Below are 72089 nucleotides of genomic sequence, written 5' to 3'. Positions count from 1 at the left end.
CACCCCTAATCCTGCTATGTGGGGTCTCCGCATCACTATGATCAATAGCAAATACAAGGGTGCTCCTTGAGCTGTTCAGGCTAGAGGAGGAAGAAGGTTGCTCGCACTACTCTCTGGCTACGGGTGTGTGTGTGTGATCTAAAGGGTTGAACCCTTTGCATGGGTGACCCTAGGGGGTTTATATAGGCCTACCCCCAGGGGTACAATGGTAATCCGACTAGTCCTGGGACCCAGCCATCAGTATCTCTGGGCTCTGGCTTCTCCGTCGGCTGCTGGGGACAGCCGCCTGGTGGGTCCTGCCGGTTGTTGTGAACTCGGCCGACATGTAGGGCCAGCCACCTGTGGGCCAGGGGGGCCAAGCTTCACTGTAGCCTTGCCCTTGATGACGATGGCTTGGTCAGGGGCGCATGGCTACAGTGCCGCCGCCTGGCGGGCAATCACTGTAGCCACACCCCATCACCTCTGGTTAATTGCACACAGACTCCAAGGGGAGGGGTGGCCGCCTGCTAGGAGCCGGCCTCCCCTTGAGGCCGCCTGCTCAGGCCTTGCCGTCTTTTGGTGCGCGCGGGCAGGTGGGGCCCGCCGCTTGCGGGCCGTATCGACTGCCCGTCGTCGGGGCATGGCCCTGCCTGATGTAGGCATCGTCATGGGCCGCATGGCTACAGTGTCGTGTCAGGCGGAGGGTGTCCGCCTGGTAAGTCCGCACTATAGCCACGTTCCTTCCGAGATTCAGGGGTGGCAGGTGGCACTTTTGTCATGCCATGTCTTGTCGTAGCAGGTGGGTGCAGACTTTGAGGTGGCGATGGGCCGCCTGCCAGGAGTCGGCCCATGTCCTGGCCGCCTTCTAGGAGGCGGCCGGTTGGCTCCAGCCGGCCACGGAAGCCGGCCTTGCGGCCAGTCGAACTAAGGGGCTAGGCTAGCCCCGATGTCTTGAAATCTGCTAAGGTGTGGATGAGGCTACCCGGGGTCTATCCCCCCGTCATGAGTCTTCCCTTCTTTTGTAGGGAGTCGTGCACTCACTAGAGTGATGTCCAGGTCTTCCACAATTGTAGCAATTTCGATCACGACTAGAAGATCTTTTGTCATTGTAGGACCTTGACTTGGAACTTCTCTCTTTGCTTCTACTCTTGTAGAACTTGTTGAAGTTCTTCACCATTAAGCGCAATTCATCATTGAAGACTTGTTTCTCACTTGATGTTGTAGGGGCATCACATGAAGCTTTGTAAGCACCACTAGACTTGTTGTGAAGCTCTTCCTTATCCTTAAGTGACATCTCATGAGCAACAATTCTACCAATGACTTCCGTTGGCTTGAGATCTTTGTAATTGGGCATCATTAGGATCAAGGTGCACACGGTATCATATTTTCCATCCAAGGCTCTTAGGATCTTCTTGATGATGAATCTGTCGATCATCTCTTCACTTCCTAAGCCGGCAATCTTATTTGTGATGAGAGCAAGCCTAGAATACATTTCAGCGACTCCTTCACCATCCTTCATTTTGAACTTGTCAAGTTGACTTTGAAGCACATCCAATTTGGATTCCCTGACGGACTTGGTACCTTCATGCATATCAACCAAAGTATCCGAAATTTCCTTTGCATTCTCAAGGCGGCGGATTTTGTTGAATTCTTCGGGGCACAATCCGTTGAAGACGATATCACAAGCTTGAGCATTGTACTACAACATCTTCAATTCTTCCGCGGTCGCTTCATGATTGTGTTCTCTTCCATCTTCAAAGAATTCACCTTGCAAACCAATACACACAATAGCCCAAACGGCGGGGTTATGTCCAAGAATATGCATTTTCATCTTATGCTTCCAACTAGCAAAATTAGTACCATCGAATTAAGGACCTCTATGGTGATAATTTTCCTCGCTAGACGCCATACTCTCCTAGGTTGTGAAACCAAGGCTATGATCACCAAAGCTATGGAAATCAAGGAAAATGGAGACCAAAGCTCTAATACCACTTGTAGGATCGAAAGTAGGTCTAGAGGAGGGGGTGATTAGACTACTTAACCAAATAAAAATCGAGCCTTTTCCCAATTTTAAGTCTTGGTAGATTTTAGCAACTAGCACAAGTCAAGCAATCAACCTACACATGCAATTCTAAGAGTGCAGTAGCGGAAAGTAAAACATTGCATATGAAGGTAAAGGGAAGGGTTTGGAGAAGGCAAACACAATGTAGACACAGAGATTTTTGGCGTGGTTCTGATAGGTGGTGCTATCGTACATCCACGTTGATGGAGACTTCAACCCACGAAGGATAATGGTTGCACGAGTCCACGGAGGGCTCCATCCATGAAGGGTCCACGAAGAAGCAACCTTGTCTATCCCAACATGGCCATCGCCCACAAAGGACTTGCCTCACTTGGGTAGTTCTTTACGAAGTAGGCGATCTCCGTGACCTTACAAACTCCTTGGTTCAACTCCACAGTCTTGACGGAGGCTCCCAAGTGACACCTAACCAATTTAGGAGACATCACTCTCCAAAAGGTAATAGATGGTGTGATGATGATGAACTCCTTGCTCTTGTGCTTCAAATGATAGTCTTCCCAACACTCAACTCTCTCTCACAAATTTGGCTATGATGGAAAGATGATTTGAGTGGAAAGCAACTTGGGGAAGGCTAGAGATCAAGATTCTTGTGGTTGGATTGGAATGTCTTGGTCTCAACACATGAGTAGGTGGCTCTCTCTCAGAAAATGAGTAGTGGAAGTGTAGGCATGTTATGATGGCTCTCTCTTGAATAGAGAAGGGGGTAGAGGGGTATATATAGCTTCCACACAAAATCTAACCGTTACACACATTTGACCCAACTCGGTCAGACCGAATAGGAGAATTCGGCGAGACCGATTTATTCAAAATGTGAATGTTAGGATTCTCGGTGGGACCGATATCATCAACTCGGTGGGACCGATGTGCTAGGGTTAGGGCAAAACCTCGTCTCGGTGGGACCGATTGCATGAACTCGGTGAGACCAATTTCAGCAATGAGCAAACAGGAGAGTTGGTCGGGCAAACTCGGTGGGATCGATCGCTCATTTCGGTAAGACCGAAACGTTACGAAAGGGAAACAAAGAGTTTGCATTGCGAACTCGGTGGGACCGATCGCTCATTTCGGCGAGACCGAAACATTACGAAGGGGAACAGAGAGTTTGCAATCATCTCGGTGAGACAGAACTGATTAGGGTTTCTGGCAATGGCTATGTCAAAGGAACTCGGTGGCGCCGGATATATCAAATTGGTGGGGCCGAGTTTGACTTTAGGTTTTGGACATATTTGTAATTGAGAAAGTGGTTGAGGGTTTTGGAGCATATCACGAAGCATTTTGAGCAAGTAGACCCTTAAGCAACACCTCATCCCCTTTTAATAGTATTGGCTTTTCCTATGGACTCAATGTGATCTTGGATCACTGACGGTGTCCTGGACTAGGGGGTATTCAACGCGTCGTCTCCTGATCAGTTGGATTGGGCCGAGGACCCCCATGGCCGTATACTCATGGGCCAGTCCGGACAGCTGCCGCATACAAGGAAGAATCAACAAGACTTGGCGATCAAGACAAGGACTCCTCCCCCACTGGCGTATTCGGCTAGGACTCTTGTTATCCTAGGCCTCTGGTGCATTATATAAACCGGGGCCAGGCTAGTCGACAGACATATACAACAACAATCATACCATAGGCTAGCTTCTAGGGTTTAGCCTCCTTGATCTCGTGGTAGATCTACTCTTGTAATACCCACATCATCAATATCAATCAAGCAGGACGTAGGGTTTTACCTCCATCGAGAGGGCCCGAACCTGGGTAAAAACATCGTGTCCCTTGTCTCCTGTTACCATTGATCCTAAGACGCACTGCTTGGAACCCCCTACCCAAGATCCGCCGGTTTTGACACCGACATTGGTGCTTTCATTGAGAGTTCCGCTGTGTGATCGGCGAAAGGATCAATGGCTCGACTGCAGGTCAACTGCGACGTCGGCTTCTTCGTCACCAGCTCGACTGGTCACCTTGGCTTAACCGAGGACTGTGCCCTACCTCCGATCGTCATGTTCGGATGAGGGCCTTCATCAACATCAACTCCGATCTCTATCAAGATTATGGAGGAGTCATCCATGGAGCTCGGAGGCTCAACGGCAACATTGCCCTCAGGCGACCGTGCTGTTTTTCTGGACAACAAACTTGTATCCGCCGCCACCGCCTCCTCGAGTGTCGCCTAAACGATTACTTCGGTGGAATTATGCGGAATTAAGTCTACAACAACCCTGCAAAAAATTCGTCGAGTTCCGATGGAGGAATCTCCGGCAATCTCCGATATACCGGAGCCCTGTTGAATATGGACGAGAATCCGGACGAGTTTAGGGTGTGGTATCCAGCATCTAGCTCGGATGTCCTCTGTAAGATCCAACCGTTGATTTGCTGCGGAATTACCATATCTACCACTTGCCAAAAATTCAGCTCGATCCGACCGTCCAAACTCCGGGAAACTTCTGATTAGTGTGTCACTTTTTGGATCTACTTTCTGCGCGAGAACGAATCCGACCCGAATTCATCTTCTTTATGTACGGTATCTCGGACATCCTTTTTGAAGGAAGTTTTCGTATGGGGTGTTGTGTTTTATTCTCAAACACATCCTAGTAGTATTAAAAGTATTCTTGCAATACGAACTTCACCGTCGCGCCGGTGTCAAACCAGCCCGACAACATCACTCCACGGCAGCCGACCTGCGTTAGACACGTCGTCGCTTTGTTGAGTCGAGCTCAATTTCTTCGGACCATCATCTTGGCCAGTCGAACAATAGTTCGGCATCGCGAAGGATAAATCGTCACCAACATCGCCGCCCCACGGATTACACGGAGCGGGCACACCTGCATCGCCACACGGTCACTTCATCAAGCCGGCATCGACCACGTCATGACCTGCATCGCTGGATCGGGGGCTTCATCATCTCTTCATCAACCTACTCCGGAGACTTCGGCGTTGCTGGCCGACCAGCTCCGTCACGTTAGCTGGACCGAGGGCTTTGCCTTGGCGAGCCAACCTTTGCCAGCATCGCCATGCCGTTGCTTTATCGCCCATCAGGCGATAGGTGTGCGGATCAAGTCCTAATTTTGGGAATCACCTTTCTTCGGATTGCTACAACAAATAAGCCAGGTGCTATTAATCCTAATATGTTTTTCTTGTTAGGGTTCATTTTTCCCAATGAATTATTACTCTGGTTTATCCGTCATATGTACGCAGGTCTATCAAATGGTGGCCGCATTAACGACGGTCGCATGGTGGTTCGGTCAGTTTCCGTACATAGTCCGGCGAACGCCACATCCGGAATTCGGACCGACCTGTGAATTCAGGCCTTGCCATGCCTTTACCGCATCACACTGCCACCCTGCATCGACATTGACTTCGGCTCCAGAAAATGATCCAGCCGGACTATATCCTTTGGCGTCACCTCGGCTGGACGGGGGACTTCGTCAACACTTCATTACCCCATGCCGGGGACTTCCGTATCACCCTGCCGTCTTGCATTGACCGTGCTATGTCACCACTTCGGAGTGCCGAGCTCTTTGCTCCGCCACCTCGGGACCGGCTCTAGGATGGAACCTTGTCCCGCATCAAGCTCGGACCGCGTCATCAATACCGAACACATTAACCAGCTAAGTTGTCTTCATGCTCAAAGTTTTAAATTTTTAACTTGTGTTCGGCTCGGCCAAGCATTATACTTTTTTGGAAAAAAGTTGCTTGTAAAAATTTCCTTGTCCAAACTTTGTTTGTGACGCTCAAATTCAAATACCCCGTTTACCTGGGGGCTTCCTTCATGAAGCTTTTTCCTCTTGCATATGGTTATACTTGTACGGCTTCGTTCCTTGTTCATGTATTACGCCACAACATGCACCATATTGACTTAAGCGATTTGCAAGCTGGGTTGCCTGGCTCCTGTGCTTACCCCTACGTTCCTGATTGTTTGGCTAGGGAGTAAAGGGAGCACCTCTGTGATTGTCACGATCGGGTCAACCGAGCCGGACCTCAGACTGGGTGAAGCCGAAAGCTAGCGCTCTTATTGTTTTCAATCATGGTCGGCACACAACGGAACTCATGAGTACAAAAAATCTATTGCACAAGTCTCATAATAACAATGAGCACCGAAGAAAGGTATCGGTGGGTGTACTATTTTCTTCGAAGATGCTTCTTACTCTTCGCAGTAATATAGCATAAGTTCCCTGAGCGCGCTTTGTCTATTACAGCCTTATGGCCTGATTGCCTGGTTATTGGAAACACCATCGATATTCTCGACAGATGGAGTACATAACACTTTTCGGTCCTTGACCGAAGAGGGAGAAGCCGACGGTCGGTTAAGACGCGTTTAAAGTTCGGTTGAACATAGATATGATATAAGTACTCCGGTACATGCAATCATTCTTTTACCCAAGTCACTTGGGGGCTCTTAAATTTATACGAGCCATTTTATGATAAGTGTTTTTCTTCTTAGTCGTTGCAAAGTTTTTATTATTATTTATCACTCCTTTTCTCGACACGAGTGTGCCGTCACTAGTCGGGGAGCCTAATTTCTCTCTCAAAACCGCTAGAGTTTAGTTTTCTAAACTGGCCTCATGAGAAGTACTCCGCCTTCGGGATGGGGGACTGAAGCCGTAGGCTGACCCGCTTGAAGTCTTGAATAGGATGTGTCATGTTAAAGCACGGCAGAAGCACCTTTTTTCTAAAGTCCAATTTTTGGATTGGCACCGAACACTTGATCTAGTTCGGACATTAACCTTTTGAATAAGTCTTTTGGCTTTTCGAGCCCATGGCACTTTTAAACTATTTATGTGTTTTCAGCACAAGTCTCGCAGTGCAACGCCGGACACCTTTAGAGATTCGGCAAAAACATTCTCGGATATTGCTATATATGCATCGGTTTCCAATTGTGTCTTCGGTCAATAGTTGGGTTACCCGGCTCCTGCGCTTGCCTCCTATGTTCCGCTTTGTTCGGCTAGGTGTGCAAAGGGAGAACCACTGCGATTGTGCTTCCAACTCACATGGTTAAGCACCTCAGTGGAGAAAGCCGAAAGCTGGCTGTCACAATAAGCGTAAACTGGTCGGTGATCCGATGACGGCGTTAAACGACGGGCCATTCATAACAATGGCCGAAGTGTTTACGGCTTGACCTCGACTGTCGCCGAACACTACCGGGGGCTATTAACTGGCCTCCCAAACTAAATCCTCGATATTTTGCTCTTACATTGGAGCTGAGGTTTCATGATCATGCTTACCATGACAACCCAAAGAAAGGAACCGATAGCGGGACTATTTTCTTTGGAAGACATTTCTTCTATTAAACAGTAATATAACATATCTCTCCGCGTACCTTTGTTTATAAAACCGTATGGCCAGATTGCCTTGTTTGTTGTAAATCTTTGCCCTCATAAAGGCTTTATAAAGTAGGACAAACACTCCTCGGCTATTGGCCGAGGAGGTGGAAGCTGATGGTCGGTCAACAAAGTTTTGTACAATACGGATCCGAGCATTAATGACGTAAAGTACTTGGATACATAGAGTCATTACACATAATTTGTGATTTTACTATGGATATCGATCCTTAATTCGGCCTCCCGTGCCCGCATTAAGGCTCGGGGGCTACTGGGCTTCGGGCTTATTATTTATAAATATTAAAGGGACACATCAATCCCCTGATCTGGTGTTGCCACCCGACCAGTGTCTCGGGGGCTACTGCATTGCCTGTTCTATGCAGAAAATTTTAAGTGCAATACAGTTTCCAAGGAGATTTTGATCCTCAGGTTGGTCGGCCGCACCCAACTTGAGTCTCGAGGACTAAGCACGCCGCTTTTTGTGTCCCGAAGTATTCTGCCGATCTAGGACTTGATCCTCAGACCGATTTTGCAAATCAACCTGAGTCTCAGCGGCTACGGGGATCAGCGGTATTATGTCATCCTTCATGTGCATCTCGGGTTTTAGACTGATACCCACCTTGAGGGCTACTGGCACCAATCAAAAATATTGACAAAAATCGGCCCACATTCGGGGTGGTGCACCACCTCGGAAGCAGTCCGGCATAAAGCTCGGGCGCTAGTGGCTGGCTCCATAGAGGGCATTTCCGGCATTAAGCTCGGCTAAACTCCTTCAAACTTCTTTGAACCAAGGTGATTTATGACACCTCGGATACAGTCCGGCGTTGGAGCTCGGATACATAGTCCGGCGTTGGAGCTCGGATACCGTCCGGCGTTGGAGCTCGGATACATAGTTCGGCGTTAGAGCTGGGAAGCAGTCCCGCATTGGTGCTCGGCTGCAAAAGATACCTCGAATGCAGTCCGGCGTTGGAGCTCGGACGCAAGAGGACGTTGCCACCCGGGAACAACTTCAAACCCGAGGCATGGCATAAAAATAACAAGGCATTGATAAAGGTTGTAAACTTAAAGGGGCTCCTCGGATACCCAACGCGTAAACTCGTCGAATGCATTTCGGCGATCCTCAAGATAGAAGATGAGAAGATTTGTTGAACCAGTTTTCAAGACCGGCAACCGAAGATGAAGAACAATTCGGAAGAATTGAGGAGCGTCCCTAACTTGAAGACCGGTTCAGGGGGCTACTGACGGTGTCCTGGACTAGGGGGTACTCAACGCGTCGTCTCCCATCAGTTGGATTGGGCCGAGGACCCCCATGGCCGTATACTCATGGGCCAGTCCGGACAGCTGCCGCATACAAGGAAGAATCAACAAGACTTGGCGATCAAGACAAGGACTCCTCCCCCACCGGCGTATTCGGCTAGGACTCTTGTTATCCTAGGCCTCTGGTGCATTATATAAACCGGGGCCAGGCTAGTCGATAGACATATACAACAACAATCATACCATAGGCTAGCTTCTAGGGTTTAGCCTCCTTGATCTCGTGGTAGATCTACTCTTGTAATACCCACATCATCAATACCAATCAAGCAGGACGTAGGGTTTTACCTCCATTGAGAGGGCCCGAAACTGGGTAAAAACATCGTGTCCCTTGTCTCCTGTTACCATTGATCCTAAGACGCACTGCTTGGGACCCCCTACCCGAGATCCGCCGATTTTGACTAAAATAGAAATGAAGAGTCTTGAGCTTTTGCCAATCTTTGTCCTTAGCATTTTGAGGAGTCCACATCTCTAGTCCATGCCATGCCAATCATTGAACTTTCTAAATTATTTAACTTGAATGGATATTAGTTCAATGAGCTATATGTTGTTATGAATTACCAAAACCACCCGGGGATTAGTTGCACTTCCAAGAAGGCCGTGAACCCGGTGAACAACGACGAGAGAAAACTAGCAGTTGGCGTAGCAGCCGGAGGACAGTCGATCCTTGCAGATTCAGTGCTGACTGACAGAAAGACTCACGGACAGCGGAGCCGCCGGAGGACATCAAACCCTATCTTCTGCTAGGGGACGGAAAGCTGAAGAGGGAGCTCCTCGTTAGAACATCAGCATCCTCATAGGAAGGACACAGGGCCAGCGGCCGCCGGCGGCGGCGATGACGCACCAACCCTAGATGGCCAGGAAAATCGCATCCAAAAAAATGGCCTAACTCTACGGGGGTTTGCGTATCATCAAGGAGGGGAACTACGTGTGGTGATCTATTGTTTCCTAGACATATAACATCACACATATTCATTCTAGCCCTCCAAATTTAAAAGTAAGCAAGTATTGACCACATTGTATGCATAGGAACACCATAATGTGTATATTTTTCATTGGCAAAAGATAAACTATTTATTATTATGATATTTAAAAGTTATTAATAATTCTTTTTCCATTGAAGAAGTAATTCTAGTATTATTTCACACGGTTATCACATAGCATGAATCATTCTTTTAACAATAGTAGATCCATACAATAAAGTCTATAAAAAGTTCAAGAAAAGTATATGCACAAGTAAATTATTACTGCGAACCATCCTGTGGTTGGATGGTTAGAGGGACAATGGTACCCCAACCCACCAGGGTTCAAGTCCTGGTGCTCGCATTATTTCTGGATTTATTTCAGGATTTCCGACGATGCGCTTACAGTGGAAGGAGTCATTCCCATCGACGATGAGACGCCTACGCTTCATAAATCTCAAGATAATATGCCGGCTCAGTCTTTTGAAGGTGCTCATAGGGGTAGTGTATGCGTTCATAGGGGGTGAGTGTATACACGTATATATGAGCGCTTGCATCTGTACTATGTTAAAAAGGTAAATTATTACTGAATCAACCTAGCATTGGAGTATTTTGTACCACATCATGAGATTATTTAAAATTTAAATATGTTGGACTGTTATTTAAGTTATTTATAGTCTAGTCAAATACCCATGAATTCTTTTTTTCTTGTGGATATAAATCTCCATGAATTCATTAGCGAAGTACTTTACCATTTCACCATTGTAGATAGGGATGTAACTATCCATTCTTAAGCAATTGTCATCCAATATTGTTGCCATTCTTTCAACTCCACATGTACAATGAATGAAGGGAATAAAGCAACAACTTGTTATGAAAGCTATAACAAAGAAAACTGATTTTTTTTAGAAAACTTCCAATCTATTCATCATCAATCATGATAGTACAACGAATACCAGGAATAATAAAAATTACATCCAGATCCATAGACCACCTAGCGACGACTACAAGCACTGAAGTGAGCAGAAGACACACCACCGTCATCGCCCTCCCGAGCCGAACAAAACTTGTTGTAGTAGACAGTCGGGGAAGTCGTCGTGCTATGTCTCTATAGGACCAGTGCACCAGAACAACAACCGCTGATGTTGAAGGGAAGCTTAGATCGGAAGGATCCAACCTTTAGACACACGAACACACACACAAACAAAGAACGGATCCATGTGGATCCACCGAAGACAAACGCCGACCGAATCCCATGAGAACTGTCAGAGACAAATCTCCACACGCCCTCCGATGATGCTAGAAGCACCATCGGAATGGGGGCTAGGCGGGGAGAACCTTATTTCATCTTCAGAGAGCCGTCGTCGCCCCATCTCTCTCAGCATGACACAAACTCTAAGAAAACTCAAAAAAGCGTCTACAAACGAAGCCCTCCCACCAGCAAGGGTCGAGATCCACCACGCCTCCATGGCCCTAAGGCCACAGGAGACGAGGCAGACTAGCGCTAGCGCCGACGGGAGGCTTGGAACTCTAGTGGTGGCTGGGTACTAGCGCCTCCTAAGAACGGAGGGGGGAGGGGGTCAATCAGAGAAGACCATGGTGTTGAGTTTGGTAGACCACCATATTTTTACCTAATAATAAACCACCGAGTGCTTCTCCCGGTTCACTGTCATCCAAATTACCCTCGAAGTTGGCGAGAATGACCCACCAATGCGACCCATAAGTTAAAACACGATTCGGTTTTTTCCTTCAGAAATCCCGTCTGCTTTGCTTCATTTATAGAAAACCTCCATGTATCGCAAGAAGATAGGTAGTCTAGTGGTTAGAGCGTCAATATGGCACACGGGAGACTTGGGTTCGATCCTGTTTTCTCCCTATTTTTTCTCTCTAGAGATGCTGGTGGGCGTAGGATATAACTGCTCGCCTAAGCATCGCTTAGCAGATGGGCTACACGAAATTCGGCCCAGCTACTCTATGTTCAGCCTTTCTTTTTTCGGGCAGATTCAAATATTTTTTAAATATCATAACTTTTAACCCCTATCTCCAAATCTAACATGTTATATATGAAAATCCCTCAAAAAATGTGTAGATTTCAAATATGCTATTATATTGCATGTTAATCATTTCTAAATTGCTTTAGGATGCAAACTAATTAATATCTTCTCTATATGGGGTATTTTGAAAATGCCTATTATATATGTTTCCTACCCTATTCAAATTTAGTAGATATGTCAGTTTGCTGTTCTTACAAAGTCTATTATTGACACCATAGAGGATGTTGATTTATATCAATGACCATATCCTAAAGGTTAAAACAGGTACATAATCATCTTCTCTATTTCGCACAGTGCACTACCAGCCCCTATACGATGATGCACATAAAACTGCTGATACGAGCTTTATGTAAACCAATCTTTTAACGTTGATTTTCATATTGTTTGAAATTATGCTCATAAAGATTTTCTTAAGAATATTGTTTGTTGATGTTGTCGGATGTGTGTATGAGGGATTGCTTTTTTCCTCCCGTTACAACGCGCGGGCATACTTTGCTAGTAGTACTAATGTAAAGAAAACTGATTTATAAATGGAAAAATGCCAACCGATTTTTAGAAAGCAATTTAAAGTATTTTCTACACGAACGAACTATCCAATCTTATACTTTATCAGAAAATCTCGTCACACTTTTCAGCTTTGAAAAGTAAATTAGAAGGCATGATTTGACAAGCTACAACAAATTCCATGCATGTCTTTTGGTCTCTCACCAAAAAGACATTCCCAGAAAGATTGATTGAATAAGAACTAAAAACAAATAAAGCATCTATTGAATGGACAAATATACAACTTTGACACAAACTTTTCTCTCTTATAGCATCAACAGCCGGACTTGACAAATTTGACCCCTCAAACGCCCGCGGACGTGCCCGGACACGTCCGCGGGCAGTGACCGATCAAGCCTCAGATTACCTTCTCATAACCAGACATCTCAATTAGCATACCTCAAATCCATATAAACTCATGTAACTACGTAAATGGTGCATTTCATACATCATCCAGCTACTCCATCACTAACATGCCATCGGGCTACCAAAATTTGGCTGCCCTTGCCCTTCCTGGCGCCCTTGCCGTCCTCACGGAAGTACCTGTCGAAGACGCGGTAGGGATCGAGCCGGATCTGCTCGTCGCCGAAGTTGTCCGATCCGCACTTACATCCTTCTCCTCCTTGGGTGGCAGTCCGGCCATGGCATGGACCGCACGATTCTGCTCTCGGACGAGGGTGCGGATGTTCCTCCACTGCCGCTTCTTTACAATGCGGGCGCAGATGGCTTCCTCCTCTTTGGTCGCCCGCGCCGCCACATCAGCTGCCTCTGTCGCCTCCATGTCGGCAACGAGTCGGGCCTCCACCGTCCTTATCCTCTCCTTCTCACGGCGAGCACACCGGTCCCGGTGGGACTCATACTCTGTCGGAGCAGTGATAGGGAAGGGGAGATTTGAAGGCTCCCAATGTGTCGACGCTATGAAGTCGTGCCGGAAAGATCCTGTCATCGGTCGGGCGCCGTCCTCTCGAGAGTGGCGTAGTGCAATGCGGACGGCCATCGCCTCCTCCAACCCGCACGAGGTGACACCCTAGTCGACGATTCTGGACTAGTCGGAGTCAGATCTGTTGTCCACCATACCGGAGATCGCCGGGCGGGAGCTTGGGTGTGGGGAGGGGGGAGAGTGGAGTAAAGTGGTTAAGGTTTGGTCCAGCGTTCAAATGGAGAGGAATATATGTGAAGTCAAGTGAGCCAGTGTGGGCCGGGTCCGACGTGGCGGACGCGCCTGGGCGCCCCCATATCTGCACCATATTTGGGTTGGATGTGAAGGGTGCCTATCAGCCCAGGCGTTTGAGACCCGTTTGAAACGCCCGTCTAGGTCAAACTTTTGTGATTGGTCAGTTGTTGGGCCGTCCGCCAGAACGTTTGAGGCGGGTTTGGGGTGGCCGGCTTAGATGCTCTAACGATCTTAAGCATGAGGCATGCTATCTGTTCAACACAAAATTTTCTCGGTTGTGTTATGCAACAATATTTCATTCACCAGCTGAGGCGGGTCTGCAGAAAGACAGCCTAACAGGCGCATGCTGTGCTCCCCCAAACCAAGAGTAGAACTACCGAAATTTAAAGTGTAAAAATAAGAAGTGCTTACATCAGCAAAGAATCTTTTTTTTTGCGGGGAAATCAGTAACTAGAACTTATCCCCGCCATTGAACTCGCTGAAAAACGTATCATTAGCATACCTTATCCTCAAGTTGGGAATGTCAGCGCTTGAAAATGATTAGAACCTTGAGTCCTTGTAAACCACACTTTCATAAACTTGAATGTAAAGACCTTGTTCCACATGAATAAAGGAAGAAAACAAGAAAATAAGATACCAACAATGTAAATCAAGAACATAATATAAAAGAAGATAAGGTCAGCCATACTTTTATATTTGTCTGGTTGGGAACAGCTAGGTAGACAACGTCAAATTTTTCAAAATCGATTCGTACAAGAGACAATCATACACGAGACGATCCACATGTCACAAGTCACTCAATTCCAACTCCTTTTCTCATGCCTAGTGATTTTTTCTGAGATCTAAGAACCTGTAATACCAGAAGACCGAAAAGCAGAGATCACAAATTCTTTCTATCCACGGAGTGTATTGCACAGAGCACTCTAGTTAAAATAAAAAAAAAAACTGGTCAGTTTGGTTTGAAAAGCACTAGGGCAAAAGAAAATAAAATTTACAGTAGCAGAAATACTGAAATTACTACTATCAAGCTGTTGAAATTAGTAGACAAGCAGAAATTCTTGTGCACGGCAAAGTTTCTGAAACAAACGTTGATTCAGTATATTACACATTGATTTCCCCTGGAAATTACATTGCAGCGACACTGTAAATTAAGTGAATTTGCACTGTAATTACATCAAAATAGCACTGTGATTTGCAATGTAATTACCCTAAAAATCATACTGTGATTACTCTGAAATTACATTGTAACAACACTATAATTGCACAGTGATTAAACTGCAATTTCAGAGGAGATTACACTGTAATTGAAATGGAACTAGTCATGAAGCTGCTGTGAACTTAGATGCAATACCACCCAAAACATAGAAAAATAAAAGAAATGGTTCTAAAATGGATGCAAATACTCAAGAAAGACAAACCACAAATATTACACAACTCCAAAATTTACTGCATCCTAGCTTGTTAATTACATGTTAGATTACAATGTAATTCAGAAACATACGCACTGTAAAAATGACCAAAATAAACAGCACAAAACTGATTGTAAGACTAGACTGGGAAAGACACCAAGAACTATGGTTGAAAAAATAATGTAGTTGTGTAAGACAATTACTAAAAGAATCCTTGTAAAAAATCCAGACATGCATAGTCCACGCTTTACTGCATTCTGGCTTTTATTACATTTTACAATGAAATTACTATCGTGGGTAGTTCCTATTGTTCTAGAAACAATTTGCATTTTAGAAGACAAAAAGAACACATTAAAGTGCTTACAGTACTATCACTGGATATAAAACAGTAAGAGAAAATATACACTCACAAGCAACATATATTATGGAGGCGATCAACTAATTACAAAGGCAAGCCTACAGTAAATGGCAATGGAATACACTGCCAAGCAAGATAAATTACAATGGCAGGCAACTTAAAAAACAAAAAGGAAACCCAACTAACCTGAAATAGCCAGCTAGAAACTTGCTTTTTTCCTTGCTGCCAATGCACACTGGAGGAGCAGGGCTATATACAGACATTGCATTTACAAAAAAACACCACGATCGAACAGGCGAAGTACATGGATTACACAGCACCACGAAGTTACACTTACACAGACTACCACCCTCACCTACATGGATTACAAGCACTAGAGAACAAAGACAAATCCAACTGCCCCTACAATGGATACAAAAAACAGATTCCCTCTCATCTGCTATTTCATAATCAATAGCATTTACAAACAGCACCTCGATCCAGCAGGTGAAGTAGTATGATGAACTAATTTTCTCCCAGCTCAACTCACAGCAAAAGGATACCAGATCTAAAAATCAATAGCTACTGGGTAGATAACTAACATAAATCTCCATAAATCAGGTTACAAACTAACCACTAGCAGATAAAATTTCAGATCGAAACGGTCTAGCTGAAGAAACCCAGGACACGAACATCAAAACCACAAACATCTAGACGCAGAGAACAGAATCAGGCAAAAACGAGCGGAGAAAATAACACAAGCATTTAACGAGGGAGCATCAACTAAAATTACACATAACAGCACACGAGCAACCCACAAATCTTCCGAGGAAAACAGAAGGGAACAAGGAACAGAGGATAGAGATGCAGGGAGGGGAGAAAATAAAAACCACAACGGCCTGACGAGCTCCGAACACCTGACCACCAATCCCTCAAGCGAGCAGCGCAGGAGAGCTCCAAATCGAAATCGCCATGCTTCTCCCTCTCTATCTCACCGAGCTCTCGTCGCAGAAATGGGAAGGGGAAGAGACAAGGGCCGTTACAGGAAAACGAAAGGAAAAAATTAAAATGAAAGGGCACTCAGCTAGGAGACGCCAGGCGTGAGAATTAACGGGTCTCCCCAAAAATAATTGCTGCCCCGATAACAACCAAACCAGCTCCAAGCTAAAAAAAAAGAATAGCACTAATCTCAACGGAGAGATCGGACGGATAAGAAAACGAATGAACGCCAATTATTTTCATCCGTCTGAAAATTAGCAAATCCGTAAAACTAAGAGAAAGACAAACGTACCCAGGAAAGAATTCCTCTTTAACACTGACAAACTGAAGAACTAAAACTGAATAATGACAAGACAAAGAAGAACTCAAACTGACGAATCAGAGGAAAAAAGAGCAATTAGGAAAGAAATATAACTGAAAAATGACAAAGAAAAGAGTACTCGGGAAAGAATTAAAACTAAGAATTACAAGTATTGACAAGATACCAGTTCAAATACGTGAACGTGACTTTTCAATGATCAATCAACCCAGACAGAGGACTACAACAGGCATTACCCAGTGAAAAAGCTACTAAACCAAACTGAATCTAATAGGCTAAACAAAACTATCAACATTCTAAATGAATCTCATATGACCAACTAACTAAAAATTATTTTAGGAAACTGCAGTGGGAAAAGGCACATCAAAGGAGGATACAGAGATCTAATGTTGGTTACAACAAAGATGGTCCATCCCTGAATTTTACTTCTAGCAGGGGGGCAGAAAAGGGGAAAACAATACATTGGTGACCCTCTACATACACCCAGACCTGCTGGTTGTTGACAGAATCATTCGTCAATGCGCAAATATGAAGAAAATCTACAATCACCAGAGTTCTTTGATCGGCTGATTCAGTTAATCTAGATAATGCCTAAGCCATAGAACCACTTAATTTTATCTGGCCCCGGGTTTTTATCACCAAAGACCACATGGCAAGGAAATTCATGGGCTAATCATTGTTGCATAAAATCGCCCAGATTTTCAAGAGTTGCTTGTGTATAATTTACAAGTATTGCTTCAGGTGCCAACCCACCCGGTTGCCGATGCAATTTACTACTAGAATGAAGTACTAACCTGTCAACAATATTTCAGTCCACAAACTGCAACTTGCTGACAAGGTTTATATCAAAGAAGCAGGAAGTTCTACTACTACTAAAGCACAGCCATCTACAGACGGACATGATTGAACCATGGCACCACTCCAATCCCACCACTGCCGATGTCTTCAAGCTCCCTCTTCCTCCAGACTACGGCACAACGCGCAGACCTCAACCTCCCCCACCGAGATAGCGGATTCCCCACACACGAAGGAAGCACAGACCATCGCTGCAAGTCCCGAAAACTAGTCCACTGACATTATGCAGATTCTAGCTAATAGCAAACTGCAGCACTGGACTATGCAATACGCATGCTGTCATTATCTAATTATTAGTGACAATCCCAATAACATGGCATGGTAAATGAACATCATGGGACTGAACTAATGAACACGTGGATAAACCTAGCTGTCAATGACTGATATTACAAGAAAAAAGGCCTGTGACTTCGAATTCTATCAGCAACCCCCGGATGTTAAAGGGCTTCCCAGCAACCACCGCAGAACACAATACATACAGGTACTCGCAAATATCAAATCATGGGCGAGCAAAAAATTTGAATCAACGAACTCCAAAGCAAACCCACCCACGTAACCCCCCCTCCCCAAGTCGCGGCGAGGCGAGGCGCGGATGCGAGATTCGCCCAACCACCCTCCCTCGATGGCGGCGAGGCGAGGCGCGGATGGGAGACCGCAAATTCGAGGACTCAAACTAATCGGCGCAGCGCCCGCGGCCGGAAAAACCTAATAAGAGGAGGAGAAAGCGGTGGCGTTCCTACCGATTCCGGCGATGGCGGCCGGTCACAGGGGAATCTCCCTCCCGGATCTCACCCACCCCTCTCTCCCTCTCTGTCTCACAGGGCCCTACTCGCAGGCTCGCAGCACACAAATTGCAGTAAACCTCCAATTTCAGCACCAAATTGCAGCAAGCCTCCAACTTGAGCACGAAATTGTAATCAAGTCCAAAAGAAAAATAAAAGGGAACGATCATCCAAGACACTCGCGACAGTGTTTCGAACGTTTTCTCCAGAGAACTCTGTCAGCACTCCGGCCACTAGCCCTCTGTCTACACTGCCAGCAGCTTCGTCCCTTCCTGCTACTCTGAGCTTCGGGCACTCTGTCTTCGCTCCGTCAGTCCCCTGACCGATCATCCTCACTCTGTCAGCACTCAGGGCACCCTGTCTCAACTTCTTGGCTCGATCATGCTAACGGAAGCCAGTTGCTAGCAGTGGCCTGTAAATTAAGAAAAGGGACCACGGTGACTAATCTATCCTGCGATTGGCATTCACTGTCCACTGATCAAGTAAGCCACAGACTTACCTTGCAATGCAAAGAACAGAAGTTGCCGGCTCCGATTACTTGATAGCAGATGGGGCACATGTTCTCGGACTCGAGGTCTGCAGGCACCGCAGGGCTGAGAATGGGAACCATCGGGATGCCACCAACGTAGATGACCTGATCAAGTACGTAGTTTGTATCTCAGCTGCAGCATAGTCTCTCCGGAATTGACGAAATTGCACACAAAAAATTGACTCTTTTACCTGTACGCCGTCGACGACATGGCCGGGCAGTACTCCCGCCACCGGCGTCAGCACCATCCCCTGGGCTCGCACAAATCTGATAATCTCGCCGCCCTGCCCGGGATGGTGCGACTGGGCATGAGTGCCGCAGAAAGCCGAGGCGTAAAATCTCCTGCACAGCGTACAAAACCTATCGGGGAAGAATCGCTGGTGGAAGTCAGCATTCACCATGGCCTGTGCCTTCGCCCTCCCTGCAGGCCTCCCTTCGTCGACCACCGCGAGCTGCCAAAAGTGGGTGGGGCAAGATTAAGAACCGTAAAGAGCCGAATTGAAACAAGAAAGATGAGTATGGTGCCTTGGCGCAATGCAAGAATTCCAAGAAGAGAACCTTGGCAAGAAAAGTAAGTAAAGAACCTAAAGAAAAGAGAAATCAACCTTGCACTCGGTGGAGCACGACGCTTCTGTCGAAGCCATAGGATCATTGCACCTGTTGCAATAACTGCGGACTCGCCCTGGGCGTTGCCGCGCACCAGCTCGTCGGTGGAGTGGGACAAGAACTTCCTGCCCGTACCTAACCCTGTGGATCTGCTCCCACTTGTAGCCGCATCTGTTTGCATCGAAATACTCGACACAATGCCCGAAACCCCCGTACATGAAACGCACCTAACGAATTTTGATCGCTTTGAGCAATTTGTGATGCAAACCTTAGTGAGTTTAACAGTGGGGGTGGGGGCGAAACGCACCTCTGGACACCGTGGATCTCGGTACTGCGCCCCGTGATGCGCCGCTGCATGGTTCGGGCAGCAGTGGGAGCAGATGGGGGTCATGTAGTTCATGCAAAATCTATTGGGCGTGCAGAAAGCATCGTAGCCGTAGGTGAGGAAGTCGACCAAGTAGGGGGGTGCAGGAGGGAGAGCAGCCATGGTGCAGGTGCAGCTGGAAGCAACACCAGGACGAATCTGGGCAAGCCGAAGGAAAAGGAAGAAGCCGGACGAAGAAGACGGGGGGGAAAGGATGACAGGCGAGGCCGGTTTTAAAGCCCCCTACGGCTAGTAGGAAGAACACGGGCTTTTGGGTGGTGTTCTCGCCCAAAGTGTGGGCTGGGCCCAATAGGATAGATAGCCTGGGAGCTGCTGTTTCTTCTTTCTTTTTTTTGTCTCGTTTTGCGTTTGTTCTAACTTTTTCACATTTTTTTTCTTCCTTTTTTCTGGTTTATTTTACTTTACATTTATTTTCATACTAATACATGGAATTATTCATTAAATACAGGAAAAATAATAATACGCATGAACATATTTCTTTATATAAATGAGCATTACTTCATGTCACAATCCCATACATGAAAAGATTTTTTTATATATGTTAGCATTCATTTTCACACATAGGAACACTTTTCTTATAATACATGAACATTTAAATTTTACATAAAATTTTTATTTTGGTATACATAAACATTTTCACATTACTAGCAAGTGTCTTTTTTCTATTTTTAGACTGATTTACAAATCATAAATTTGGGATTTAAAATGGCAAAAAAAAATACATGTCAAAGGGCGACGCCATTAGCCAACCCACTAAACTTTTCCTTTAGGCGTCGCCTCCAAGTATGTCGCTTAGAGCATCTCCTGCATAACTCCTTTTCCCACTATTCTTTTGGTATTAGAGGAGTTGGGTGATGTCCAACAAGTGCACAGGACTTTGTAGCAATTTCGTGCTAAGTAATGTTTGTTGACCCCACAGGAACCGAATAGGAAGTCACCACAAACCATGTAACTACATCATCCATAGTTTCTTACGTACCCAAGCCAGAGTTTTGAAATAATATACTCTAGTACATTGCTAGGGAAAACGAATAAAAGGACATTTTACTAAACTACAAACGGAAAAATTAAGGAGACTAAACTAACTAGAGTGGCGTTTGAGTAGTAAGCGTGCTCGAAGGATCCAGAGTCATCCACATAAAAAGATTTTCTTTATGTTAGCATTCATTTTCACATATAGGAACACTTTTTTATAATACATAAACGTTTACATTTCACATATTTTTTATCTTGGTATACATAAATAATTTCTCATAGCTAGCAAGTGTCTTTTTTTCTATTTTTAGACTGATTTACAAATTATAAAGAGGCTTCAAGCTGAAGTCCAAATAGGAAATTATCTCAAATGCAAATAAACCCGTAATGTAAGTGTTTCAATAAATGGACGAGATGGTTTTGAGTGTTTTTTGTTTAAAAAAAGACTAGATCTAAAATTTAGTTATATTTTTGCACATAGTTCACACATACTTGCACGCGGTGTCTATGTTTTCTGAATTCTCTTATGGACAAAGACTAATGCGTGTACTCCGCTATATTGGTTGCCGAAATCCAGTGGCGCGGCAAAGTATGCTTTCACTTCTACTCCCTCCGTTCCTAAATACTTGTCTTTCTAGAGATTTCAACAAGTGACTACATACGGCACAAAATGAGTGAATCTATACTTTAAAATATGTCTACATATATCCGTATGTTGAATCCATTTGAAATGACTAGAAAGACAAGTATTTGGGAACGGAGGGAGTAGTATTTAGTCTACAGTCGGATCTGGTGCCGTGCTCGTCGCTGGCGCGTGGAGGCCCTGGGCGGCTCAAAGGCCCGTGGCGGTGAGGAGGGGTTGCGTCAAGCCACGGGTGTGGCAGATCTGCTCTCCGAGAGCAGTGGCGGCACGTGTGGTGCGCGTGGACGTGACTGTTGCTTGGCTGCGGCCGGCGGCCATGGTGGTCGACGGGGCGCGGCGTGGGCAGGCGGGATCTGGCCTGCGGTGGACCGGATTTGGTCACGTGCGGCGGGGGCCTGCAGTGACCCTTCCTCTGTGGTGGTGCAGGGAGCAGCGCTTCGCAGTCTACCGGAGCTCCTCGGAGGTGGTCTGCTCACTTGGGCAAAAGCCACTGCTCCTGCTGGAGCCGGCGATGGTGATGCCCGCGGGTGCCGCTTACCTCCTTGGAGGCATTGCTGTCATGGTGACTTCCCCTTCAAGGCTCCTGGGGAAACCCATGTTCCTAGTCTGTCCGGAACGACCGATGGCGGCGCTTTTCGCGTCGCATTCCTTCCTGAAGGCATCAGCTTGGTGGATTGTATGGTAGCTGCTCACTGCGGGTTGGACGGTGGTGGTGGTGCGGCCGGCTTGCGCTGGTGTGCTCGGAGAAGCGATCCGGGTGTAGACTCGGCTCCTTGATGCCCTTCGGCTTCGCCGGCGGTGCCGCTGTTGTGATGTAGACTCGGCTGCGTGTGGCTCTTCGTCCGGGTGTGGATTTGGTTGCTCGTTGCCTTTCGGCTGCGCCAATAGCCTTAAGGCATCATGGATGGTCTCGGTTGATTGGTGCTCTTCGTCTATGGTGGTGGTGTTCTCGTGCGGTCCAGGTTGGTAATGGTTGCTCAAGACCCTCTCATGGTTACCGTTGTGTTGCGGCGAGCTTGGTGCTCTTGGTGTTGTCTCGACTCATTTTTGCTCAAGGATGGCGCAAGATGCCTCTCAAACTGCTATTCGTCCGTTTTTCTGTGGTGGAGCCCCAGTCAAGGTTCGTGTTTGGGATGACACTCGTTGATTGTGGATGCTCCTGAGTTGTGCCATGGGGCCGGTATGCCCGCCGATGCGTTCGGCTGTTTGCAAAGTCCTGGTATTGTGATCATACGACGGCACCCCACATCTACTTGTGTATCTCATGGGTATGGTCTTTTGTCTGCCAGTTTGGTCGTGCCTTGTACGGTTTTTGGCCCGATTTCCCTTATAAACAAGGTCAATTTGTTAAGGTTTTCGATCCGGTTTTCCTTATAAACTGGATTACCACTCTGACATTTTGGCCACTTTGAGTAATATATTCAGGTGGTGAAACTACCCCAGGTGATTCTCAAAAAAAAAAAACTTCTAGTATTTACTATCGGTTTTGCTATTCTTCATGTGCCTGAAAATAGGTTTTGTATCAGTCGAATATCTTTTTTCTTCTAGGGTGCACCAGAACACATGAAAAAGGCTTGGTTTTGTTTAAGTTGTTTTTTTCTCTAACCCGCGGAAGCCCGCGTAAAAAGTGTACTGGCTGGCTGGAGCAGCCCAACGTCCACGTACCAAATGTATCATCGATTATCGATTAACAAATTACTCCCTCTATGAAAGAAGTAGCGATCTAAACGGTCTTATATTTGTTTATACATGGAGTATAAAAGAAAGCGGATCACGTGGACGTGTGCGCTACCGTGCATGAATGTGCACGTATATACTAACACGCATTATGTCAAACATCTATAGTTGCAAAGAAATGTGATATGCTAGTCTATAGTTGCAAAGAAATGTGATATGTGCTAGTCTATACGCACAATATATCAAACATCTATAGTAGTACAGAAATGTAATATGCGCTATTCTTGAAAATAAATAAATGAAAATGCAGTCTGTGTAATGAATAAGGATTATCTGGGATGATAAGTACAACATCTTCCAAAATATTTCTGGGATAACAACTTAATTATTTGAAGTGCATTGTTTGACCATTTACACAAAATAAGAGCTTATTTGAACAGTTGGCAAAAAAGGCTTGTAAATACAAGCTCCGTCCAGAACTAACTCTCGTTGTAACAAGTGTATCTAGATATACTCGTTTCAACAACAGTTAGTCCGCGAAGAAAGTATTAAACAAGGTGTTTGAGTTGTCCAAAACAAAAAATCAGAAACGAAGATACATCCATGATATAAACAGAAAATGCCTGGATACCTATTACATTATTGCTCTTTATATGAAGTCTCAACTACTCACCTATTCTTTTAGTTGATTATTCATATGAAGTCTGAGCTACTCACTGATCTTTGCCGAGAGCCTGCTCTCCGCAAACGCTAACGAATAGAAGGCCACCACGTGGTCATCCGTCTAATAGACGGGCCCTCGCCTTCTGCCGAGAGCCGTCATCTCAAATATAGACTTTGAAGCCACTCTTAAAGACACCCATTCATGTACAAAATCGCCTTCCTGGCCGGCACCCTCCCCGCCCTGCACCTACCCATCAAGTGTGGGGTTGTTTCTCCATCACCTCCTCACCGCGGACAGGCCGTCAGCTCCCTGCACCGCCTTCGCCATCCTCTAAAACATCACACAAGATTTTAATACGATATTAGACATCTCTTCTTCTCGTTCTTCTAATTAGCACGAACAGTAATGGTTACATGGTGTGCTTCGTGCCTCTTTCCCAAAACAATGTTAAAACAGACTATGTTCTGAATAGAATGAGCAGATTATGGATTTTTAAGTGCGGATGAGAGAGTGGTCTGAGCAATAGAATGTTAAAACAGACTACCTTACCAGAACTACCTATCAAAATGGTTTGCTGCAAAAAAAGAACACAGTTATAATTCCTTATGCTAATCTCTTTGTTCAAGAACACTTCCTGACAAGCCAATCTCTATCAGATTTTGCAATGGCATTAGATAATTTTCTTATAGCCTCCTGCGGGTCTGCATGCCAACATTTTTTTCCACATGATCAAGCATGAATGCCTTCGTAAATAAAGCAACTCAAAATGGTGCAGTCGATTCATAGGGTGCTCTCTAACCGTGCTTGAATAATAAATTTGTTCGTGAGCTGCATCTGCAATATTGGGCCACGAATTTACTACAAATACATATCATTTATAATTTAATCTTGGTATGGTTGCAAATGTCAAAAGGTATATTAGCTAAAGATTGTTGCTTGAACACTGACCTTTGTGGGTGCAGGGAGCAGGGACAATGAACCGAACAACCATAATCTAGAAAACAAACAAGTTCTTTATAAGGAAAAAGAAACAGATGTCATGGAGATGGAAAATATTTCTATTTCTTCACTTGTGCCTAGCACCAAATCTATACCTTCCCTATGATAAATCATGTGAATAATCTCATAATAGGTTCTTGTTTATACTGGTTTTTGGAAAATATTCCACAAACTTTGGCCCAGGATGAATCTTGTGCATCAACTCTTTAAAGGAAGAGGAAACATCAACTCTACAAGGGAAGGGGGAACTAAATTATTGCATGTCTCCTTTTCGTTGATTCAAAGCAAGTGGAAACTAAAATCTGGGAGATTTGTAGACAGGATAAAATATGAAGATATATGAGCCAGCGTTGTACCTTCACATTGGGACATCAACAAAAGCCTTCACCTGAACAAAAAATTGCTATCATCGAAAGAAAAGAAAAATAGATAGATCACACCATTACATAGCACATTGCCCTCTGAAACTCGCAGTTCAGCCTCTGTGATTAGAACAGGTAGCTCAACTCGTCTGAACCCAATCTCGCCTCCCAAAGCATAACTGGAAACCAACCAATGAACCAAACGCTCACACATAACGTAAGCTTGAGGCACTACCACATGAATACAGTCCAAGGGTGCGTTGTAGCCTTGTAGGACGTGGGGGAAAGAAAGGGGTGGATGGACAAAAAGCGTTGTCGCTGCAACTTGGGAGCACCATGGGGAGCGAAATCTGGGCAATTGGCCCCGCCCTGATTCGAGCACGAACAACAGTCGATGGATACGGCGGCTGTCGCGGTGCACTAATGAATTCGTCGTTGTCCCTGGAGAACTTCGGTTACGAACACACTGCCATTACACGATTTAAATGTGATTCAGTTCTATATATAATTTAAAAAATGATACGCCTTGTTTTGTTGAGTGCCACATGATTGTATACTACTGTGCACAAAATTGAGAACTATTTTATCTGTGCCAAGTAAACTGATGGCAATAAATCTTATATCAATATCAAAGTATACCCAGAAACACGTTTTTAAATTAAAAGATGCTTACAACCAGATATTAGTATGAAATCATGTGGTAGAGCCGAAAATTAAATGATATACGTTACGAGCTAGCAAAATAAAAACAAAAGAAACATAATCCAAGTGCATAATAGAAAGTTTCGGTCCCATCCATGTTAAGACATGAATACCCTGGTTCATTCCCTCTCTCCTCAGATGTTAAGACATAATATTACTTAAAATGTGGTAGCTAGGTGCAGCGTAGCCAGAGAAAATAATATGATAGATTTCTAAAAAATAATGGGAAGTATCAATTGGACTCCTCAGAATGGGAAAGATCCTAATCCCCAAGGATTAAATACAAGCGACAAAATATTATCATAACAAATAAATATTATCATAACCTTCTGAAAAAAACTCAAATTCCAGAGAAGAATGTTATATTTCGAGTGTATGTGGGTCCGATGTTTATGATGAAATTCCTGTGAAATGTTGATTTGCTCCAGTAAGGCTAATGGTAGCTACACCTGAACATCATGCAGTAAAACGATCTCTCTCGGCTATAAAGGATGCAGCGGCTAGCTAGAAAACAAGTGCACAAAAATGACTTTCCGAGCGGGAGAATATTTCTTAACTGTGTACGTGAGATTCAGGAATGGTACAGCTATGCTTGTGAGCCCTGCCGTCTCGCCTAAAATTCAAGTAGCTTGCTGAAAAGAGAAGTGGGAAAGTCAACATACAAACAATTAAGAGCAATCTTGACATGAATCCAAAGCGAATTCAGGCGTATCCACAGAGTTAAGAATGTCGTTCCGTACCAGTTGTGCTATGTGCTAGCCGAGCTTGATGTAGATGTGGCCGTTGCGGAAGTAGAGCTCCTGGCGCGGTTGGCAGAGCCCACCCCGCGTGCGCCCACTTCGTAGGAAGGATGAGACGTGTGACCGGAGAGGCGAGGGATGCGGGCGCCGTCGCGTTCGCCGGTGCTCACCCCGCGCACGACCGCGTTCGCCGGAGCCCGCCCTGCGTGCACCCACTTCATGGTTAGGGAGGAGACCGGTGCGGCCGGAGAGGAGAGGCGGAGCGGGCGCCGCCGCGCCGCGGGCTGGAGCGCGGCCGCGTTCGCCAGAGCCCACCCCCCGTGCACCCACTTCGTGGTTAGGAAGGAGACCTGCGACCGGAGTGGCAAGGGATGAGGGCGCCGCCGGGCCGCTGGATCGCGCGCGGCCGGGTTCGCCAGGCCGCTGGATCGTGCGCGGCCGCTCCCGCGGCGACTCGCGGCGAAGGGCGCGACGGGCGGCGGCTCCCGCGGCGTAGGATGCGGCGACCTCCGGCGAAGGGCGTGACGGGCGGCTCCCGCGGCGTTGCGGCGGGCGGCTCCAGCGGCGACGGCAGGGCGGCGAACGGCGCGGGGAGGATGGGCGTGCGGAGGCCCGCCCGTGGTGTGGCGTCCGTTGGGAGGGGGAAGGGGGTGGGAGAGGTCGTGCGGGCGTTGGGAGGAGAGGGGAGAGGTCGTGCGGGCGTGCGTTGTTGGGAGTGAATTTTTTTTGTGTGCAGGTTAGCGAGGATGGATGGATTAGTGGCTTAATGCGTGGCTTGTTGTGTTAAACACGGGAGGATTATGGGCCATCAGATATTATAGATGGACGGATAAAATTGTTTGGATCTGCCCCTCTCTTTCTTTTATAGTGGTAGTAGATAATTCCTTTTTTGTTGTTGTTTGAACACAAACTATAACAAGAAAGTGTACATATGAAGGTTACACTACTATATCACAATTCTTTTTTTGTATGCAACCTTTTGTCATCATTTGCTTTTATGTTTTTCCTTCATTTTATTTCTTCTTTTAGGTAACACAAATGCCCTACATTCATGTTACCTCAGGAAAAAAATGTTTTGGTTTTTATTTTGTTTTATTAGATCTTAGTTATGTCCATTCCCTTTTTTGCCATTGGATATTCTTATATATTTCTGCATGCGACAGTGTGTTTAATGTTTGCAATCTTGTGACACTATTTAATTTTGCATTAGGTACTTCAAATGAAAACATTTTTTCATTTTTGTACTTAAATCATAATAATTGTAACGCTAGGTTACATTTGTTTTTGCACGGTACATAATAGTACATGTTTTGAGTGATTTGTGTGCCAATTTTATTTGTTCCAATTCTGCATATAAGATAAGAGTTTCACGACAGGTATTCATGATTGTCCATGGATAAACGAGGCTCTGCATGTACAGTGTATAGTCTAGCATTGGTATGCAGCAGCTCTGAAGCAACCATGCAGCTATTTGAACCCGTGGTCACATGCTTAATTAGCACAAACATTAGTCCATGGTGACAACGGTGAATGGGCTAGGTCAACACTGCCGCAGTTTGCTGTGGCGACATGCACGGGGGGAAATTGGCTGACATAGCAAACAAAATTGAGGCGCCTGAGCAAGAGGTGCTCCCATTTACTATCGCTGCAAAATTGCATACACGAATTCTTCGCTAGTTAGTGAAACACATAGAAAGAGGATTCCCCGGAAGATCAAAATTTTCAGGTGGTCGCCTGCGTGCCCCTTTTGCTGTTATCGGGCCCGCGTGCTGCTGAACTGTTGTCCTCTTGCTCTGTTTACCCTGTGTTGGGTGGTCCGATGACTTTGGTTGTTCCGCATGGGTTATGTCGTGTCAGTTAAACAAACTTCATCTAAACATCAGCGTCACAGTTTCAGCTCGGGCCGAGGCGACCTCCTCTGGCGCTCCCACGGGCGGCAGGGGAGGAAACCCTAGCCGCCGCCGAACCGCGACCTTCTCCCCATCCCTCCCCTCGCCGCCGCCAGGGCGTGCCGGCGGGCGAAGCCCACCCGCCATGGGCGGCAGCGGGGCGCTTTCTCCTCGCTAGGCGGGATCGCCGTGGGGCGATCTACCCTGGCTGGAACACGGCGTTGTGCGGGGGGCGGCGACGCTGGGCTGCCACGGTGGCGGGCGTGGAGGGCTGCACGAGGCGGGCTGCATGCTGGTGATGGTTACGGCGGCCGGTGGTCGATCTGCCGGATCTGGACGACGCGGGGGGCGGTGGCACCTGTGCTAGGCAGAGTCAGGCGAGATCCCCTTCGGGCTGGCATCCGTGGTGCATGCGGTTTTGCTGGTTGCTCGCCGGATTCGTCTTGCTGCTTGCGCTCGGCCTTGGATCGGCGCCGAGGCAGGTCGGGGAGGCATCCCCGGGGTGCTCGAGATGTGCTATTGGTGGCTGTGCTAAATGTGCAGCTACTGACGGCGGTGGAGTCCGACGGCCCTTCTCCATGGAGGCGGGACATGGCGGTGGTGGTCATCTCCTCCGTCGAAGGTGGTCGGCCTGAGGCTGGGTGGTCGGATCTCTAGATCCGTCATCTAGTCCCGGCTACGAGTCGGGGAAACATGGTTGCCGGTGAAAACCGAGCCGACGGCAGGCGATGGCGGCGTCCTCGCCATTACCTTGATGGGGGCATCGTCGTGTAACTACTGTCGACCCACTCGTGCTGCTCCGGGAGAAACCCTAGGATCTGGTGTTCCAGATCGGACGATGGCGGCACTGTGGTGTTGTTTCTCTCTTGGAAGCATCGTTTGTGGAGCAGCGCTGGTAGTCAGAGGCAGGAGGTGGAGCGGCTTCGTCTTGCACGGAGCTTCGGTGGAGATGCCAAGTCATGCCTGACCGACAGGTGCTACGCTTTGTCATGCCTGGTCGGCAGGTGCTACGCACGACAGATCTTCCAAGGACTTCAAGCTGTGTCGGCTGCTGGTACTTGGCAGCATGGCGCTGAGGTGTATCAGTGGTGACCGTGACGTGCTCAGCTGTTTGCGCGCAGGGAGGAGGTGCCGTTGGGCACCGTGGTGGCGTCGATGATAGCTTGATCGAGCAAGGTTGATGCATCAGTACAGTTCTGAAGATGGAGTGGTGGCAGTTGGCGGCGGCAGCCTCTGAGAGCACGCGGACCAGTGTGTGCCCCAGACCCGGCAAGTGGCTAGGTTGGGGTCTCAGGTCTTAGATGTTAGGTTTGGCTGCGATGTCTGTTTGATATTAGGCCCAGGCTATCTGCGCCCCTTCATCAACTGGATAGGTGTAACGATAGTTTGTTGCTTAGAGGCGGTTTTAGTCTTACTGTTGTATGACTTTGTAAGGTCTTGTGAGAATAATTAATAAAGTGGTCGTATGCATTGCCCAGATGCAGAGGCCGGGGTCATCCTCCTTTTTTAAAAAATGTCGGTTGTTGATACTACTTTGTATGGCTTTATCTATAAAGTTGGGTGTATGCCTTTTCTCTAAAAATAATTCTTGCCTAGTTCAGTACAACACATAAGCGGCGACTAGGAGATACCACTACAGTTGAAGAAGACCACCCTATATACTTCTACACAACTATGCATGGCATGAGTAGGTCATGTCGCTGATGACAAGACTAAACTAAGTACCTTTTTGCTGCGCGAGGACAAGCGGCATGCTGACATCGAGGAGCCCCTCGAGCGCTTGCACCACCGTCCCCATGCTCGGCTGCGCGCCTCCTCGTCTTGCACGCACGGCACGCCACCTTGCACGCCCGCTCCACCTCACAAATGTCGGTGTCGCTGTCGAGCCACCTGTCCACCGTGCTCTTCACGTCGCCATCCAGGAGCCGGCCCGTTACCGTCAATGGGAAGAAGTCCACGGTACCGTCCGGCCGCTGCTCAATTTAGCATGTCGTTTGTTCAATTTAGTTTGACCCTTAAGGTGCTTAAGTGTTTCATGATCCGTATGAAGAATGAACTCATGAGGGCGGAGATGATGCTCCCAAACATGCAAGACTCTCACTAAAACATATAATTCTTTGTCGTAGATGGGGTAATTAAGTTGCGCTTCGGAAAGTTTCTCACTAAAGTATGCTACTGGTCGTTTTTCTTGCATCAACACACCTCCTATGCCATGACTGCTAGCATCGCAATGTATCTCAAAAGGTTTATCAAAGTTGGGTAATGCAAGCAAAGGGGCATGCGTAAGCAAATTCTTAAGTTCGTTAAATGCGGTATCTTGGGATGGTCCCCAAACAAAGGATCACAAAGTTCAGCTATCTACTCCGTGTACGTGCAAGTACTATACATGCAAAAATGAAAAGAGTGAATGCGTATTATTCGAAGCCACGATGACTTTTCTTTTAAATTTGACAAACTATATTTCAAATTCTAAGAACATTTTGAAATTTCATAGTTTTCCCCAAACTTGATGAATTTGTTCAAATGGGTCAAGTTTTTTCAGATTTAATGAACTTTTTTTCAAATTTGGTGAACTTTTTTCCAAAAGAATGAACTTTTTCAAATTTGTTAAAAAAATTCAAAACAGAAGATTTTTTTCATTTATTTTGACTTTTTAAAATTTGATGTTTTTTTAATATTCTTGCATTTTTCTTAAATTCATGAACTTTTCTGGATTTTGTGATCTTTTTCTTGAAATCCATGAACAATTTTTTATCACATTTTTTTTCTTTTTTGCGATTTTTATTGTTTTTACTTTTTCATTTCTTTTTCGAAAGTCAATAGTTGACTAGTCAGCTGGTCAACTGTGACCAGTCCAAATCGATCGAGCAATTGGAAACCAGCGAGATGCACTCGTGCGATCGTTTACATGGGCAGATCAAAATCAACCTTGACGGATCCTTCTTGCCTGGTAGCAATTTTGGAGGGTGGGGAATCGTTGCCCGGGGCAGCGAGGGGATGCTCATTGTTGCTCGCGCCTGCAGACAGGATCACACCCAGGACGCCTTTGGTGCCGAGATCAACGCGATGGCAGCAGCAGTAACGCTAGCTTCTGATATTGGGGCTATCAGAGTGATCTTTGAGACAGATTCACAACTCTTGGTTGATGCGCTAGACATTTGGAAGGCGGATGCATCACCCTATGCAGCAGTAGTTGAGGATATGAAATTCCAACTTAAGATGTGGTTCTCCAAATTCAATGTGCGTGCCTGTCGTCGTGGTGCGAACTCCGTTGCACATGAGCTAGCCCAAATAGGTCGAATGTGTTTGCCAGATAATTGTATGGAGTGGAACACCATTGTACCACCCACTGTGGCTTCTTGTGTCTTGGGTGATATGCCCGGGCACCGTTAATCTATAAAGCTTTGCTTTACCTTCAAAAAAAAAAAAGATCGTGGGCGCATGAGCGCTCGAGGCGCTTAGAACACTGATTAGGAGCTTCTGCGGTGACTATACCTTGCTCCACGTGGGACGAAAAGGATCTCTCACTTGAAGCGTGTATAGTAACAGGCCGGCCCACTCAAGAATAACTCATGAGATTTCCTGATTGCTTAGTAGCACTGCTGCCACTGAACTAACATCAAGTTCGTGATGAATAAGCACGGCGTGATCTACTAGGATGAAAAGAGCCGGTTTTTACACTGGTTTTTGGTATTTGGTTTTTCTTTTTTCACCCATTTCTTTGTTTCTTTCTGTGTATTTACTGGATTATTTTTTGTTTCTTTCCTTTTTCCCCATTTTATTCGGCTTTCTTTAAGTTTTTTTTTCTTTTTTTGTGTTTTTGTTTGGTTTCCTTATTTTATTCTCCGGTTTTTTGCTTTTATTTTGTTTTTCTTTATTTCTTATTTTCTCTTTTCTTACTCATTTCCATTTTTTCTTTTTTGTTTCTTTCTTGGTTTTCAATTTGTTTTTTGTTTCTCTTTGTTTCTTTGTCGATTGTCACTACTTTTAAATTTTATAACATTTATTTCCTCAGTTTTGTTTTATCTTTTATTTATTCTTTGGTTTATTTTGTTTCTTTTTACTTTTCATTTTTTTGAGTTTCTTTGTTTCTTTTGGTTTTCATTTTACATTATTTGTATATGTCAAGAGCATTTTTCTAATACATGTTTAACATTTTTTAATATAAATTTAACATTTTTGAATACATGGTAAAAAACTCTATATAAAATTTAATATTTTTTAAAATGCTTGGTTAACAGTTTAACATTTTTTAATACATGGTCAATAATTTTTCCTATGCATACTTTTAACCATTTTCAAATGCTTGATTAACATTTTTAATATAAACGACTAAAACTTTTAATACATGGTCATAATTGTTTCTATGCACATATAACATTTTTCAAAAGCCTGACTAACATTTTTTAAATGCAGAATTAACATTTTCTTAACACATGGTCAACCTTTTTTCAGTACATATTTAAAAAATTCAAATGCTTGATTAACATTTTTCAAATATTTGTTCAACATTTTTTAAATGTTTGGTTAACAATCTTATATACATGATCGAAAAAATAAGAGAAAGGGTCAATGCTACTATCCTTTTCCATACTTGTGCTTCAGAGTAGCACCTAGTTCTTCATACAGATAGTCTCCTGAATTATCACTTTCATATACTAGTGGGAATTTAACCTTATAGAACTCGGCTTGTATATTCCGATGATGGGCTTCCTCAAATACTAATCTGTATATTTTGGGACCAACTTTTATTATTTTTTGACTAAACTATTAATTCATTGTCCAATGAAGTTTAAGTTTTTGTTGTTTTTGACCTTTTCAGAAAAACAATTTTTAGGAGAGCAAATAAATCAGAAAAAAATGTCGGTGATGTCCAAGTCCAAAGTTTCAAGGAAGAACCGGAGAGCTGGAAGGTGATGCCCGTGAGCCCCACGGGCCCCTACCTTGTGGCTAGGGGCGTGAGCTAGGGCTACGTGGGCCCCATAAGCACCCCCCCACCACCATCACCTATCGACGCCCCTGGCTTTATATTGACCCAAAACCCTATGTCATTTTATCGAGGAATTTTTCTACCACCGAACCTCTCTGTTCTGCAGGCTCTGATCGATCTATAAATGACAAAAAGAAGGATGTACCCTTTTTCTCAATACAAAATTCTTGCTCATGATCCAATCTGGAGGTCTTTTCTGCACTCTATAAGAGGGGGAATTCATCATGGCGACCATCTACATCAACGTTGCTGCCACTATGTACATGTGTGACTAGTCCTCTTTAGACTATGGGTTCATAGGAGTAACTAGATGACAATCTCTCCCTTGTTTTTCTATGCAATGATCATATGAGTCGTCCTACGTTGATTTTGATATATCTGATGTAGTCTTTATGATGTGTTCTTTGTGATGTGATAAATTATCATTTTATGATCAGATTTATACATGTTATTCGTGGTGTCATATGAGTCATTTGTTGCATAATTTATAGACTTACATACTCTATGATCTATTTGTTTTGCACTCGCCATGTTTAAATGAAGGATTTTCAAGAGAAGTTGTGTATGTTAGTTGGGTTCAATCTTGCAAGTAATCTACCGCAGTGGTAGAAAGTGGTAAAGGCTTGTATTTGTGTTGTTGCCTCTGAGGATAAAAGGATAGATGTGTAGTTGTACTTTAAACGCATGGTGAAAATAATATAATGTCTACATCATTTCATCAAGCTTAATGCAATCTTTATTTTCCCTAATACTTTGATGCATGCTTGATATCGATCTTATTGTGGAATATTCGCAATATATGTTGTTGGATTATTGGTACTACCCTTAAAGAAGATAGAAAAAACTAAAAAAATCAAAATAATGAAGTTTTCTAGGAAAAATGAATTGGTGCCATTCGTATTAACCTTTAAAGAAAATGGAGAAAAAATATCTAAAGCAAACAATTACAAATTTTTCACACAATGTACACAAAAATTGAGTTTTTTAAAATATGCAGAAACAAACATATGATATTGGAATTTTCATAAAAAATAAGTTTCCTACGAAAACATGAATTAGTGACATTGGTAATATTCTTAAAGAAGAAATAAAAATAAAATTTAAATAATAGAGTTTTACCAAAAAAAGAATGAATTAGTAGCAACAATATTATCCTTTAAGAAGAAACAAAGTTTTAAACAAAAGAAAAATATAGTTGCATACAACTTTGCATTGAAATTGTACTTTTTTAATATGCAAAGACTAATCAGATAACAATGCAATTTTGGATGTATAGTATTTGTGCGTATATATTTACACTCACCCAACATTTCATAAATACCTTGAAAATAAATATAAAAACAAGCTAATAATATAAAAATGAAATCAAATAAAAGAAAAAACAGAATAAGGAAAAACAAAAGGGAGAAATGGGAAGGTTGCGTCACACCTAGTAATGGGCTTTGGCCTGTTAAGAAATCAACTGACCCAAATATGTGGTGGGTCAATTTAAGACAGCCCAAACATCAACCAGAAAAAGTTAACATTATAATCGCAAAGCAAGACCAACGAGACGACTGAGCCAAAATTAAATTCCAGATGACTTACATGTAGCTATTTTTTTATTTAGAGCGCATACATTATTGACATAACTAATTAAGGAACAGAGCTTCGATCTGAATTTATTTACAGAGCATACATGATTGACATAACTAATGGTAGAAATTATATGGATTTATTTACGGAGCATACTTACTTAGAAAGACTATTGTGTGCAAGTTGAACATGGAAATAACGAGGAGAGGAAAACTGCTCGGTGGTGAAATAACAAGGATCATCGGTTCCAACATATGTGCGTCCCCGCCTACTGCGTGCAAGATGAGTTGTGCATTAAGCCGCCTAGCCTACTGCGTGCAGGCTGAGTGGCGCATTAAGCCGCCCGACGGCAGGCTGAGCTAGAGTGGTCTAATTGATATAAAAAAAATATTTACATTGGAAATACAACATACCAACATAGTCGCAGAGGCGGAGCTATGTGTTAAGATGAGGGAGCAATGCTTCCCCCACCCCTAGCTTTGAACAAATTTATGAAAAAAATATGGGAGGGCCTAGATGGGAATATTTTTAGCCTTTGCACCCCCCCCCCCCTCCCAAAAAAAACACTCATGGTTTATCTTTTACCCACAGCAGGAAGATACCGGGCCTGTTTGGTTTGGCGCCATGAGCAACCCGGCTAAAAATTTGGCGTTGACTTCAACGCTGGTCTCTGTTTGTATCTCATCCAATTTTTTGGTTTACCCTAGCCCCAACAACATTCCCAGTTGGTTTCTTCGCCAATATTTTGGTGAATGGCTGGCAGCCGAATCCTCCGCCAATTATTCGCGCGCCAATATTGGCACAGAAAGAACGAGAAGGATCCAAACAGACCCATCGTCTAGCTCCAGCACTGCATACTAGTATAGAATTTATATAAAAAAAATCGGTAAGTTTAATTTTTCAAGAACTCTACAATAAAAAGGTTTAATTTTTAATTATCATTTCAAAGAACCCATAACCATCATAGTCAGTTGGTTCCATTTATCCATTTTGAGTTTCTATTTGTAACCACAGATAAACCTTGAAGGCGAAATCATATTTTGAGAATGGAAATCATACTTTAAATTGGAATGACGTGAGGTCAGTGGAGTTCCTACCTCGGTGGCTTCATCTGCCCCGTGCATGCATTACTAGCCCTGCCTCCTCAGCACACTCCTCCGCCCTATGTTTTCCATGTGTCACCGGCTTCTGCATCGTTGGACTCTAGGGTTCGCCATCACGGTGTGGGCGGTTGGAGACTTCGAGTCCTCAAGTCCATCCTCCAGCGTACAAGGAAACATATTTTAAGCCCACCAGGAAACTTTTCTTGGGGAAGGCGTATACCTAGAACGTAGGAAGGGATTAGGGAGTTAGCTATTAGATCGTGTAATCGTACTTTTTGAGCTTAGGTCTTTGACATGCGCTGCAGCCTGGCTGATGTTCAGGGTGGTCCATGGACCACCCAATCCACCCTCCAACTACGCCACTGCAACCTAGGAACATGAGCGTCGTCATACTTCACGTCACCGGGGTTCCTCACCTCCACGGGTTGCTCTAACGGTGGGAGGGAGGGTACCTCATGCATGTTTAGTTATGTAGTGTCTTCATCAGCTCTTTGGTCGTCCATGGCTTTGTCTTCAGTGGTGGCAATGGCGGAATCAAATAAGTTTCCTCCTGATCTGCCATTGAAGCGGTGGTTCTCTTAGTGGTGTCGGATCTGGGAGGCGGTGTCTACTCCGTCTCCTGTCCTTGGGGTCTAAGCAGGCTTTTTGTGTGCCTTCGTGTTAGTATCAAGGTAATGGTCTTGTTCTTTTCAAAACAAAAAAATCTACATGTTATGTCACTTAACTGAGACTTGATTAAATCTCACCTGGACACACACGGGGCATATACCAACACTCAACCAGGGCCAATGGCGACCGGCGAGGCTGGCTAGTTGTGAGATCAAGAATACAAAAAGAGGAAGCAAAAGCACAAGGTCTTTGGATATCTTTCGTGTATGTTGTTCCAGGTAGCCTGTGCCGCGTCCGGGTCCTCGCGCTCCGCCGTTGATGCCCACTGGCGCTAAGCTGGGCTCATGTGACAGTGACACCGACCGGAACACGCGCGCGTCCACTGCCCACGCTTTACTGCCCGGGCCGGCCGGACTGCGGCCGCCACCACCATCACCACCAGCGCCAAGCAAGCACTTAGCGGCGATCAATGCGACACCAACTCCCCCTGGATTTGCGTGGTTTGGTGGCGTCACCGTTTGCATGTTGACGGACGATGCCCGTGTCCTGCCGAGTGAGTTAGCGCTTGATTATTCCACAGACCACTCCCACCCCACTTGACTCGAGCAGTGCATGGCCCAGCTCCGTGCGGCCGATGCCCTCGGCCCGTCCACGTCCATGCCCCTGCCGTGCAACTGTAGCCCTCTCCAGCTAGTGGCTGCTACCCGCATCGTCATAACTCATAACCGACCGGTCGAGGTATATCGAGCAAACGAAGAACAGTGTGCCACTGTGTGCACCTGCACCCAAAAGTTCACCGGAGGTCCACGGATCACGCTGGGAGCCGTCCATGTGTAGCGTCGCAGCACCACCATGCAATGCAAGCACTACGACTGGCTGGCAAAACAGCACGCGGCCTCCTCCGCGGCTGCACGGCCCGGCCCCGCCGCCCCGCCCCGGAACGACGGCGAGATGAGGTGAACCGAAGTGTTAATTCTCTCCTACGACGTCTTCAATGCCGCATTTAAGCCGGGCGTGACCGCTCGGTCGCGGGCCACCGTTTCCTCCTCTGTTAACCATCGGCCAATCCGAGGCGTAGCTCGCCATGACATATGTTGCTTCGCTTCAGCTCATAGGAGTATGATTTGCCCTGTAGTTTCTTTTCTATCTAATTTTCAGTTTCAGGGCTTTGCAATCTACTCCCTCCGTTTGGAATTACTTGTCGTAGAAATAGATGTATCTAGATGTATTTTAGTTCTAGATACATTCATTTCCGAGACAAGTAATTCCAAACGGAGGGAGTATGTTGTTCGTTGCTACTGAGCTGAATGATAAGTTTGGCATTTTGTGGGCCTTGTGTGTTTCAATAAATTTCAGGATGAAGGGAAAACATAGACCATCCAAAGGCCAACTCTAGGGAACACAATTGTGTCCGATCTTCACATTGTAGGGCCGAAAAGATTCTTTGACGCCTCCTGGAAGTGCTAAAAAAATCCTGGATGCTCGGATCTTCCAATTACCGGACAAGCTTCTACTTTCCAATCAAATTTTCCTCTGTTGGCTGAAACTGCAGCTATGTTTTTGCTTCTATATTGGTCAGGGCTCCTTATTTGCAGAAGGATCAGAAGTCAGTTAGCTCAGATCTTTGGTTGCTCCTCACAGCTTCAGGCCACTTTTTTCTTTGTCTCAAGATAGTTGAATGAAATAGCTCACAATTGTGCTCATCAGGTACTCACCTTGAGTGTAGAACCTGTCTTCTCATGTGTCAAACTAGCTCATGGACAAGCAGGATGTCCCTTCTTAGCTCCTCTCTGTAATTCAGCTTGTCCTATCTCTGTAATTCATGTTGTACTATGTACCCGAGCTGAGTTTGAATGAAAGTTTGGCGCTCTGGGGGCCTTTTCTTGTTCAAAGAAAAAAAGAGGCGTGGCTCGCTCGATCCCCTCACACAATCGTCTCTTCACTGTCAGCGTCTGTTGTCTTATTGCCGGCCACCACCTCCCCTGCCGCGCTGCTCAGGCCACTCAGCCCATCCGCGCGCTCGGAGGTTGGAGCAATGGCGACGCACGGTGGACCGTGCTTCTCCGCCGCTCTGCTGCCTTTGCTCCTCGGCTTCCTGCTTCTGCGAGGAGCCCCGTCGCGCGCCGCCGATACAGACACCGTCGCCGTGGGCCGGCCGCTGTCCGGCGGACAGAGGCTGGTGTCCAAGCGCGGCAAGTTCGCGCTCGGCTTCTTCCAGCCTGGTAAACTGGATGTGGGTGGTGTTTCCCTAGTTGTTTTTGCGGCAGTAGTGAGGCTTAGGCCTCGTTTTCTCCCCTTGGGTGTCTCCATTATGCGACATAATGTTCTCTTGTGGTTCGTGCTTCCTCCTAGTCAGGGACGGAGCCAGGATTTCGACACCGGGGGGCGAGGTTTCACACTAAGTCTCATACGCGAAGGCTATGTTGTAAAAAAAAAATCTTAGGTTATAGTATAATGGAGATGCCATGGTGCAAACTTATATTTTTCTAATCTATTAATCGCATTCTCATGAACAAAAGTTGAAAGAAAATTGACATCTGACAAAAAAAATTCACAACACTAGAAACACAAGATAATCTTATGAACTAATAATTTGTAGTAGTGCAATGTAGGTGAATAATACATTACTTAATCTCATTATTTGTTGGAATTGGCGAGATGGACCTCACTGATTCAACTCAATCCCAAAATCAGAATCGGCAAAAGCATGCGATTTTGTTGAAGCTAGCAAAGAAGAGTGGTACAAAGAGAACAATGATTAGTTTGGAAATGACAAATCAGGACTAATCTAGGTCCCAAAATAAACTATCTTTTTCCTCGTTTCGTTGCCGTTCATCGGCAATATCCCCATGTATCAGGCACTCGCCGGCGGTTGTCTCCTACCCTTCTCTGCTGCTCTTGATTGCGATGCAATGGATCGCACAAGTACAAGATTTATAATTGATTCTAAATCCGTATGATCATACTTCTATGATTTTAAAAGAAACAAACTAATCTGATGTGAAAATCAACTACCTTTTCCCTTGTGTTGTTGATGTTCATCCGTGCTTCCGGTCTGCTGGGAACCGGCAACATGTGCGTACATGTGCGTGGATCGACACCCGCCTACCTAGAGCTGCCTTCCCTTCTCCGCTTCTCGATGGCGGCCCAACGGAGAGATCCGATTGCAGCAGCCATCGGGTGTCGGTGTCAAAACCGGCGGATCTCGAGTAGGGGGTCCCGATCTGTACGTCTAAGACTAATGGTAACAGGAGGCGGGGGACACAATGTTTACCCAGGTTCGGGCCCTCTCGATGGAGGTAATACCCTACTTCCTGCTTGATTGATCTTGATGATATGAGTATTACAAGAGTTGATCTACCACGAGATCGTAGAGGCTAAACCCTAGAAGCTAGCCTATGATTATGATTGTTGTTGTCCTATGGACTAAACCCTTCGGTTTATATAGACACCGGAGGGGGCTAGGGTTACTAAGGGAGTCCTGGATTAAGGGGTGTCCGGATGGCCGGACTATGACCTTTGGCCGGACTCCCGGACTATGAAGATACAAGATTGAAGACTCCGTCCCGTGTACTGATAGGGACTTTCCTTGGCGTGGAAGGCAAGCTTGGCGGTACGATATGAAGATCTCCTCCCATTGTAACCGACTCTGTGTAACCCTAGCCCTCTCCGGTGTCTATATAAACCGGAGAGTTTTAGTCCGTAGGACGAACAACAATCATACTATAGCTAGCTTCTAGGGTTTAGCCTCTCTGATCTCGTGGTAGATCAACTCTTGTAATACCCATACCATCAATATCAATCAAGCAGGAGTAGGGTTTTACCTCCACCGAGAGGGCCCGAACCTGGGTAAAAACATCATGTCCCTTGTCTCCTGTTACCATCCGCCTAGACGCACAGTTCGGGACCCCCTACCCGAGATCCGCCGGTTTTGACACCGACATTGGTGCTTTCATTGAGAGTTCCTATGTGTCATCGCCTTCAGGCCCGATGGCTTCTTCGATCATCAACCACGACGCGGTCCAGGGCGAGACTTTTCTCCCCGGACAGATCTTCGTATTCGGCGGCTTTGCACTGCGGCCAACTCGTTTGGCCATCTGGAGTAGATTGAAAGCTACGCCCCTGGCCATCAGGTCAGGTTTGGAAGCTTAAACTACACGGCCGACATTCGCGGGGACTTGATCTTCGATGGATTCGAGCCACGGCCAAGCGCGCCGCACTGTCTCGATGGGCATGATCTAGCTCTGCCGCCGGACAGCGCCCGGAGTGCCGCTCAGGAGTCCGCTCCGACCATTAGCTCGGAGCCGACTGTGCTAACCAGGGACGGATGGTTGGACGCCGCCCCAGGAGCCGCAATCTGTATGGCGATAGAGCCAAATACCAGCCTAATCCTTTGCAAGGCCCGTGACTCCAAGGTGCCGGACTCCGCTCCGGACTCCGAATCTTCCGCACCCCTTCCGATCGAACCCGATTGGGCTCCAATCATGGAGTTCACCGCCGCGGACGTCTTTCAGCACTCGCCCTTTGGTGATATCCTAAACTCCCTAAAGTCTCTCTCTTTGTCAGGAGAGCCCTGGCCGGACTATGGTCAGCAGGGTTGGGATACGGACGACGAAGAAATTCGAAACCCACCCACCACCCACTTTGTAGCCACTGTCGACGATTTAACCGACATGCTCGACTTTGACTCCAAAGACATCGACGGTATGGACGCCGATGAAGGAGACGACCAAGAACCAGCACCTATAGGGAACTGGAAAGCCACCTCATCACATGATGTATACATGGTGGACACACCCAATAGAGATAACAACAAGGATCAAAAGGGCGCAAACAGGGATCGTTCCCTCGAAAAACAATCAAAGCGGCGACGTAAGCGCCACGCAAAGCCCCACCTTGACAAAGACCCAGCCATAGAGCAGGACGAATCAACGGAATACGAACATGCCATCGAGCAACCGTCCAAACAGGACGGACAATCCAAGCAACCAATCCCCGGAAAAGATAATAGTCCGGACGACCTCATGCCGGACAAATTGCTGGAACATCAGAACCTCCACCAAAGGCTCGCCGCCACTGCATGTAGCCTGAAAAAGCAGAAGCGGAGGCTCAAAACAGCAGAAGATGCACTCAGGATGAGATGGAACAAAGTACTCAATACTGCACACAAGTACGGCAACAGTCGTCACACAAAGAGCTATCCGAAGCGGAAACTACTACCGGAATTTGATGAAGAGGTCATAAAGCCCCCACAACCGAAAAACAAGGAAGCCGCCAGGTTGTATAGACAACCCAACGATCGATCTAAAGCGACAGAGGGCGCCGCACTCAATACGGCGAGCGATCCGCCTAAGGATTCGCATCAAACAACCGGCCCAACCAGATCAATCTATGGCCCAAGAAAGCAAGCTCCAGCAAGCACTACAATGCAAAAAAATTCCGAACATCGCGACACACCTGCATACAGGGGCGCCACACATCCCTTATGTTTTACCGATGAGGTGCTGGATCATGAATTTCCAGCAGGATTCAAGCCCGTGAACATAGAAGCATACGACGGAACAACAGACCCCGGAGTCTGGATAGAGGATTATATCCTCCACATACACATGGCCAGAGGAGATGACCTTCATGCCATCAAATACTTACCCCTTAAGCTCAAAGGGCCAGCCCGGCATTGGCTTAAAAGCCTTCCCGAAAACACCATGGGAAGTTGGGAAGCGCTCGAGGAGGCTTTCCGGGCAAATTTTCAAGGGACCTATGTCCGACCTCCGGATGCAGATGATCTGAGCCATATAACTCAACAACCCGGAGAGTCAGCCCGGAAACTCTGGAACAGATTCCTCACTAAAAAGAATCAGATAGTCGACTGTCCGGACGCTTAGGCCCTAGCAGCTTTCAAACATAGCGTCCGAGACGAATGGCTCGCCAGACACCTCGGCCAAGAAAAGTCAAGAACGATGGCCGCATTAACAAGCCTCATGACCCACTTTTGCGCAGGAGAGGATAGCTGGTTGGCAAGAAGCAGCACCAGCGACCCGAGTACATCCGAACCCAGAGACGGAAACAGGAAACCGCGTCGTAACAAAGAACAGCGCTGAATCAAGGACAACAGCCCAACGAGCACGACAGTCAACACCGGATTCAAAAGCTCTCGGCAAAATCAGAAAAAGCTGCCGCCCAAAGATGACAGGGACGAGCTGTCTAACCTCAACAAAATCCTAGATAAAATATGTCAAATCCACAGCACCCCCGGGAGGCCTGCAAGCCATACCCACAGAGATTGTTGGGTTTTCAAGCAGTCCAGCAAACTCAATGCCGAACACAAGGGGCTCGACACACCAAGCGAGGATGACGACGCACCCCACAAGCAGAACACCGGAGAACAAAGAAGTTCCCACAAGAAGTCAAAACAGTAAATTCACTTCATATGACAAAAGGGCAAAACAGAACGGCGCTTATGAAGACACATGCCATACAGCCAGCCCCAGAGGAGCACCGCCACTGGTTGTTACAACCAATCACCTTTGACCATCGGGATTACTCTAGAGGGGCCCGGAACGCAGGCTGGACTACCTTGGTCTTGAATCCGGTTATTGATGGACTACAATTTACATGAGTCCTTATGGACGGCGGCAGTGACTTAAACCTGTTATATCAGGACACAATCCACAAACTAGGGGTAAACCCAGCGCTAATCTGCCGTGGCAAAACTTCCTTTCGAGGAGCCACGCCGGGTCCAGATACCCAGACTATGGGTTCCCTTTCGTTAGAAGTCAAGTTCGGCTCACCCGACAACTTCTAAAGTGAAAAGCTAACCTTCCACATCGCCCCATTTGTAAGTCGCTATCAAGCGCTACTGGGACGTGAAGCTTTCGCCCGCTTTAACGCAATACCGCATTATGCATCCCTTACACTTAAAATGCCCGGCCCACGAGGCATCATCTCATCACAGGGGAATGACAATTGACCCCCAAAATACGGGTAAGGGTGCGGCCGCCTGGACAGTCGCACACTAATCTAGCCCTACTATTCCGGACACGGCTAGACGAGTCCGACGTCAACACACATGGACTTAATAGCCGCACAACCCTGTACAAGGGGCTCCGCGTGTTTACGCCAGGAGACAATGCGGATCCCTTCTTGCTCCAACTATATCTTGTTTATTCTAACATAGATTTCTCGCACGCTTATTTACTAAAGTTCCTCTTTTTCGCAGACGAACACCATGCTACGTCCGTCCAGGATACGGCACAACGGAGACACAGGCGCAGACGTGCAGCAGGGACCCGTTCCAAGGATTCTTTTCAGATTAAGACCCTGCGTAAACCTTTTTTACTGTCTCTTGTTGAAAACATCCCCCGGTTTTCGTCATAACCAAGGAGGAAGCTGGCGTTTTGGCATGTGGCCATGCCAGAATTTTGCGCGTACCTGGACACCAGGGGCTTTTTTACCAAGGGCTCTGTTTCGGCCCGTCTTCATAAAGACCGAATACCTTAGGGAGTGTTCGGCGTCGCGAGTTAGGCCTTATATGCATCAGCTCCGAATCATGTCTTTGGTCAAATGTTGGGTTTGCCCGGCTCCTGTGTTTTGCTGCCTTACGTTCCGTTATATCGGCTAACGCGGCACCAGGAGAACTACTGCGATTGTGCCCCGGTTCGGCCAGGCGAGCACCTCAGTAGAGAAAGCCGAAAACTGACTATCATGATATATCGAGAGACTGGTCAACCACTCGATGACTCTCGGAATCTCTAGGATTCCTCCGCATTAACGAAGGACCGCTTCCCGGTCAGGCACACACGCGCCCCGGATTTGGGAGAGCGCGGTGCCTCCAGGGGCTATTGAGTAGCCCCAATGTCAAACTCCTATGGCTAAGTGAAAGTGATAAAGCATTATAGTCCGGTTGCCTCGTTCGCCGCGCCATCACCTCCTTTTAGGACCAAGATGTTGGATTAAGTGTGAAAAAGCGCATTTTTTGCGAACACCCCCGCATTATATGCGTGGGGGCTGAAGCCAACGACTGCCATCTTTCAGGTTATATACACATATACATTAACGGCCGCACAGGAGGTGTTATAATTCTTGCAAGCACAAGTATAAAAAGCTTTTATATTCTATCAAAATATTTCTTTTACAATAGCACATGCTATTTGAACAAAACATCCTTCGAGCACTGCGCTTCTATTAAACGAGCGTCTGGAAGAACTTCCTCAAGGTAGTGCTTGGCAAGTACCCGGCCTTCGTCCGAATCCGGGGATGCGACAACACTGGCTTGCATATCCGCCCAGTATGTCTTGACACGGGCAAGAGCCATTTGTGCACCCTTTATACACGCCGACCTCTTCATTTCATCGACATGCGGCACAGAACCAAGGAACTGCTGCACCAATCCAAAATAACTTTTCGGCTCTGGCTCCCCCGGCCACAAACGACTCGCGACATACTTCATGGCGAGTCCGGATAACCTGTTCAGCTCCGCAAAGGCGGCCAAACGGTCGGGTACCGAAAGTGGGCGCTCTGGCTTGTGGAATTGCGACCAAAACAGTTCTTCCAAATTATGGTCGCCCCGACCTCGGAAGTGTTCGGTTGCGTCCGTCGCACTCGCTGCCACATCCAGATAAGTGTTTTCCGCACTCCACTGCCGGTCTAACGGAGCATACCTAGGATCCCCGAACTTCATCCGCAACATATAGGGCTTTCCAGATGTGATATCCCCGGCCTGACACAGCTCCTCCTTCATAGCTCTCATCGCAGAGCAAGCATCCTTGGCCTCGGTAGTGATCTTCTCAAGGTCCTTCTGAGCCGCCCTTTCTTCTTCTTCGAGAAATTTACAGCGGTCGGCAGCATCCTTCAATTTTACAGCCATCTCGGCTATTGCCTTCTTACTCTGGCAGTGAGCAGCCTGTTCGGCTTTCAGCTCTTCAGCCGCCTTAACGGCCGCCGCATCACTTTTTCTTGCTTGCTCCTTGGCTCGGGCAAGTTCCGCATGAAGGTTCTCCACGGAAGCAGCACTATCTGCAATAAGCATATATATATATTGTGAGAAACGAGCATCGAACTCCTCTTATCAGATATCTGTGGAGTACACCTTGTGCCTCGTCTAGCCGCTTATTTACAAGCGTGATGTCGGCATCTGCCACGTCCAGTTGCCGCTTTAACTTGGCAGATTCATCAGTCCAGCTAGCCACCGAACGCCTCGCCACCTTTATAAAAAGGTAACATTTTATACCTGGGGTTTTGATCCTCTGTGCGCCATCAATCTTGACGACACACAGAGTCTCAGGGGCTACTATTTATACAGGGCGCATTCTATGCGGCTCTACCAATAGGTACACCTTTTCACGTGTCCGGATAGGGACTTTCCTTGGCGTGGAAGGCAAGTTGGTGATACGATATGAAGATCTCCTCCCATTGTAACCGACTCTGTGTAACCCTAGCCCTCTCCGGTGTCTATATAAACCGGAGAGTTTTAGTCCGTAGGACGAATAACAATCATACCATAGGCTAGCTTCTAGGGTTTAGCCTCTCTGATCTCGTGGTAGATCAACTCTTGTAATACCCATACCATCAATATCAATCAAGCAGGAGTAGGGTTTTACCTCCACCGAGAGGGCCCAAACCTGGGTAAAAACATCGTGTCCCTTGTCTCCTGTTACCATCCGCCTAGACGCACAGTTCGGGACCCCCTACCCGAGATCCACCGGTTTTGACACCGACAGTTACACAGAGTCGGTTACAGAGAAAGGAATCTTCATATCCGAATCGCCAACCTTGCCCTCCACGCAAAGGAGAGTCCCATCCGGACACGAGACGATGTCTTTTATCTTGTATCTTCATAGTCCAATAGTCCAGCATATGCATATAGTCCAGCTGTCCGAGGACCCCTTAATCCAGGACTCCCTTAGTAGCCCCTGAACCAGGCTTCAATGATGATGAGTCCGAGTGCAGATTGTCTTCGGCATTGCAGGGCGGGTTCCTTCTCCGAGCTCTTCAAAGTACCTGTTGTAAATAGCATTGTACGACTTCCCATTTAATGTTACACTCCTCGGCTTCCGCACCTTAATAGTCTCAGCCTCTACGTGTCGAACGAATGCGAGAAGTCGGGGCATTTTTACATTTTCCACACTAACCATGTAAACAAATTGTCTATTAAAGAGACGGGGATCTTCAGATCCAATCCACACCATCTTCCCCAAGCGAGGAATCATCAGAGCGCGCCCGAAAAAACCACTCCAGCATGGCTGGCGCCCACAGCTCTTCCTCCCATTCTCGCAACACCAAGCCAGGCGAGTCTTCCCCAAGCGAGGAATCATCAGAGCGCGCCCGAAAAAACCACTCCAGCATGGCTGGCGCCCGCAGCTCTTCCTCCCATTCTCGCAACACCAAGCCAGGCGATTGGGAGAAGTGTATCGTTTCCCACGGTCGATTAGTGAAGTTGCAGACCCAAGGGTTTCTACCTCCTGCATATCTAGTCCCCGTTCGAGCAGGATTGGCTTCCTTCATTTGTGGGGAGCAAGCGGAGAACTTTCCCAATCCATCCAGGGGGAGCGAGTATGCCCTGTCTCCTACTTACTGAGGGGTGTCAGATTTCCAATCCATCCATTCCTCCGTGGGCTCCTGGAGTTCTACGGCCTCCAGCTGTAAAACTTCACACCTGCCTCCATCCTGCACATAGCAGGTTATGTTGCTCTTTGTGAGCTATTTTTGGGTTGCTAAGCCCATTTTGAGCTATGGAAGAAGTTGTTCTGCCTCGTCCCCTGTAATCAAGGGGGATCAATATTCCAAGTGGGCGGAGCCGAGATATGGCGCATCGCCGGGACCGGATACTTATACGGCACACCGAAGAAGGCATTCGAAGAATGGCCTTCCGAGTGGTTTTATATTGAGGACGTCTTCCTTCCCGACCCAATTTGAGTGGGTCTTCCTGAGTTTACAAATGCTCCGCTGAGAAAACGCTTCAACTGGCGTCCCTGGAGCCTCAGAGAGGAAGATAGCAGGGAGGTCCTTCAATTGATGAGCAAGATAAGAACTCTTGCTCAATCCGGATTATCAATAGTCGAGGTTATGGCGATATCCATAATGCGGGGGGTTCAGCCACTCCAATACCGAGGGCATCCCATGTGGCACTTCAATGGAGAAGACGACGCCACCCGCTGCGGTCGGAAGGGTCCGGACTCCACCACTGCTCTGATAGAAATACTGTCCGATTTGTACAAGGGGGAAAGAGATGAGTTCATCCGCATTAAGCCACAGGATGGATTTTCCATGTACAACCCTCCCAGCTGGGTGAGCTGCCATCCATCACTCTATTCTATTCATTCCCCGAGTCTTTTCTTTTTATAAGTATTTACTCCGTCCATTTATAACAGAAATGGCGGAAAATAACTAGGGAGTTCCATAGTTCCACAGCCATAACTAGGGAGTTCCATAAGTATTTACTTGTAACACCCACGATGTGGCTATATCTCCCACGTGTTGAAGCACGACTTAGAGGCATAACCGCATTGTGGTTTTGTCGCAAGAAGGGTCATCTTCACACAATCCCATGTAATGAACAAGACTGGGATAAAGAGTTGGCTCACAATCGCCACTTCACACAAGTACTTAAATAAATCATACATCATTCAGAGTACACACACATAGTCCGACTACGGACAAAGCCAAAAGAAAAGAAGATAACCCAACTGCTAGATCCCCGATCGTCCCAACTGGGCTCCACTACTGATCAACAAGAAATAAAACATAGCAACAACTAAGATCTTTGTTGAGCTCCCACCTAAGCTCGGTTGCATCACCTGTACTGGTATCATCGGCACCTGCAACTGTTGTGATAGTATCTGGTGAGTCACGAGGACTCAGCAATCTCAAAACCCGCGAGATCAAGACTATTTAAGCTTATGGGAAAGGAAGGGGTGAAGCGGTGAGGTTGCAGCAGCGACTAAGCATATATGATGGCTAACATACGCAAATAAGAGCGAGAAGAGAAGCAAACGAAACGGTCGTGAAGCTAGCAATGATCAAGAAGTGATCCTGAACTCCTACTTACGTCAAACATAACCCAAAATCGTGTTCACTTCCCGGACTCCACCGAAAAGAGACCATCACGGTTACACACGCGGTTGATGCGTTTTAAAGAGGTCAAGTGTCAAGTTATCTACAACCGGACATTAACAAATTCCCATCTGCCTATAACCGCAGGCACGACTTTCGAAAGTTTATACCCTGCAGGGGTGTCCCAACTTAGCCCATCACAAGCTCTCACGGTCAACAAAGGATATTCCTTCTCCCAGGAAGACCCGATCAGACTCGGAATCCCGGTTTACAAGACATTTCGACAATGGTAAAACAAGACCAGCAAGACCACCCGACTGTGCCGACAAATCTCGATAGGAGCTGCACATATCTCGTTCTCAGGGCACACCGGATAAGCGAAGCGTACATGTACCGACGTAATCCAAGTTGCCAAGGAATGGTCCCGCACGGTGCTCTAGTTTGGACCAACACTCAGAGGAGCACTGGCCCGGGGGGTAAAATAAAGATGACCCTTGAGTCTGCAGAACCCAAGGGAAAAAAGGCTTAGGTGGCAAATGTTAAAACCAATGTTGGGCCTTGCTGGAGGAGTTTTATTCAAAGCGAACTATCAAGGGGGTCCCATAAATCACCCAACCACGTAAGGAACGCAAAATCCGAGAACATAACACCGGTATGACGGAAACTAGGGCGGCAAGAGTGGAACAAAACACTAGGCATAAGGCCGAGTATTCCACCCTTTACCAAGTATATAGATGCATTAATTAAATAAGAGATATTGTGATATCCCAAAATAATCCTGTCCATCATGAAGCAATCTTCAACTTCACATGCAACTAACAGCGCTATAAGAGGGGCTGAGCAAAGCGGTAACATAGCCAAGCAATGGTTTTGCTAGGAAGGGTGAAAAAGGTTAGAGGTTGACATGGCAATATGGGAGGCATGGTAAACAAGTGATAGGTAGCGCAACATAGCAATAGAATGAAGCAACTAGCAAGCAAAGATAGAAGTGATATCGAGGGTAATGGTCATCTTGCCTGAGATCCCGCAAGGAAGAAGAACGAGTCCATGAAGAAGACAAACGAACATAGTCGAACGAATCCTCACAACTCCGAAACGAAACCGAAACTAACGAGAGAAGCAAACCGGAAAGAAGCAAACAATATGGTAAACACACAAGCATAATCATGGCATGATGCACAACCAAATATGATGCATGTCCGGTTTAATGAGGCATGGCATGGCAAGGTAAAGCAAACAACACTACAATTTAAGTGGAGCTCAATATGCAACGAGTTGGATATTGACGGAACACCATATCAATTATTTAGTTCTCTCTCGGTTATGATACTCAACAAATATTAAATGTTAATTAACATGGCAAGGGGTGAAGCATAAGTAAACTAACTATTTAGGCAAGTTTAAATGAGGCCGGAAATAACAAACAACAATTCTGGAAATCCCCATATCATTTAGCAATTTAATGCAAACAACAATCTTTAAGCATTTTAATTGTTGTTATCATGATTCGGATGATATAATCAAGTTTATGCATTTTTTATGAAAATGCTGACATTAGCATGTTATGAAGCATTTGGTCACCATGGCGGAACGAAAAGGGTGCCACAGCAACGAATCCGAAAATGATGCCACGGCAACATTTCGGTCCCGGTAACTCGATTGAGATACCGATGCAAAAGAGAAGTGTGCGGATGTGTGGAACACGCAAGAGATGGGGAGTGATCCCGGATACCGGGTGTCCCACATGACGGTGGCATGGAAACGAGTGACAATTCGGACACGGTGCAAACATATGGTACACCTCATACAACACACATTCCTACACGGGCGGTCGTCTCGTTGTTATACCTTTGAAGCGTGCGTTTTCAGAGTGGAACGAGTTTGATGCGGTGTAGATGGAAGTAGACGTTCTCACGACGGTAGTGGAAGTACTGGTACACGGCCGTAGTGGAAGTAGTCGTTCTCGCGGCGGTAGTGGAAGTAGTCGTACACGACGTCGGTAGTGGTACACCATTGGAGATGTACACGTTCCATAGATGAACTTGGCGTAACTGTGCGGTAGTCGAACTTGGCGCTCGTGGTACACGTGTCTTCGAGCGACGGTAGATGTACACGGCAATCATAGTGGTACTATGCATCGGTTGTCGTGGTACTTGGCGTTCCAAAACAAAGCAACACCGAAAAGCCTCGTGTCTTGGCGTCCTTGACGAATCCAAGTAACACCAGGCACACGTCCACGGTCAACCCCAATGAGTGTACAGAGGCAAAACTTGGTGGTGCTGCACATACGCGGTTGCTAGAAGATGGATGACGCCGGGTCGAGGCTGCGTCTTGGCGGTTCAACGAGGGTCGAATAGGAGCACGACGAAGCTCGTGATGGACGGGGAGCGCAGCGTGGAGGCAGCAGCAGCGGTTGGAAGTAGAGTTGGCCGGAGGGGACGGCTCAGGCAGGAGCTCCATAGCACGAGGAGGAGGCCGACAGAGATGCAACAGAGATGGGCGCAGGCGTCGCACTTGAGGTGACGAAGATGAAGGGGAACACGGCGAGGCGGACAACAACGGCTTGCTTGCCGGCACGGCTGGGCGCGGGGACGGCAGGGCGAAGAAAGAGGAGGCAGAGGGGATCGGGCGCTTTCCCTGGCTGCGATGTGGAGCGTGGTGGCGGCGTGAGGGAAAGAGGAGGAGGGATCGAGGGAGAGATGAGATGCGTGGGGGCTGGGCTAGGGTTAGAGGCGCAGCTGGGCCTAAGAGGTTGGTTGGGTCGGCCCAGGTGGTGTGGCTGCTGGGCTTACCTCTCTCTCTCTCATATTCTTTAGGAGAAAATAATTAGAGAGAAGAAAAGAAGAGAGGGTTAGGGAAAGAATTTGCGCATGCGGACAATTTTCCCGGACTCGCAAAAATGCGCTGGTTCCAAGGAAATAGAAATGGCCAAGATCGAACGATAAGAATTCAAACTCATTTGAATTTAATTCAACTAGGTTTGAACTAGGACGAGGTTTTTTTAGGAGTATCCAAAATGTTGAGAATTTTGGTAGAGCTCCGGAAAATGGTAAAAGAATTATTGGCAAGGTTAGAGAGTCAAAACTTGAAGAAGAAAAGGCCAAGGGATTTAATATGCAAGTGGGTTCATGGGTGATTCCAAAACAATGGAATATTTTATAATATCTCCCTAAATATCGGGAGGGTATGTTTTAAAGAGAACCCACCATGTGAGTTTCCTCAATTTAAATGGATCGAAGATCCATACGGTTTATTTAGTTGAGTTGGAAAGATTAAAGACATAATGACATGATGCCATGCACATGATGCAATGAAGAAAGCAACAAGCAAAAACAAATCACACAACGAATCTCGGAAACCTTGGAAGGCATCTGAAGCTCCGGTCTTGGGGCGTTACAACACTCCACCACTACAAGAGGATCTCGTCCCGAGATCTAGGATGGCACCGGAGAGAAACGGAAGAGGAAGAGAGGAGGTAGAACTAAGTTGCTTCTTCGACAAATAAGTGAAACCAAAGAACCTCAAGAGGTTGAAAACTTGAAAGAATAACACAATAGATTTGAACGAAATTGAGAGCACTATGATAGAAAATAGAAACAAGGAACATCATGTGAACCTTGGAGGTTGCAAAGCTATGAATGACGAGAACAATGGACAAGAACGAATTGGAACCACTCTGGTTGAAACGAGATAAACAAGGAACAAGGAAGAACAAATTCGGACAGCACTCCGGTCGAAAAGAGATGCAAGACTTGATAAGATGAAAAGAACTTGAAGAGATGACACAACATTCCGGTTAAATGGATAAGCACGAAAAGAACATGATCCTCACAATTCGAGATGATGAGTGAAAAGAGCAACATCACAATGCCTCCGGAAGAAAGAATAGAAGATATATCGTTGGAATAACAGAATGGAGAAGAAAATGCCAACTTCTGCCACAAATGATCTTGGAAAGCACCCTTACAAGAAGGTTATAATGGAGTTGTTGGAAACCAACAACGAAACGAATAAGCTTGTAGTGGGCTTATGGAAAACATCTCAAAATTATGAGGTGACAACCGGCCACTAACGGAAACAATTGCTTGCTTGAGATCAACGAACAGATGAAAACTGCTTTTGCCGAGAGGATAGGGGAAAACTTGGATCATTGATAAGCACCACAATAGCAATATTCCTTAGGGAAGGCTTTAGGTGAAATATGACACAGGATAACTCCATGAAGAGATTAATGGATTTAAAATACCTCATTCTTGACAACATGTGAATCATGGAACATGAAGAGAAATTGTCAAGGATGACATAACACCATCTCGAAAGATAAGATAGAAGGAATTGCACTTCAGAATGCAAGATGAAGAATGCTTGAACGCCTCAAAACAAAACATGTGTTGAGCACCATGTTTAATTTTGAGTATAGCTTGGCGGATCTTAGCTTCGAGAGAAATCTTGAAGAACAATTGAAGAATGAAAGGAATCCTTAACGAACCACCATGCTGAGCCTCCATGAAGAACTCCGGTAATAAAAGAATGATAGAAAGAAAGAGAAGTTGAAAACACAAGGTGAATCCTTGCAATGATTTAGATGGAGCTTCGCGACAATATAACCGAGAAAACTTGGAACTCCGAAAAAGAAAAGATGAAACACTAGAACCGAGAATTACTTCATCAGGAACAATCTCCGGAAGAAAAGAATTGAATTACCTCAAGGAAATAAGAATAAGATTTATTGTATGCTTATCCTTCATCAAATTAAATTGATGACAAGCAATGGATTTGGCATACTACTTATTCTCATAGAAAGAATTAAGAGAGATATAGCGTAAACTTGACAAGCTATTGATGGAACCACCGGTGGGATTTGGAAACAATGAATGAATTGATATGATAACGAAGGAAGTGAAATCTTGAACGAACCATCGTAAGAATTGAAAATGAAAGTAACAAAGGCACAAATCACCGGGAAGAACTGGAAAACAAATGAAGATACTTGAGGGGATTTAGATACATGAGAACGAAGAGATCACGAGCTGACTAGAACGATGCACCGGAAGAATTCGAGAACGAGAGCTGAAAGCTGAGGCTGAGTAATATTCATAAATGATGGCCTTCAGAAGATCGAGAAAGGAAAGAAACTCCTGAAATGCGTCGGATGGGTGAAAAGAATTCTCACAATCGAAAACAATTATGAGAGGATGGCATCAAGCTAGAACCACGCATCTTTGGAAGAACGGGCAAGATTTAAGAGAACCTCTTCTTCGGTCTTCACATGCTGAGAATGATGACGAGAACCACCATGAATTGTTGAGATATTCCGGGATGAAAATTAGAAAGGTTGAACCAACGATGAAAAGAATTTGAAAGATCTTGGAGAAGGACAAATGACTGATGAAATTCATTCTTACGTCAAACTTCAAAATGAATTTGGGAATAGCTCCGGGAAAATTAGAAGAGTCAGGTAAGATCCTGTGAAAAGACCTGTGGGTTAGGGCCCACTCAAAAGGAAAATACCATTGAACGATTGATTGAAAGGGGGGGATTGCGCCGGTTGAATTACATGACTTGAATGAGATAATAATCTCCAAATAGCTTGAACGGATTGAGAATGGAAAGACGATCCTTCTGAGAAATATTCAACACTCGAGAACGAAGGAATAGCAAGAATTGAATGATTAAGAGATACACCGGCATAAGAAAGCACTTGAAATGAGAAAAAGAATATGATCAACACCCAAAGCTTGAGTTAAATCCACCGGAGAAGAAAACGAGAATGAAGAATGATGAACTTGAAACTCCGTTAGTATCTTCTTGAGAATCACCAGATAAGAACATTGACGGAAAAGAATGGAGAGACTTCACATCAATAAAAGGATACTTGATTAAGAAATCTGAGTCCTTGAAGAAAAAGGGTGGGAGGGCAGGAAAACAAAGGCAACTTGGGGCAGATGGAATGGATACCGTTGAGAAAACTTAGAATTGATCTTGCGAATGTTGAAATGTTCGGATCCACTTGAAGAGAAGCACACCGGTCAGAAAGAATTGACATGACGACCTCGATGATCAAGAAGGATTAGTATTCACATAGCAATATGAGAACACCATTTAGGGAAGGGATGGATTCAACATTTGACTTCAAAGCAACTCGAATACCACAAATAAAACAAAACAAAGGATTTGGCTTGCAAAATAAGCCGGAACAAACATATGATAGAGATTTCGTTCGAAGTTTTCATGGTGGGGCCCACACAGGCTCGATTGTACAGCACCATCATGTACAAGGCAGTGCACATGACATACGAAGTGTCCCCGAACCAGCATAGCCAAGGGTTCTTTAAGACACAACGAGACCACTGTAAAAACGACCGTGGAAAGGCGGACCACTAGACGTCGAACCCCAATCTCATATCATGCATCTGTCGAAAAGATATTCTAGGAGCTACTTGAATTCCCACCTATAAAACTCCCGAAACTTTCTGGTTATGTAATCTAGTGTTGGGGATACAGGGGAAGCAATATATATCTCACCCAAACTAACAATCCCTACATCCAAGATGTATCCATCCGTCAACACATAACCCAGAAACCTTCGGAAATCGTGTACCTCAACCTTCGAAAAGCATCCGTTATACAAGCTATGGCAATACTCCCGAACTCCCGCCCCAGTACTGGGTGGCGTTGAGGTTATCTCACCAACAACTGCATAAAAGAGATTTTCGATGTCGGCAAAACTCAGGTATTCCAGAACTGCAACGATAAAGTTGTGACAATAACACCTCGGAGCTCAACTCCTCGGGTCAAAGCCACATAATAGACAGGAGGCACCAAGAACAATGTTCTCGTCACAAAACCATCGGAATGATTCCAAGATAGCCGCGTGATCCTAAAAAAAACTTTAGTGAAATTTGAGGAGAGGAAAGTCAAAACATCTACGTTAGGAGACCTCACCAGAGAGACGAAGGGACTGAGCAGTAAAAAGAATCCTACTCTCCGATATATATAATCCTAAGACTCAAAACATTTTTTTCTAGACTCAACAACGCCAGCAAACAATCAAGCAGGGGGCTCCTAAGTCGGGGATGGCTCTGATTACCAACTTGTAACACCCACAATGTGGCTATATCTCCCACGTGTTGAAGCACGACTTAGAGGCATAACCGCATTGTGGTTTTGTTGCAAGAAGGGTCATCTTCACACAATCCCATGTAATGAACAAGACTGGGATAAAGAGTTGGCTTACAATCGCCACTTCACACAAGTACTTAAATAAATCATACATCATTCAGAGTACACACATATAGTCCGACTACGGACAAAGCCAAAAGAAAAGAAGATAACCCAACTGCTAGATCCCCGATCGTCCCAACTGGGCTCCACTACTGATCAACAAGAAACAAAACATAGCAACAACTAAGATCTTCGTTGAGCTCCCACCTGAGCTCGGTTGCATCACCTGTACTGGTATCATCGGCACCTGCAACTGTTGTGATAGTATCTGGTGAGTCACGAGGACTCAGCAATCTCAAAACCCGCGAGATCAAGACTATTTAAGCTTATGGGAAAGGAAGGGGTGAAGTGGTGAGGTTGCAGAAGCGACTAAGCATATATGATGGCTAACATACGCAAATAAGAGCGAGAAGAGAAGCAAACGGAACGGTCGTGAAGCTAGCAATAATCAAGAAGTGATCCTGAACTCCTACTTACGTCAAACATAACCCAAAACCGTGTTCACTTCCCGGACTCCGCCGAAAAGAGACCATCACGGTTACACACGCGGTTGATGCATTTTAAAGAGGTCAAGTGTCAAGTTATCTACAATCGGACATTAACAAATTCCTATCTGCCTATAACCGCAGGCACGGCTTTCAAAAGTTTATACCCTGCAGGGGTGTCCCAACTTAGCCCATCACAAGCTCTCACGGTCAACGAAGGATATTCCTTCTCCCAGGAAGACCCGATCAGACTCAGAATCCCGGTTTACAAGACATTTCGACAATGGTAAAACAAGACCAGCAAGACCACCCGACTGTGCCGACAAATCCCGATAGGAGCTGCACATATCTCGTTCTCAGGGCACACCGGATAAGCAAAGCGTACAGGTACCTACGTAATCCAAGTTGCCAAGGAATGGTCCCGCACGGTGCTCTAGTTTGGACCAACACTCAGAGGAGCACTGGCTCGGGGGGTAAAATAAAGATGACCCTTGAGTCTGCAGAACCCAAGGGAAAAAAGGCTTAGGTGGCAAATGTTAAAACCAATGTTGGGCCTTGCTGGACGAGTTTTATTTAAAGCGAACTGTCAAGGGGGTCCCATAAATCACCCAACCGCGTAAGGAACGCAAAATCCGGAACATAACACCGGTATGACGGAAACTAGGGCGGCAAGAGTGGAACAAAACACTAGGCATAAGGCCGAGTCTTCCACCCTTTACCAAGTATATAGATGCATTAATTAAATAAGAGATATTGTGATATCCCAAAATAATCCTGTCCATCATGAAGCAATCTTCAACTTCACCTGCAACTAACAGCGCTATAAGAGGGGCTGAGCAAAGCGGTGACATAGCCAAGCAATGGTTTTGCTAGGAAGGGTGAAAAAGGTTAGATGTTGACATGGCAATATGGGAGGCATGGTAAACAAGTGATAGGTAGCGCAGCATAGCAATAGAACAAAGCAACTAGCAAGCAAAGATAGAAGTGATATCGAGGGTAATGGTCATCTTGCCTGAGATCCCGCAAGGAAGAAGAACGAGCCCATGAAGAAGACAAACGAACATAGTCGAACGAATCCTCACAACTCCGAAACGAAACCGAAGCTAATGAGAGAAGCAAACCGGAAAGAAGCAAACAATATGGTAAACACACAAGCATAATCATGGCATGATGCACAACCAAATATGATGCATGTCCGGTTTAATGAGGCATGGCATGGAAAGGTAAAGCAAACAACACTACAATTTAAGTGGAGCTCAATATGCAACGAGTTGCATATTGACGGAACACCACATCAATTATTTAGTTCTCTCTCGGTTATGATACTCAACAAATATTAAATGTTAATTAACATGGCAAGGGGTGAAGCATAAGTAAACTAACTATTTAGGCAAGTTTAAATGAGGCCGTAAATAACAAACAACAATTCCGGAAATCCCCATATCATTTAGCAATTTAATGCAAACAACAATCTTTAAGCATTTTAATTGTTGTTATCATGATGCGGATGATATAATCAAGTTTATGCAATTTTTATGAAAATGCTGACATTAGCATGTTATGAAGCATTTGGTCACCATGGCGGAACGAAAAGGGTGCCACGGCAACGAATCCGAAAATGATGCCACGGCAACATTTCGATCCCGGTAACTCGATTGAGATACCGATGCAAAAGAGAAGTGTGCGGATGTGTGGAACACGCAAGAGATGGGGAGTGATCCCGGATACCGGGTGTCCCACATGACGGTGGCATGGAAACGAGTGACAATTCGGACATGGTGCAAAGATATGGTACACCTCATACAACACACATTCCTACACGGGCGGTTGTCTCATTGTTATACCTTTGAAGCGTGCGTTTTCGGAGCGGAACGAGTTCGATGCGGTGTAGATGGAAGTAGATGTTCTCACGACGGTAGTGGAAGTAGTGGTACACGGCCGTAGTGGAAGTAGTCGTTCTCGAGGCGGTAGTGGAAGTAGTCGTACACGGCGTCGGTAGTGGTACACCATTGGAGATGTACACGTTCCGTAGATGAACTTGGCGTAACTGTGCGGTAGTCGAACTTGGCGCTCGTGGTACACGTGTCTTCGGGCGACGGTAGATGTACACGGCAATCGTAGTGGTACTATGCATCGGTTGTCGTGGTACTTGGCGTTCCAAAACAAAGCAACACCGAAAAGCCTCGGGTCTTGGCGTCCTTGACGAATCCAAGTAACACCAGGCACACGTCCACGGTCAACCCCAATGATTGTACAGAGGCAAAACTTGGTGGTGCTGCACATACGCGGTTGCTAGAAGATGGATGACGCCGGGTCGAGGCTGCGTCTTGGCGGTTCAACGAGGGTCGAATAGGAGCACGACGAAGCTCGTGATGGACGGGGAGCGCAGCCTGGAGGCAGCAGCAGCGGTTGGAAGTAGAGTTGGCCGGAGGGGACGGCTCAGGCAGGAGCTCCATAGCACGAGGAGGAGGCCGACAGAGATGCAACAGAGATGGGCGCAGGCGTCACACTTGAGGTGACGAAGATGAAGGGGAACACGGCGAGGCGGACAACAGCGGCTTGCTTGCCGGCACGGCTGGGCGCGGGGACGGCAGGGCGAAGAAAGAGGAGGCAGAGGGGATCGGGCGCTTTCCCTGGCTGCGATGTGGAGCGTGGTGGCGGCGTGAGGGAAAGAGGAGGAGGGATCGAGGGAGAGATGAGATGCGTGGGGGCTGGGCTAGGGTTAGAGGCGCAGCTGGGCCTAAGAGGTTGGTTGGGTCGGCCCAGGTGGTGTGGCTGCTGGGCTTACCTCTCTCTCTCTCATATTCTTTAGGAGAAAATAATTAGAGAGAAGAAAAGAAGAGAGGGTTAGGGAAAGAATTTGCGCATGCGAACAATTTTCCCGGACTCGCAAAAATGCGCTGGTTCCAAGGAAATAGAAATGGCCAAGATCGAACGATAAGAATTCAAACTCATTTGAATTTAATTCAACTAGGTTTGAACTAGGACGAGGTTTTTTTAGGAGTATCCAAAATGTTGAGAATTTTGGTAGAGCTCCGGAAAATGGTAAAAGAATTATTGGCAAGGTTAGAGAGTCAAAACGTAAAGAAGAAAAGGCCAAGGGATTTAATATGCAAGTGGGTTCATGGGTGATTCCAAAACAATGGAATATTTTATAATATCTCCCTAAATATCGGGAGGGTATGTTTTAAAGAGAACCCACCATGTGAGTTTCCTCAATTTAAATGGATCGAAGATCCATACGGTTTATTTAGTTGAGTTGGAAAGATTAAAGACATAATGACATGATGCCATGCACATGATGCAATGAAGAAAGCAACAAGCAAAAACAAATCACACAACGAATCTCGGAAACCTTGGAAGGCATCTAAAGCTCCGGTCTTGGGGCGTTACAGTCCTTCAATTGATGAGCAAGATAAGAACGCTTGCTCAATCCAGATTATCAATAGTCGAGGTTATGGCGATATCCATAATGTGGGGGGTTCAGCCACTCCAATACCGAGGGCATCCCATGTGGCACTTCAATGGAGAAGACGACACCACCCGCTGCGGTCAGAAGGGTCCGGACTCCACCACTGCTCTGATGGAAATACTGTCCGATTTGTACAAGGGGGAAAGAGATGAGTTCATCCGCATTAAGCCACGGGATGGATTTTCCATGTACAACCCTCCCAGCTGGGTGAGCTGCCATCCATCACTCTATTCTATTCATTCCCTGAGTCTTTTCTTTTTATAAGTATTTACTCCGTCCATTTATAACAGAAATGGCGGAAAATAACTAGGGAGTTCCATAGCCCGACACCATAGCCAGAGGACCATAACCGGGACCTTGACCTCGGATTCGAAGAGGATCCGGATATATTTGTGGAGCTCGTGGAAGGGGTGTTTCACCAGGCGAGCTGTGACGACACATAAGTGGCCATCATTGCTGACTATCCCGGCCTCCTCCCTGCATCGCACATAAGTAAACAAGAGACTTATCTTCCGGAAAAGTTTTTCTCCTCACATCTTACCCACGGCACAATTCTTATGCTCTAAAGGGAAAAAGATCGGCGCGCCAAGCCGAACCCAAGGTGACTCGCCAACAAGGGGCGCCCGTGCCGGGTAGGCCTTCAAAAAGAAAGGCGAACAAAAATATGGCGGAGCCGTCATCAAGGAGGTATGGTTTTAAATATGCCCCATGGTTTGTCATCTTAAAGTATGACACTATCCGTTGTGTATTAGCAGAAAGAACATCCGCCAAACTATGTCCGGGGATCCTGCCAACCATGCCTCTACTGGCCGGATTCCAGACCCGGTCTCGAGGATGGAGGCCAACACAGAAATGACACCGGACAGTCCTCATACAAAGGATTCAGATAGAATGTCTGTTACAAATTCTGAAGTGGATTGCGCCATGAATCATCGGCACCGGCGGGCCGCACTCCACGACCCTGGTTTTTTCGAAGAGGCTTTTAATGCCTTCAACTCGGGTGATGCGTACATTTGAGCCGCTCAAGATGGGCTTGCTAGAGCTACGGACCAGTATTTGAAAGATATACGGGTAAGTATAAAAATATGATAATTATGTATATTAGTAGCCCCTGAGACTTGAAGCAGTTGGTACAACTAATTTAAGGATCATTGTATTGATAGGTTCTCTCGGAGAAGAACAACCTGTTGTCTCAAGAGCTGGAAGAATGTCGAACCCAGCTAACGGCCGCTATGGCCGAGCTTTCAAGATCCGAAAAGGCGTCGACTGGTATGTATTCCCGAATTGAGAAAAAAAAACAATATTGTATGTATAAACCAGTAACTCTAACAATATCTGATGACCAAAATCCTCAGGTAATCCGGAGCAAAATCCGGGAAGCCCACAAGAGGGTGAACAAGGAGCGCAAAGGCAAACAGCCGCTGGCGAGCATGTACTTACACGGGTTATACAGGAGAAAAACAAACTCCGAGATGCCAATACCCAGCTGGGTTAAGAATTAAAAGATGTTCGGGCCCATCTGGCTGACTCTGTGAAGGAAAATAAGAGGCTTCAACGCGGCATTTTTAGTATGTTCTGAAATGAACATTTACATAGTTCGGCAAAGATAGGAACTAACAGAGTTATGTCTATAGGTATGCTGACTGGCCGTCCTGAAGAGGAGATGCCTGGATCCTCAGGCGATCAGCTACAAGAGCTTTCGCTACTGCACGAGCAAGTTCGGCAGGTCATGCGGAATGTCGCCAAGGCCTTGTAGCCATCCGCCTCCCTACCAGGAAGTATTGTGGAGCTTGTACAACTTTTCAAGGGAGCACGGTGGTGTTTCCGACTATGGAAGATATCTGCCTGTCGAGAGGGTGCGAGAGAGGCTTGGGCCATGGTGAAAACATGGTATACCAAGCTCAATCCGAATCATATGGCCCGGGTCGGACCTATAGGGTCAGCTGGGAAAGAAATTCCCGTTAGTCTAGTATATGACCAGGTAGGATTAGCCGCAAAATATTTCCAACAGGATTGTAGGCTAGATAGCCTGTTGGATGGCATAGAAGAAGAAGCATTTTGAGTCTAAATGAGTATGTACTTCAATTGACATATTTGTCCCTAGCCAGATTGTAAAACATTTGTCATGGCGGACCTTTTGGCTTCAGCCTCTGGACCCGATAGTCCAGAGTGTTTCTGAATACCCGTTCGGTAATATAAACCGGGGTACGCGTGGAAACCAGGCGTAGGGGTCATAATTTCTTGAACAGACAAGTACCCAACTAGCTATGCTATATTACATGGTTATTAAGAAACATCTTCCAGAGAGAATAGTTCTGTTAAGGGTTCCTTTCCCTGGGTACACATGCATTAACCTGCATGTCCGAACTGCGATAAAAAAGCGCAGTATATGTAACATCTGGGGGTTTATATTGTAATAGGTAAAAAACATCTTTAGTCCACCGACCGAATATTCCCTTAAGAACGCTAGCTTTCGGCTTCACCCAGTTTGACGTACACGTCCAGAGATACCCAGCAGTAACAATCGCAGAGGTGCTCCCTTTATGCCCTAGCTGAACTAACGGGAATGTAGGGCATAAGCACAGGAGCTAGGCAACCCGGCTTGGCCAAAATTTAAGTCATATCGATGCATATAATAGCGAAGAAAAGGTACATATGGAAAAAGGACGCATATGCAGTGGGCTTGATGCCCGGAAGATAATTATATTAAGCTTCTGTATAAGAAGCCCCCGGGTATAATGGGCGCACATACTTGAAGATTAGTGCGTCACAAGTGTGTAGTCTAGCCACACTAAAGCTTTAGGGCTTTTCAAAAGGAAAGGCGGGAAGAGAGACGAAAAGTAAATAAAAAGGGAATAGAGGGAAGGGGACGAACAGGGAGTTCAGTGCTAGGCGTAGAATCTTCGGAGTCTGGCCGCGTTCCATGGGTTCGGCTCGAGGCGATTATCTGATGCATCACGCAGTCGGTACGCTCCACCGGTGAGAACTTTGTCAATAATGAAGGGACCCTCCCACTTGGGCTTGAGTTTGTCCTTTTTCTTCTCCTGTAGACGTAGAACGAGTTCGCCAATATTATAAGTCTTGGCCCGTACTTCTCTGCTTTGATACCTGTGAGCCTGTTGTTGATAGAATGCGGAACGGGCTTTTGCGACATCGCGCTCCTCTTCCAGGGCATCTAAACTGTCCTGCCGATCGAGCTCGACCTCTCTCTCTCTCTTCGTACATGCGCACTCGAGGTGAGTCATGAATAATATCGCAGGGCAGCACAGCCTCTGCGCCATACACCATGAAGAAGGGTGTGTATCCGGTAGTGCGATTTGGCGTGGTCCGCAGCCCCCAGAGTATGGAGCCAAGCTCCTCAACCTAGTGCGTGTCTGATTCTTTTATGGATTGCACTAGTCTGGGTTTGATGCCGCTCATAATAAGACCATTGGCTCGTTTGACTTGACCGTTTGTTTGAGGGTGATAGACAGAGGCGTAATCGAGCTTAATGCCCATGTTGCCGCACCAAGTTTTCACCTCCTCGGCTATGAAATTGGAGCCTTTGTCGGTGATGATGCTATGGGGGACACCATAATGGTGCACAACACCCGATATGAAGTCTATCACGAGTTCGGATTCGGCCGTTTTAACTGGTTTGGCTTCTATCCATTTGGTGAATTTATCTACCATGACCAACAAGTATTTTTTTCTTATGGCTTCCTCCTTTAAGGGGTCCAACCATATCAATCCCCCAGACCGCAAAAGGCCAAGTTATGGGGATTGTTTGTAGGGCGGTGGGTGGCATATGGCTTTGGTTGGCGAAAAACTGGCATCCGACTCAATGTTGGACAAGGTCTTGTGCCTCTGCTCGGGCCGTCGGCCAGTAGAAACCTGTACGAAAGGCCTTGCTTACAAGGGCCCGAGCTACGGCGTGGTGACCACCGAGGCTGATGAGGATACAGACCCGAGGGAGGGTCATAGGCCTGACCTATACGTCCTACCCAAAGGTCACTACCCTAGAAGATAAGAAGTCCAAGAGGCAACGAAGAACCCCCAGTCAAAGGTGTCAAGTGCAATCCACTCGACCAATCATATCACTCGGGTGCCCCTCCTACCTGTTGTCACTCGACCATATGAGGAACCACTCGAGCTACTGAAGGCCATGAGTCACTTAACACTGCAACAGTCAGACATTCACTCCGTAGTCTTTAAGGTCATTTATAGCACTTATGACTGGCGTTATCAGTAACGCCCCTACTTTATGTACATTAAGCCCCTTGTAATGGAGGATGGCTGGGGTCCTGGCTCACTCTATATAAGCCACCCCCCTCCTCTGGGACAAGGGCTGGCACCCCCTGTAACATCACACATATAATCCGGTCGACCGCCTCTGGGCACCAAGACCTAGGGCTATTACTTCCTCCGTGAAGGGCCTGAACTCGTAAACCCTGTGTGTACACCTTCACCATAGCTGAGATCTTGCCTCTCCATACCTACCCCCCTTTCTACTGTCAGTCTTAGAACCACGATAGTTGGCGCCCACCGTGGGGCAGGTGTCTTAGCGACTTGTTGGTGAAGTTGCAATTTTTTCGATCCCCATCATCATGGTTTCCGGCGGTGGATTGGCTGAAGGCCGCGAGATCCGTCTCAGCGCACTCGTTTTCATCGCCGATGATTCCGCTTGGCTTCAAGAAGCTCCCCTTGATGTCGAGGCGCTCCCCGTTCGAGGGGCGACGCACTTTCGCGCGTGCGTACGTGGCGTCCTTCTCCGGCAGCCGTCGACCCAGTATCGGTCGGTTCCGATGATGTCTTCTCTCCCTGCTGTTCGCCGCCACAAGCGATCCGGTCGGTCGTGGCGTCAGCGATGGGTGAAACACGCGGTGGCTCGACATTCGGCCACCCACCAAGTCGCGGCAATCGAGCCCGATGAAACTCTCCACGGACTGTTCGATCTATCGACCGGCTCCGTCGAGACCGTATCCGAGTGCGATAGCAGCGACCCTGCGGCCGAAGTCTTGATGGTCGACAGACCACGTAGTCCACCTGGTTTCCGCCGTGAAGACGGCGAGGATGGTGGCGGCGATCCATCGCGCGTCCAGGAGGAGTACCATCCCGAACCCCTCTCTTCGCAGCAGAGGGAAGAACTTCGTCGCCGGAACATGGATGCACTCCACACACCCATCGTTGGAGAAACCCCCGAGGCTCGGGCCTTGGAAGAGGTGCGCTTGGCTAATTTGGCTGAGAACACTCGACTGGAGAACCTCCAGCGCACACTCGACGAGCGTGCTCGAGAGCGGATCCCTGAGTCCAGTCGACGACAGCTTTTCCTGCCTCCACCTAAGGTATACCGCACTCCGATTCAAAATCTCACAGCTGCGGCTCGAATAGCAGAGTCAATTCAACCTTCCCAGTCGGAGGCTGGTAGAGGTTTGATGCAGATCCGGGCCTTACTCTGGGCAGCAGGAGAACAGAACACAACAGTGTCTCAGTCGTGAAATAGGATTCATAACAGATCCGTGGTAGCGGATACTGTTCAGTTGGCCCACAGTCCAAGATTGCCCCTGCGGCGTGAAGGCCATGGGCAGTATGCATGATCACCGACTCGACCGCTACAATCATCGTCGAGTGCCCACACCTCCTCCGAGGAGTACATCATATGTGCCTCGGCAGTACGATGATAGACACCTTCACAATGGCGAGCGCAGAGCACCAGTCGACCCAAGAGAGCTAGGCTTTGATGCAAGATCTATCCTCGTTCAAGGTCTAGTCGACCGGAACAGAGCGCATAGGGAAGACCTTGGTAGAGATCGTCCGATTGGCAGCAAAGTTCATGTCTCGGGTCCAAAGTGTTTCAGCAGAGCCATCAGGGCTGCAATGATTCCTCCCAACTTCAGGTTGGCGACTGGAGTCAGCAAGTTCACTGGAGAGTCCAAGCCTGAAACTTGGCTTGAAGATTGCCGAGTGGCTGCGCAGATTGGTGTCGGGAATGATGATGTGGCAATGAAGCATCTTCCTCTGATGTTGGAAGGGTCAGCCAGAGCGTGGTTGACTCAGTTAGCCCTAGGTAGTATATACAGTTGGGAAGAGCTTGCTCGAGTGTTCGTCAGAACTTTTGAGGGCACTTGCAAGCGACCAGCAGGGTTGGCAGAGTTGCAGCATTGTGTGCAGAAACCGAGTGAGATTCTAAGGGATTTCATTCAGAGGTGGACCACTTTGCACCACACAGTGGAAAATGTATCTGAGCATCAAGCAGTGTGTGCCTTCAAGGAAGGCGTTAAATATCGAGAGCTGGTCCTAAAGTTTGGTTGGACTGGAGATATGACTTTGACTCGGATGATGGAAATAGCCACCCGGTATGCTAACCGGGAAGAAGAGGATCGACTCCTTAGCGGAAAGGGTAAACCAGTCGGTCAAGACGCCGGCGGGGGTAATTCTAATCGGAAACAGAAACATAAGGCCGAGCCTGCAGCACCCGATGAAATTTTGGCAGTGGGTCAAGGAAAGTTTAAAGGAAAACCTAAGGGCCCCTGGACCCCTAAGAAGGTAAAGGATCAAGTGAGAAATAATGTGCTGGATTTACCATGTCACATTCATACGAAGAAGGATGAAGAGGGTAATCTGATTTATCCTAAACACACCACTCGACAATGTCGACTCCTGATTCAGCAGTTCCGTGAGAAACAACCTAGTGAGAAGGAAAAAGAGTCGAGTAAAGACGAGGATGAAGAGGAAGACGATGGTTATCCCAAAGTCAATTCCGCCCTGATGATTTTTGCTGATGTTGAGAACAAAAGTCGATTGAAAGTCATCAACAAAGAAGTAAATATGGTTGCTCTGGCGACGACGACCACATACCTGAAATGGTCTCAAACAGCCATCACATTTAACCAGTTTGATCACCCGGCGCGCATAGCCACCCCTAGGAGGCAAGCGTTGGTGGTCGACCCAGTGGTCGAAGGCACTCGACTGACCAAAGTGCTAATGGATGGTGGTAGCGGCCTGAATATCCTTTATGCTGAAACCTTGAAGGGGATGGGCATTCCGGTGTCCAAACTTAGCGAGAGCAATATGAGTTTTCATGGCGTTATCCCTGGAAAGAAAGCCGAATCACTCAGCCAGATCGCCCCTTGACGTGGTTTTCGGTGATTCCAAGAATTACCGTAAGGAAAAGTTGACATTTGAAGTTGTGGATTTCCAGAGTGCTTATCATGCTATTCTGGGTAGGCCTGCCTATGCGCGTTTTATGGCTCGACCATGTTATGTGTACCTCAAGCTGAAGATGCCTGGCCCCAGAGGTGTGATCACAGTCACTGGCAATCGGCAGAAAGCAGAGGAATGCTTCCAAAAGGGTTCCAAAATTGCCGATGCACAAATGGCAGCAGTTTAATTTCAAGACTATCAGAAGAATGCAGACCCAAGTGATTTGCTCCGAGCTAAGAAGCCTGTCACGGATTCTGCATTTCAGTCGTCTGGAGAAATGAAGCCGATTCATATTCACCTGACCGATCCCAATGCTGCACCGACTCATATCTCAACGACACTCGACAGCAAATAGGAAGAAGTGCTCATCCAGTTCCTCCATGAGAACCGGGACATCTTCGCATGGAAACCTTCTAATATGCCAGGTGTACCCAGAGAACTGGCTGAGCACCGTTTGCGTGTCGATCCCAAGGTAAAACCCATCAAAGAGCATCTTCGGTGGTCCGCCGTCCAGAAGAGAAAAGCAATTGGTGAGGAAGTGGCTCGGCTCCTAGCAGCAGAGTTCATCCGAGAGATCTACCACTCCGAGTGGCTTGTCAACGTGGTCATGGTCCCTAAGAAAGACGATTCACTTTGTATGTGCATCGATTTCAAGCATATCTATCGGGCCTACCCGAAATATCATTTCCCTCTTCCCCGCATTGACCAGATTGTTGACTCGACTGCGGGGTGTGAGCGCTTGTCTTTTCTAGATGCATATTCCGGGTATCATCAGATCCAACTGTATGGTCCCGATGAAATAAAAACAGCTTTCATCACCCCATTCGGGTGCTTTTGCTATGTCACCATGCCATTTGGTCTTAGAAATGCCGGCGCCACATTCATGAGGATGATTCAGAAGTGCCTGCTCACTCAAATCAGTCGAAATGTGGAAGCATACATGGATAACATTGTGGTCAAGTCACGTAAAGGTTCTGACCTGCTGACCGACCTTGCAGAAACCTTTGCCAACCTAAGAAGGTATGATTATCAAGCTTAATCCGTCAAAGTGCACATTCGGAGTTCCAGGTGGAAAATTACTCAGTTTCCTCATTTCCGAACGAGGGATCGACGCAAATCCAGAAAAAGTCAATACCATCCTCCGAATGAAACGCCATGTGCGTGTGCATGACGTTTAGAAGCTTACTGGTTGTTTGGCCGCCTTGAGTCGATTCATTTCTCGTCTCGCTGAAAAGGCCTTACCTCTTTACCGATTGATGAAGAAATCTGATAAGTTCGAGTGGAATGATGAAGTTGACGCAGCATTTGCAGAGCTCAAAACCCTGCTTTCCACCCAGCCGGTGCTTGCTGTGTCAATCATCAAAGAGCCAATTTACTGTTTTACATTGTAGCCACTGGACAAGTTGTCAGTACAATACTCACAGTTGAGCGGGAAGAAGAAGGAAAAGCTTACAAAGTTCAACGCCCAGTGTATTATCTCTCTGAAGTTTTGACCCCATCCAAGCAGAGATATCCCCATTATCAGAAGCTTGTCTATGGAATCTACATGACCATGAAGAAGGTTGCACACTATTTCTCTGATCACTCCATTACAGTCATCAGCCACTATCTGAAATTCTGAACAAAAGAGATGCAACTGGTCGAGTGCCAAAATGGGTGATTGAATTCCTTCCATTGGATATCAAGTTTGAGGCAAAGAAGGCTATCAAGTCCCAAGCAATCACAGATTTCCTTGCCGAGTGGATTGAGCAGCAACTGCCGACTCAAGTTCACTCGGAGCACTGGACCATGTTCTTCGATGGCTCCAAGATGCTGAATGGTTCTGGTGCTGGGGTAGTATTGGTATCCCCCGTGGAGACAAGCTTAGCTATGTTCTCCAGATTCATTTTGATTCCTCCAGCAATGAAGCTGAATATGAAGCACTTTTATACGGGTTGCGTATGGCCATTTCACTCGGCGTCCGTCGCCTTATGATCTACGGTGACTCAGATTTTGTGGTTAATCAAGTGATGAAAGAGTGGGATGTCAGGAGCCCGGCCATGACTAATTATTGCAACGCAGTAAGAAAGCTGGAAAGGAAGTTTGAAGGGTTGGAGCTTCACCATATACCCCGACTGAAAAATCAAGCTGCAGATGAATTGGCAAAGATAGGATCGAAGAGAGAGACCATTCCTAGCAATGTGTTTTTGGAGCATATTCATTCACCTTCAGTTCAGGAAGATCATTTCACTGAAGAGCCCCCACAGCCTAAGAGTGCCACAGATCCGACTGAAGTTGAAATCCCAGCCGTGGTCGACTTAGTCATAGAGGTTTTGGTCGTCACTCCTTATTGGACAATACCATACATTGCATACATTCTTAGGAAAGAACTTCCAGAGGATGAAGAAGAGGCTCGACAGATCGTCCGAAGATCTAAAGCCTTTACTGTGATAAAAGGTTAGTTGTTCAGAGAAAGTGTAACTAGAGTCTGCCGGAAATGCATCACGCCAGAAGAAGGCCGAATGATCCTCAATGATATTCACTCCGGGACCTGTGGTCACCATGCGTCCTCTCGGACCATCGTGCCTAAAGCATACCGAGCCGGATTTTACTGGCCACATGCCAACAAGATGGCGAAAGAAATAGTAGACAAATGTGAAGGCTGTCAGTTTTACTCCAACATGTCCCATGAGCCTGAGTCAGCTCTGAAGACTATTCCACTCGTCTGGTCTTTCGCTGTCTGGGGATTGGATATGGTTGGACCTTTGAGGACTGGCAGGGGTGGATTTATCCATGTGTTGGTAGTAGTCGACAAGTTTACCAAATGGATTGAAGCCAAGCCCATTAAAAACCTTGAAGCAAGTACAACTGTAAGTTTCATTAGAGAATTGACATTCAGATATGGTGTTCCACATAGCATCATCACTAATAATGGGTCAAACTTCGATTCTGATGAGTTCAGAGCTTTTTGTGCTTCACAAGGCACGAGGGTCGACTATGCTTCAGTCGCCCATCCTTAGTCAAATGGGCAGGCTGAAAGAGCAAATGGATTGATTCTCAAAGGGCTGAAACCCCGGTTGATGCGTGACCTCAAGCATGCAGCACGTGCCTGGGTCGACGAACTTTCACCAGTACTTTGGGGATTGAGGACAACTCCTAATAGGTCGACTGGACGAACTCCATTCTTCTTGGTCTATGGAGCTGAAGCTCTACTCCCGAGTGATTTGCTTCACAATGCACCCCGAGTCGAACTTTTCTCAGAAGAAGAAGCGGAACAGGCTCGGCAATATGCAGTCGATCTCCTAGAAGAGGAAAGAGAAATGGCCTTGATTTGGTCGACCATTTATCAGCAAGACCTGCGTTGATTCCATGCCAGAAACATAAGGGGTCGGGCATTTCAGGAAGGAGACTTGGTTCTTCGAGTGGACCAACAAAAACCACACAAGCTCGCTCCTGCTTGGGAAGGCCCCTTCATTGTCACCAGAGTGCTCCACAATGGAGCATATCGTCTTTTCAATTTCGAACACAATAAAGATGAGCCACACACTTGGAATGCGGAGCTGCTCCGCCCCTTTTACTCTTAAGCATTCAGACTGTTGAGATGTAATAAGAAATACCTTTTTTGATTATCAAAGACATAATTTTACAGTCTTCCGAATGTTTGTTGTTCATTTTTTACATATTCTAAATCCCCCAGTGGGTGCCTTAGCTGCGAATCCGTTTCACCTAAGTTGAAAAGAAAAATCCTACCGAGTGGTGAGCCAGCCTCTCACTCAGGGGCTTATCTGCGAATCCGTTTCGCCTAAGTTTGAAAAATCCTACCGAGTGGTGAGCCAGCCTCTCACTCGGGGGCTTAGCTGCAGTCTAGTACTCGCCTAAGTTTGAAAAATCCTACCGAGTGGTGATCTAGCCTCTCACTCGGGGGATTAGCTGCAGTTCAGTACTCGCCTAAGTTTGAAAAATCCTACCGAGTGATGAGCCAGCCTCTCACTCGGCAGCTTAGCTGCAGTCCAGTACTCGCCTAAGTTTGAAAAATCCTACCGAGTGATGAGCCAGCCTCTCACTCGAGGGCTTAGCTGTAGTCCAGTACTCACCTAAGTTTGAAAAATCCCACCGAGTGGTGCAGGTCGACCACGACCCCCCCGGGCTGCACCGTCAAGAAGAAGGATGAGATTGTGAAGTACTCGCCTAAGTGTAAAAAACCAAGTGGTGATCAATCCTCCCACTCGGAGGCTTAGCTGCAGTCCGATACTCGCCTAAGTGTAAAAAATCCTACCGAGTGGTGAGCGATCCTCCCACTCGGGAGCTTAGCTGTAGTCCAGTACTCGCCTAAGGGTAAAAAATCGTACCGAGTGGTGAGCAATCCTCCCACTCGGGGGCTTAGCTGCAGTCCAGTACTAGCCTAAGTGTAAAAAATCCTACTGAGTGGTGAGCGATCCTCCCACTTGGGGGCTTAGCTGCAGTCCAGTACTCGCCTAAGTGTAAAAAATTCTACTGAGTGGTGAGCGACCCTCCCACTTGTGGGCTTAGCTGCAGTCCAGTACTCGCCTAAGTGTAAAAAATCCTACTGAGTGGCGAGCGATCCTCTCACTCAGAGGCTTAGCTGCAGTCCAGCACTCGCCTAAGTGAAAAAATCTTATTGAGTGGTGCGGGTCGACCACGACCCCCCCCCCCCGGGGCTGCACCATGAAGAAGAAGGATGAGATTGTGCATGCTGCCAAAGGCTCATCCAACAGCTGGTGGAAAGGCGAGCTGCTTTCAGGAACATCAAGACCATTGTTGAATGCCTCGCTGATGAGCTGATCAATGCTGCCGATGGCTCACCGAACAGCTAGTGCCAAGACGAGCTGCTTTCAGGAATGTCAAGGCCATTGCTGAGTGCCTCGCTGATAAGCTAATCAATGCTGCTCAGGGCTCGTCCAACAGGTTGACTGTGGCCTCTTCCTCAGAAGCTACGTCAAAAGTACAAGAACCGATCCGAGTGAAGAACGAGTTTCGCTCGAAGACAAACACAACATATTCAAAGATAAACAAGTTCAGATGAATCCAAAGGTTCCAAACCACGGATTAAAGTGCTCGGGCGTCAGGCCCGAAGGAGTTTCAACGATTACAAAATCACTCAGCATTTCGAGGCAAAT

General features: G+C 46.5%; 2 long non-coding RNA genes across 2 annotated transcripts; both read right to left on the bottom strand.

Annotated features, from left to right (window-relative positions):
- Positions 1–14072: 14072 nt before the first annotated feature.
- LOC123071768 (uncharacterized) lies at positions 14073–18155 on the bottom strand. The gene is made up of 2 exons (XR_006434521.1): positions 15363–18155; positions 14073–14332 (listed from the first exon to the last, which is right to left on the bottom strand). It is a non-coding gene; the product is annotated as an uncharacterized lncRNA (long non-coding RNA).
- Positions 18156–23534: 5379 nt separating this feature from the next.
- LOC123066077 (uncharacterized) lies at positions 23535–25637 on the bottom strand. The gene is made up of 2 exons (XR_006431218.1): positions 24538–25637; positions 23535–23919 (listed from the first exon to the last, which is right to left on the bottom strand). It is a non-coding gene; the product is annotated as an uncharacterized lncRNA (long non-coding RNA).
- Between the last annotated feature and the right edge of the window lie 46452 nt (positions 25638–72089).

This window comes from Triticum aestivum, chromosome 3B (assembly GCF_018294505.1).
Source record: "Triticum aestivum cultivar Chinese Spring chromosome 3B, IWGSC CS RefSeq v2.1, whole genome shotgun sequence".
Taxonomy (NCBI): domain Eukaryota; kingdom Viridiplantae; phylum Streptophyta; class Magnoliopsida; order Poales; family Poaceae; genus Triticum; species Triticum aestivum.
Note: the sequence above shows the minus strand (reverse complement) of the source record. Positions and strands in the feature narration are given on the sequence as shown.